Source organism: Mesoplodon densirostris, chromosome 4 (genome assembly GCF_025265405.1).
Source record: "Mesoplodon densirostris isolate mMesDen1 chromosome 4, mMesDen1 primary haplotype, whole genome shotgun sequence".
NCBI lineage: Eukaryota > Metazoa > Chordata > Mammalia > Artiodactyla > Ziphiidae > Mesoplodon > Mesoplodon densirostris.
The window spans coordinates 38,538,946-38,611,034 of record NC_082664.1 but is presented as its reverse complement, the minus strand read 5'-3'; the positions used below and the strand labels follow the sequence as shown (position 1 = coordinate 38,611,034).

Here is a 72,089-nt window from a genome sequence, read left to right as displayed (position 1 = left end):
TCAAGATACAAAACATTCCATTGCTATGAGGATCCCTCATGTTACACTTATAGCCACACACTTCTTTCTTGTCCCCACCCTCTCCTTAACCCCTGGCAACCACTAGTCTCTCCTCCATTTCTATAATTTTGTCATTTCAAGAATGCTATAGGGCTTCCCTGGTGGCGCAGTGGTTGAGAGTCCACCTGCCAATCCAGAGGACACGTGTTCGTGCCCCGGTCCGGGAGGATCCCACATGCCGCGGAGCGGCTGGGCCCGTGGGCCGTGGCTGCTGGGCCTGCGCGTCCGGAGCCTGTGCCCCACGGCAGGAGAGGCCACAATAGTGAGAGGCCCGCGTACCGCAAAAAAAAGAAAAAAAAAAAAAAAGAATGCTATATACATGTAATCATACAGTACCTAACTTTTTGGCATTGGTTTTTTTTCACTCAATATAACTTTCTGGGAATTCATCCAGGATGTTACATGTATCAGTAGTTTGTTCTGGGGGCTTCCCTGGTGGCGCAGTGGTTGAGTCCGCCTGCCGATGCAGGGGACACGGGTTCGTGCCCCAGTCTGGGAGGATCCCACATGCCGCAGAGTGGCTGGGCCCTTGAGCCACGGCCGCTGAGCCTGCGCGTCCAAAGCCTGTGCTCCGCAACGGGAGAGGCCACAACAGTGAGAAGCCCACATACCGCAAAAAAAAAAAAAAAGAAAGAAAAAAAGTTTGTTCTTTGCAGCACTATTTACAGTAGCCAAGACATGGACAGGTGAATGGATAAAGAAGGTGTTGTACATATATACAATGGAACATTACTCAGTCATAAAAAAGAATGAGGGCTTCCCTGGTGGTGCAGTGGTTGAGAGTCTGCCTGCCAATGCAGGGGATGCAGGTTCGTGCCCCGGTCTGGGAAGATCCCACATGCCACGGAGCGGCTAGGCCCGTGAGCCATGGCCACTGAGCCTGCACGTCCGGAGCCTGTGCTCTGAAACGGGAGAGGCCACAACAGTGAGAGGCCTGCGTACCGCAAAAAAAAAAAAAAAAAAAAAGAATGAAATAATGCCATTTGCAGCAACATGGATGGACCTAGAGATGATCATACTAAATGAAATAAGTCAGACAGAGAAAGACAAATATCATATGATATCACTTATATGTGGAATATAAAAAAATGATACAAATGAACTTATTTACAAAACAGAAACAGACTCACAGACTTAGAAAACAAATTTATGGTTACCAAAGGGGAAAGGTGGGGGGAGGGATAAACTAGGAGGTTGGGATTAACATATATACACTACTATATATAAAATAAATAATCAACAAGGAGGGCAATTCCCTGGTGGTCCAGTGGTTAGGGCTCTGTACTTCCACTGCAGGGGGCATGGGTTCTATCCCTGGTCGGGGAGCTAAGATCCTGCATGCTGTGCGGCATGGCCAAAAACAAAACAAAACAAAACACAAGGACCTACTGTACAGCACAGGAACTCTACTCAAGACTGTAATAACCTATATGGAAAAAAAATCTGAAAAAGAATAGATATATGTGTATGTATAACTGAATCACTTTGCTGTATACCTGAAACTAACACAACGTTGTAAATCAGCTATATTCCAATATAAATTTAAAAAAATAGTTTGTTACTTTTTATTGCTGAGTTGTATTCTGTGATGTGGATAAATATTCACGTACAAGTTTTTGTGTGAACGTAAGTTTTCATTTCTCTGAGCTTATACATTTTATAGTTAATTGTACCAGGTCTTTTTCTGTGAGTGGCTAGTATATAATCATAAATAAAGACCATCTACTCTTTTTGTATTGTGATTGTTATTAGCATGTTATTATCCTTCATCTTCCAACTCCTCATGGCCTGGAAAAAAGCAGGTGAAACTTGGAAGAGTTACATAGTGTGTTCGCAGGTCCAGTGGAGACTGAATTCTGATATATGTTCTCAACTCCTGGCTTTTATGTGGCTACTATGGAAATCACTGCAGCTCTTAAGACAGTTTATTTTTGCTTCTTCTCTCTGGAATCCTGGTCGATATGAAACAAGTTTGATTTCTAGTTGCTTGCTTAGGAACGGCTCAGAGGTGTGGTTGGATATTCTTTCAATGTGTGTGGGCAATTAAAACAAAAGTTCAAAACAGATGCAAGTACAGCTGGCCCCTAGATTCACTTCGTCTTGATCTCACATTTGAAATTAAGGTAATCACTTCATGGCACCATGGTTTTATACAAATCTCTGCTGAAAAGAATGTTCAATTTAGAGAAAGATACAGAATGAATCCACCATGAAACCCAAGCTGTGTGTTTTTATAGAAACCACATCTGACCAGCCATAAGGGAGAAATGGAGGGTGAGAAAGCGTGTGTACCTGTTCGTTTTTGAGGTTCTAAAGTGACACAGCCAGATACGGCTGTCACTCTCTCTGCCTATATTAGTCTAATATCTGGCAATTAAATTCTGTTTGCTCATTTGTTTCATTCAGCATTCTGCTCACTCTGTGCCAGGAACTGGGGTGGGGTCTGGAAACTGGGAGATTAATAAGATGCTGTTCCTATGCTCAAGGGGCTCACCGTCCAGTGAGGGGGAAGGTGATGTCTAAACAGTCACAAGATGATGCGCTAAGCACTTCCAAAGTGTATTCCAAAGTCTGCAAGTGGCAATGCTGCCAGTGGCAGCCTCCAGTCATCAGGCATGGTGGCAGCAAGGGGCTACTGGACTGGTTCAGCAGTGTGGTCTTGTCTGTGGTTATAGCTTGTTGTCCACTCTCCTTTAATTCTTGTATGTTTTCCAAGCCTTCCTGGTGATTCTACCTGATGTACTCCCAGTAAATTCTCTTTCTTCTTAAATCAGCCAATGTTGATTGATAGACTGCTAGTTTCAGGTATTAGGTATCCCTCCAGGATTGATTTACGAATGTAAATGCAGGACTAAGCCTCACCCAGTTGTGAAAATGATGAAATACTTCCATGTCAGTTGGTAAATAAACACTGCTCCCAGCCCCCTGAGGCCCCAGGCTCCCTGGTCCCTCCCTTGGGACCCTCTCTCTTCCCTACAATCCATCATCTCAAGGTGTTACACTGGGCACAGGTGCTCTGGTACTACAGGTGGCATTCTTTCTGATTGACAGGTGCCTCTGGTGATGCATCTAAATGTACACGGTATACATATATGTTATATATGTAAGTATATATAAATATCAAAAATTCGGGATGAATTCGTGTCAAATGGGAACTTACTGCACATTCTGTGTGGCTAATGTGAGACCTTTCCATATAAGCACATGTAGATTTATTCCCTTTTCAAATGGCTCCTTGGTGTTTCATTACAGGGATTTAACTACAAATGATTTAACCAATTTGGGGAGGTTTTAAAAAATAGAGATATTCTTCCCCCACATCTCAGTACCACCTACAAGGGTGTGGCCAAGACAGCAGAGTAGGAAGACCCTGAGCTCAACTCATCGCTCAGGCACACCAAAATGACAGCTATTTATAGAGCAGCTATCAATGAGAACAACCTGAAGGCTAGCAGAGACATCTTCTACAACTAAAAATATAAAGGAGCCACAATGAGATGGGTAGGAGGGGTGGAGTCACAGTATAGTCAAGACCCACACCTGCAGGTAGGAGACCCACAAACAGGAGGATGACCACAATTGCAGAGGTTGTCCCCAAGGAGTGAGAGGTCCAAACCCCACACTGGGCTCTCCAGCCAGGAGGAGGTCCTGCATTGGGAGGACGAGCCCTCAGAACGTTTGGCTTTGAATACCAGTGGGGCTTAATTTTAGGAGACCCAGAGGGCTGTGGTAAAGAGACTCCACTCTTAAAGGGCACATCCAAAATCTCACACGCTCTGGAACCCAAGGCAGAAATAGTCATTTGAAAGGAACCTGGGTCATATCCACCTGCTGACCTTGGAGAGCCTCCCAGAGAGGCAGGAGATAACTGGGACTCACCCTGGGGACATAAGACACTGGCAGCAGTCATTTTGGGGAGCTCATTCTATCACAAGGACACTGGTGGTGGCAAGTGCCATTTTAGAAGCCTCCCTCTAGCTTATGAGCCCCAGGACCCAGACTTGCGCAGTATCAGTCCTGGGATGCCCCTAGCCAAGCAGCTAGCTGGGCTGGGACACAGCCCCACCCAACAGCAGGTCAGCTGCCCTAGGCTCCTCTAAGGCCCCGGCTACCCTGGGACCCAGCCCTGCCCACCAATGGGCTGGTACTAGTGCTGGGATGCAACTTCACCCATCAGTGGGGCGGGGGAGGGCACCAGCCCCAGGAGCCCCCAAGCCTCAGCCCTGCCCACCAACGGCCCGACATCAGCTCTGGGACTCCCAAGGCCCTGCAGCCAGAGATCCTGGGACCCAGTTCCATCCACTAGTGGGCCAGCACTAACCCTGGGCCCCCTGGCCCTGCAGCCAACTGTCGAGATCCAGCCCCACCTGCCAGCAGGCCAACATCAGCTCTAGGACCTCGAGCCCTACAACCAGAGAACCCGAGACTTTGTATGGTGACAGATGGTAACTAGACTTTTCATGGTGATTATTTTGAAATGTATAGAAATATCAAATCACTATGTTGTACTCCAGGAAGTAACATAGTGTTGTAGGTCACTTATTCTTCAAAAGTAAAGAAACAAACCCATAGAAAAAGAGATCAGATTTGTGGTTACCAAAGGCGGAATGTGGGGATAGGTGGGGGTGGGCGGAGAGGGAATGGGGTGAAGGTGGTCAGAAGTTACAAACTTCCAGTTATAAGATACATAAGTGCTAGGAATGTCATGTACAACGTGATAATATACTACTGTATTATGTTATATGTGAAATTTGTTGAGACTAAATTCTAGGTGTTTTCATCACAAGGAAAAAAATATTTGTTTTCTATTTCTTGAATTTTGTATCTATATGAGATGATGGATGTTCACTAAACCGTGGTAATGATTTCATGATGAATGTTAGTCAAATCATTATGCTGTACACCTTAAACTTGTGCAGTGCTTGTACTGTACTTGTACTGTGCAATTACATACTGTAATTGTACAGTATGTCAATTATATCTCAATAAAACTGGAAGAAAAAAAAAACACCTACAAGATGGAGATTCAGGAAGTCTAGGGAGAGGCTGACCATGTGAATTTTCCAAACTCTCCAGGTGGTTCTCCAGGTCTGAGATTTATTGGCATGAGCAGTGCATCAGTTGCCCCTGCAAACATGAAAGCAAAGAAAAAGCCATGAAACTTCCTTTATAAAAGAAGGCCTGTCTTCTCCTTTCCAGGACACAACAGATAAAATAAACAATATAAAAGCTTGTGTTTAAAGACTTCCAGTCCTTAAGTTTATAGTTGCCCTGGCTTGCTACCAGATTGTAATTTTTCTCTGTTTAGCAATAACTAAAAGGAATGCCAGTCTAGAAACAAGATGAGGGGCAGAGCCCTCTCAGTAAGTTCCATATATACAGACCAAGCTTTTGCTTACAAAGAACATTGCTGTCCCTCTTGTATTTAGAAAAAATTCAACTTTGGTTGTCTTCCAGGAACTGAGCAGTGGCCAAACATCAGTATTTCTTCAAATTTGAAAGTGAATCTTGATTTTTTTTCATAAGTTGGCATAAAGCTCAGATGATCAACTACAGTTCTTGGAAAGGATTAAAATGTAATTCAGTTCAGCACTTCCAGGCAATCTGGAAGCTAGAAAAGTATATTTATGGGAAAAGAGGTTTATATAAATACATTATTCAATGACCCACATGATAGAGTTGAGAATAAGCATCTTGTGTTGGTGGATGATACCAAATTAGGTGGAGTTGCTAACATCCCAAATAGTGAGAACTAAACTCCCTGTGACCCTTTTAGATTGGCCTTGACACACTTTTAAAAAATGACCCATACCACAAATACAAGATGAAAAATGGCTCACAAGAGCTATAGTGAAAAAAAATATGAGATTTTCAAAGTTAACAACTATGTCACAAGTACAGAATTAGTCAGCAATAGAGAAACTATTGAGAAAACATACAAACAAAAAAATATGATACTGGAATGTTAATGAGGAAAAGATAAGCAAAACTCCTGAATACTTTTCCCGCATATGGCCAGCGTCAGGCCTTAACTGGAAAATACTCCTATCCAGTTTGGGTCTTCATAATTTTGAAGTCTATCTAAAAAAATAAAATGTGCCTGAAAAATATGGGTGACTTATGAGATAGGGGGAGAAAAATCTCTGAGAGAAAAATTAAGCTAATTGGAATTATTTAAATTGCAGAAAGAAAACTCAGAAACAACTTTAGAACTGTCTTCAAATATTCATGATGTGATTATGGAGTGCTGAATATCTTTTTCTCTTTTCTACAAAAGACACAACTGGAAATCAAGAGGTAGACACGCAGTAATTTGGATTAACTTAGATCTGAGGACATGTGTGCTTGAAGTAGGTTAGTGTACTGAGTAGCTGTGTATAATACCTAAAATGTACAGACCACGGACTCTGGAGCCAGACTGCTTGGGTTCAGATCCCAGCTCAGCTGCTTAATATCTATGAGCCTGATTTACCCGCAACCTGTCTCAGTTTGCCCATCTAAGAAGTGGGAGGTCAATACTGTCTGCCTCATAAGGTTGTGGGGAAGATAGTATGAGATGACGTAGGCAAGTCCCGAAAGGATGTGATTACTGGCTGATCACTAAGTATGGTAAAACTTCTAGAATGGACTCCTGGAGGGGATCCTTGAATCTTTTCCTAGACTGTCTCGAACTTATGGTTAAATTTATAGTTCTAATTTGAGACAACTTTGTGAACAACACATGGCATCTACGTGAAACATCTCACACAATATTTTAGCCATCATTTCAAAATTGCCTCACTCTATCACATTCTTTTTTTTTTAAATTTTATTTATTTATTTATTTATTTTTGGCTGTGTTGGGTCTTCGTTGCTGCGCGCAGGCTTTCTCTAGTTGCAGCGAGCGGGGGCTACTCTTCATTGCGGTGCATGGGCTTCTCATTGCGGTGGCTTCATCTTGTTGTGGAGCACAGGCTCTAGGCACGTGGACTTCAGTAGTTGTGGCACATGGGTTCAGTAGTTGTGGCTCGCGGGCTCTAGAGCACAGGCTCAGTAATTGTGACGCACAGGCTTAGTTGCTCCACGGCATGTGCGAGACCGTACCAGGGCTCGAACCCGTGACTCCTGCGTTGGCAGGTGGATTCTTAACCACTGTGCTACTAGGCAAGTCCCTATCACATTCTTATAACACAAAATTATAAATCTTGTGCACCCAGCTGAGACTGCCTTGCACACAGTACGCATATGAGATCAGGTGGATTGCAAACCTGGACATGGCTCATGAGAATATTTGCTCCTTGGTCTTTTGATATTGCAGAGATATTATCAAATAATCTTCATATCATATACCTTGGAATATATTCATGTCTGAAATTTGTGTTAATGAGCCAGTTTAACTCAATTCAAATAAATTCCATTTAGTTCAACTAAGCATTATCGAGGACGTGTGCTAGGCCCTTGGAACAACAAATGACTCCTGTTCTCTGCCTTTAAAGACCTCACAGTCTTACAAGAAGAAGAAGCAAAAATAGTTCATTTTAATATCACGTGACAGAAGACAAATTTCAGGGGCAAATTGCCATGGAGGCATAGAGCCTGAATGATGAGTTTTGCCTGGGAATCACCAAGGGCTCACAGAAGCCCAGACACTTAAGTGAACTTTGAAGAAAGAGGAGAGCAGAGAGAATTTCTCAGGTGAAGCTGAAAGGAGGTCTAGAGAGTGATAGCTTCTATTGGGTCCAGGGGCTGGATTTTTGTTATTGTTACCATTATTATTGTCTTTATACATTACCATTATTACTTTGACTAAGTCATGTTGGCATAAATCTGTGACATTTCGAGATGGACATGAACATGAAGCAGTATTTGAGACAACAAGAACTCAAAAGGCCATGGGTTTAAGTTGTACCTCTGCTTTGCAGAAAGATTTCAAAAGCACCACTAACAACTCAGAGTAAGAATCCTGGTGTGTATGTGCATGTGTGTGTATCCATCTATGTATGTATTTTTTGCCATTCTTACACATTTGGACCAAGACAACTTCTAAACAGCAAAATAATAAATGCCAGAGCAAGATGTCCTGTCTGTGATAAGTGGAAGAGAAAGCACTCTTTCTGGATCCTCGTTTGGAAGGGTTCTGGTCATATCCGCCCAATCACAGGGGTGTATGAGATGTAAGCACTCTTCCCTGTTTATCTCTGTGGTCCAAATTGGTGAAAGCATACAACATTCTACATGTAATGTGGGAAACTTCAAGAAATTTCAACCCCCTGCCTGCTGTTACTGACGCCGAAAACTTGGCCTCTGTACACTGGTGCCGAATTGAATATTGGAGACAGAGTTTTGGGTGAAGTAGAAAAGAATAACTTTATTGCTTTGCCAGGCAAAGGGGGACACAGCGGGCTCATGCCTCAAAAACTGTGTGTCCTCTTAAATTCCATATATATGTGCCAGCATACAGTATTTGTCTTTCTCTTTCTGACTTACTTCACTTTGTATGACAGACTCTAGGTCCATCCACCTCATTACAAATAGCTCAATTTCGTTTCTTCTTATGGCTGAGTAATATTCCATTGTATATATGTGCCACATCTTCTTTATCCATTCATCCGATGATGGACACTTAGGTTGTTTCCATCTCCTGGCTATTGTAAATAGAGCTGCAATGAACATTTTGGTACATGACTCTTTTTGAATTATGGTTTTCTCAGGGTGACAAAGTGAGAGAGTGGCATGGACATATATACACTACCAAATGTAAAATAGATAGCTAGTGGGAAGCAGCTGCGTAGCACAGGGAGATCAGCTCGGTGCTTTGTGACCACCTAGAGGGGTGGGATAGGGAGGGTGGGAGGGAGGGAGACGCAAGAGGGAAGAGATATGGGAACATATGTATATGTATAACTGATTCACTTTGTTATAAAGCAGAAACTAACACACCATTGTAAAGCAATTATACTCCAATAAGATGTAAAAAAAACAAACAAAAAAACAAAACAAAACAAAAAAACTGTGTGTACTAACCTGGGGGAATTTGGTGAGGAGTTTTATAACAATGGTTCAAGGGCAGGGTTACTGATAACGATCAGGGTGTGTGAAGGGCCTGTACTCCCTTAATCTGGCCTCAGGTGGTCTCCTGATTTTCTTTTAAGAAGGTTTCGTCAAGTAGTTAGCATCTTCCATTTGTTGGGGGGTTTTGTTCTGCAGAAGAGCTCAGAGATTTCGTTATATGTATCCCTTGACCTACCAACAAGAAATGGAGGACATGGAAAGGTTTCCGTGCTCAGGAGCCCCCACAGGGTCCTGCTCGGTTTCATTCCGGAGGTTTCTAGGACAGGAATAGTAGGAGAAATGGTAAGAAGAGAGGAAGGAAAGCTCGGAGGAGGACACAGGTGTCCTGCCGAGTCAGGCTGAGTGGTGGTTCCAGGGGTCTCTCCTAATCTCCCTCCAGGCAACGAGGTTGTTCTCCTGCTGATGTTTTCCCCAATAACAAGAAACGAACCCTGTTATAAGTCAGGCCCTCCTGCGGTTACAAAGAGGGCACCACTGACCACGCTGGTCCCCACCCAACAGGCTCAGGATCCTGGGGGACAAAGCTGCATGTCTGTCCCTGGACACCAGCAAGTCTCTGGAATGGCGAATGCCCCCGGCAACATTGACAGGAAGGCTTTATTTTCAGGGCTGGGGCGGGGGGAAGCAGCTGAACGAGGACTGTGCGGTGCTTTGCTGTGGTGCAAGGTCAAGGCTTTTTTTCAAAGCAAATGACAGATTGTTCTTTGTCCATCTGTAGCTAAGTGACACCCGAGGCCCCAGGAGAAATAGTTGGTGCCCATCACGGGATGCCACGCCCTCATCACATGCTTGTGTCAGGCTCTAAAAGGAGTCTGATGAGCTGGCCTGCCGCCCTGCCCCTGACCTCTGGCCAACAAGTCTACTTTCTCCCCCTTCTCTTCTCTGGTGTCTGGTTTCACAGATGCCAAGTAAAAACCTCATTGATTCAGCATTTGAAATCACTGGAGCTGAACTAACTAAAGTTTTCCCTTGCAATATACCTTAGCAAAGGGCTTAATAAATAAACAGAGATAAAAAGTTGTTAGAGGAAGAGGGGATTTAACCCAATTAAAATTATGAATGTATTGAAAAGATTTTAAGTAGGGTTGATGTGCTGGTCCTCTGGTGGTTGATAGGTTTTATATTTTGGCCCATCTCCAATTGATTGGCACAATGTTGAGAAAGATTATGCATTTTAAAAAAAGGAGAGAAGGAAAAGAAAGAAAGATTATATTTATTTATAATGTAATCTTTTATTATATATATTTAAAACAGCACTGTGATTGATTAGCAATGTCTGCGCTGGGCTCAAAGGAAATACAGGAGTGGTAGTAAATAGGCCAGGTGTTTGCTTCCTTAATAGTGCTCAAACCTCTTTTAGAAACAGAGCTGTAGAGAAAACAAACAAATGAAATGAAAGCAAAGAACATTAATTAAGCATTTATTGTGTTCTAGGCCTATGCTAGATACTGTAATTAATTTTTTCATTTGATTCTCTTTGTACTCTGAAAGTAGTAACGATCATCCCATTTTACAAGTGGGGAAATTGAATCCTATAGAGATTAAGGTGACAAAGGCCAGATGGCCAGTTGGCAGCAGTGTCAGATTTCAAACTCAGGTTTGGCTGATGCCAAAGTCCACTGTTCTTTCAATTAAAATAAAAAGGACTTCTAGTTGACAATGCATGAAACGAATCTGTATGTTAAAAGGCTTCAGTATGTATGGGAACACTTTCAATTAAAATAGTTTAAGTGGAAGGAAAATGGAATAATTAAAAAAATAGTAATTCAAAAGAAGAAAAAGAGAGAAAGGGAACGAAGACAAGATGTGACAAATGGAAAACAATTAGCAAGATGGTAGATTTAAATCCAACATAGCAATAATTAGATACGTAAGTAGTCTAGGCCACCCCTAGTAAAAGGCAGAGATGATCAGATTGAATGAAAAAGCTAGATCCAACTATATGCTGCCTATAGGAAACACACTTTAAATATAAAGGTGCAAATAGTTTAAAAGTAAAAGGATAGAGAAGGATAAGTCAAAAGAATGCTGAGGTAGATTCAAAAATAAGAAATATTGCCAGGGATAAGGAGGTACATTACATAATGGTAAGAAATAATTTTATTGAGAAGACATAACAATTCTAAATGTGTAGTACCCAATAACAGAGCTTCAACACATCTAAAATAAAAACTGATAGAAGAAATAGAGAAATCTATACTTATAGGTGGAGATTTCAAGACTCTTCTCTCAGTAGCAAGATAGAATAAGCAGACAAAGCAGACAGAAAAATAGTGAAGATAGAGAAGACCAAAACAAAACTATTAACCAAGTTCACCTAATTGACCTTTATAGGGTATTCCACCCAACAGTGGATACCTATTCTCTTCAAGTGCAATATAATCTGGACCACTACAATCTGGACCATAAAGTAAACCTTAGCAAACAAAAAAGAATTGAAATCAAAGTATGTTTTCTAACCACAGTGAAATTCAACTAGAAATCAATAAAAGAAAGATTGCTGGAAATATCCGGTGGGTCAAAGAAGAGATCACAAGGGAAATTAGAAAATATTTTGAATTGAATGAAATAGTCGAAAATGCTGACATTTTACAAAGTCCACCTGGTCTGAATTAGTGTGATTCGCTTGCAGGTTTTCAGGCAATGTGCCACTGGGGCAATTTTATTAAACTACAGGAGCAAGGACACCATGCCCTCCTCGGTCTTTAAATGAAGAGCAGACGAGTAATGTCTGTACAGCACCCTCCCCCCCGTTCCCACTCTTCCTGCAGCCCTGGCTCTTCCCTGGTTTCAGGTCACAAAGGAACACATACGCAGTGGAACTGCACTCCAGACACCATCCTAGTGTTGAGTATTTCTGGGAGAACACCTTGCCCATGGTACAATCACTGTGCAGTGAACCAAGAGCTGGGAAACTCTCACCTCAGGGGGCAGTAGTCACCTGTCTTCCTGGCTCTGGGTTTAAACACTTTCAGATAACACCAAGTATGTCTTGCCCTGTTGCAAATCTCTGAAGAGCATCAGAGGCCTGTGTGAAATTCATGCCATCATCGTGGGTGAGACAGGCAGAACGGGGCTTACACAACAGGAAAAACCAACCCAAGTATGGGGATGTATAGATTACATGTTATGAATAGTAATCATAACATGTATCTACTACTTACTCTGTCCCAGGCATTATCTCTTTGAACCTTACAGTAACCCTATGAGGTAGGTGCATTCTGCAGCGGAGAGACTGAGGCACAGCAATTTAGATAAATTACTTAGAGTTCCACAACCAGCAAGTGGACAGACCTTGGATTCCATTCAAGCAGTTTGCTCTGGCAGCTGAGTGGCTCAAGAGGCTTCATAATGAAATACATAGTCTCAACTAGTCCCCACAAGGACCCCTGAGGGAGGCCTTGTGATTAAATGGGGAAATGATGCTGGAGGAACTGACAGAGACCCAGAGAGGTTAAATCACTTACCTGTGGTCCTTAGGCTGTTATGGCAGATCTCGAAATAGGACTCAGCCCTTCTACTCCCCAGGCCAGTGCCCTTTGCATCATACAATGCTGCCTCCCTCACCTGGGAGCCCTGGGAGAATCACTCATATTTCTTACATCTTGGTGTATATACTTTCCCAAGCACTAGTGTGACCAGCTGTAGATGCATGTATGAATATGATGGACAGAGCAGAGGCGGTATTACTGGGGCACAGTTCAGAGAGCTGCCAAGTATGGGGGAGAGGGAAAGGACTGGGGATTATGGGGCTATGTGGGTCCATCTAATATGGATCTGGTCAGAGAGTCTCAGGTCACACACATGAGCTGTGTGACCTCAAGAAAGTTACTTAACTTCTCTGAGCCTCTATTTCCTTGTCTTAAAAAATGGGGTAAAAATACTAACGGTTTCATGGGGTCACTGTGAATATTAAAGTGGTCAAAGCACATAAATCATCTCATCCATTGCCTGGCACACAGGAAGTACAAAGGCAACATTGGCACATTTTCTAAGTGTTGCTTCTAAGAAGTGATTGCTTGTGTGTACACTCCTATAACTATAACCTCTGGATGAAAACAAACAAACAAATAAACAAGTTTTTCTCTTCCCTTCTTCCCCTCTTGAGAGTGGTGGTTTCTACCTGTGTGACTTCCCCAGGTGCTCACCAGCCTGGGAGCTATGAGACATTTGCCTGTCAGGGCCTGTTCCCACAGTCCAGTTCAGAGCCTCTCTCTGCTTTTAGTACACACCCACCATTTAGGAAATTCCTCCCCGGGTCCAGAGAGGGTGTGTCCAGCAATACATTTTTTGTTTGTTTAATCTTTTTTTTTTTAATTAAAAATTTTTTTAATTTTTATTTTTTATTTTATATTGGAGCAGTACATTCATTGCAAAGTTCGGAAATGGAAGAATTCCATCAGAATGCTTCATAGACTATGCATGTATATTCTATGCGGACAAAAGTGCCTGTAAAAAGAAGCTTGTTTTTTGCTTCCTAGTTTTGTACATTCTGCTTCTTCTGGAGAGGGTTAAGGCTCCATCTGAGATTTTTAGAGATAACATCTCTAGAGTCTGCCCAGAGATTTGCAGGGGATTGCCCTAAAGGTAGGGGATTATCCTTAAGGTTCAGACCCCTTCCACTGGGAACATCCAAAGCTGCCCATTGGATAGATGAAATGCTAGAATCCCTTTTCCTTGCACCAAAATGCTAGAAATGAGCTCTTGGCAATATGTATCAAGAGCCCTAAAAAAGTTCATTCTCTACTATGATCCTTTTTAATTTTTTAAAATGGACATAGCTTTAAAGAAAATTGACCTTATTTTGAGATGCAGTTTAGCGCAGTGAACAAAAAAATGGACTCTAAAAAAATGTAGATGGCTAGCTGGTTAGCTAGTTGTGGGAAGACTATACCCCAAATTGTTGAAGATAGTTTTCTCACAGTGGTAAAATTTTGGATGATTTTTTTCTTTTTGCTTCTGTATTTTTCTACCATAAGAAAGAATTACTTGAGTAATTTATCCTAAGGAAATAACCACTTACTCTGCCAAAGATGTTTTAACAGCATTATTTATGGAGAAGACAACAAATAAGCTAAATGTTCACCAATAGGGAATTACTTATCTGAAGTATGGTTCACCCATATAATGATATATAATGCATCTACGCAAAATGGTATTTCCAAAGAATATTTAATATCATGGGGAATACTCATGATATAATGTTAAATAAAAAACACTGTATATAATAACACACTCAATAGAATGACTAGAATTAAAAATACTGACCATACCAAGTGTTAGTGAAGATGGGAAGGAACTGGAACACTCGTACACAACTTGTGGGACTGTAAAATGGTACAAATGCTTAGGAAAACACTTTGACTTTTGAAAAATATGCAAATTTAAACATATACCTACGTTATGATCCAGCAAGTCTATCCTAAATGTCTACTCAAGAAGCATATGTCCACACAAAGACCTGTGCATAGCAGCTTTATTCATAATAGCCCCAAACTGGAAACAATCCAAATGTCTATCAACAGGTGAATAGATAAACTGTAGTGTATCCATACAATGGAATACTACTCAGTAATAAAGAGGAATGAATTACTTGTACCTGCAACAATGTGAATGAACCTCAAAAACACTATGCTGAATGAAAGAAGCCAGACACAAAAGAATACATACCGTGTGTTTCCATTTATATGAAACACTAAAAAAACCAAATCTAATCTATGGTGAGAGATAGTCCCTCAGTGGTTGCCTGGAGCTGGGGATTGAGAGAATGACCAAGAGAGGGCACAGAGAACTTTTTGGGGTACCGGAAATATTCTATATCTTGCTTATGGTAGTGGTTTTAGGAATGTATGAAGAAATATGTGTTGCCATTAATTACAACGTGACTAAATAAAAGTCATTATATAAATACACACACACACACACACATATATACACACACACCCCCGATAGGATCTCAATTTTAAAAATAAAAGAGGGGGCAGAGAAAGAATCCTGGAAGCATTCTTCTAGAAGCATTCATAACGTATAGAAAAGTAGCCACAACATTGTAAATCAACTGTACTTCAATAAAAATATATAAATATATAAAAAAGAGAAAGAAGTGACTAACTCTAATCTATGCAGTTACAAGAGATTAAAAATTATTTGAATAATTTTCTGGTTTTCTTCCAGATTTGCCCCCATAAACAAATATTAATATAAATGTTACCAAATGCAATCTTTTTTTTTTTTTTTTTTTTGGCCGCACTGTGTGGCATGTGGGATCTTAGTTCCCCACCAGGGATTGAACCCGTGCCCCCTGCATTGGGAGTGTGGAGTCTTTACCACTGCACCACCAGGGAAGTCCCAGCAAATGCAATCTTAAAGTAATAGTTTAAATTATTCTTTAAGTTAAACCGTTAAAAATTTTTTGCATCTTAAAAAAAATTCAAGCAGTTATATCTCAATAAAGCCGGGAAAAAAGGTTTGGTGGCACATGTCCATAGTGGGGTAAAAACAGAGGCAGGAGCACACTGTCCTCCTGCCCACGGGCTACCTCTCTCCACCAAGGCAGTAAACTGCATGCCAACCACAGCATGAAAGAATGTAACTCCCATAATGCTGAGTAACACACATCAGTAGTGGGCGCCTCCTAAAAAATGTAGAGGGTTTACATGAGGTAAGCAGATTTTCACTCATCGCCTACTGAGATCATTGAGCACTCGCTATGGGCAAGGCCCTATCCTTGAACCTTCAGAGGGCAGAGCTAACAGGACTTCTGGGCCGGTCTTTTGGAGACCCTGACTTCAAAGAAGCTCTGTGGGTGGTCCTCACCCCAGGAGCTGTGCCTCCCAGTCACATGGGCATAAGGGGACAGACACCCTGGAGTGTTGCTCCATGGGGGTGCATAACATTGGAAAGGACTCCTTTTTGGAGGGACCCTCCCGGCGCTGGCATCCCCAGTGGCCATCTTCTTCCTTGAGGTCCAAAATGGTGGGGACCACAAGTTATTTTTCTTGGGTACCTCCCACTCCCATAGCTCCTGTATGTGAAGGTACCCAATGACTCTTTTTGCCAAATTAGATCATTTTTATTTAGTTGATTTGGTGGGACAAAGGGAAAGGAGCTATATCCCTTAACAGAGTGTACCAATGCTAAGGCCAAGGGAGAGAGCAGGGACTGTGACCCTAAACCTCTCACAGGATTCAAAAATCCCTGGAGGGACTTCCCTGGTGGTCCAGTGAGTAAGACTCTGCACTCCCAATGCAGGGGGCCAGGGTTCAATACCTGGTTGGGGAACCAGATGCTGCATGCATGCCGCAATTAAAAGTTTGCATGCCGAAACTAAAGACCCTGCATGCCTCAACTAAGACCTGGTGCAGCCTAAATAAATAACAAATAAATATTAAAACAAAACAAAACAAATAAACAAACAAAATCCCTGGATGCTTCCACGCAGTCTTTGGGAAAGACAATGAAGTTGGCCAAACCATTCACTAGTCCAGATCAGAGAAGGTGCTTCCTTACTCTCTTCCTGCCTTTGGTACCTCTCATTCCAGGAGATCCATTTCCCCCCAGACTGGTTTTTCCACCAGAATGTGTTCCATGGCTTTGCTTCTGTTCATAAAGAACTAGCTGTTCTGGAATTTCCCTGTTGGCACAGTGGTAAAGAATCTGCCTGCCAATGCAGGGAACACGGGTTAGAGCCCTGGTCCGGGAAAATCCCACATGCCGCAGAGCAACTAAGCCCATGCGCCACAACTACTGAGCCTGTGCTCTAGAGCCCGTGAGCCACAACTACTGAAGCCCGCATGCCTAGAGCCCGTGCTCTGCAACAAAGACAAGCCACCGCAATGAGAAGCCCACGCACCGCAACGAAGAGTAGCCCCCGTTCTCCGCGATGAGAGAAAGCCCTTGCCCAGCAATGAGCACCTAACACAGCCATAAATAAATAAATTTATAAGGAAAACAAAAAAAAGAACTAGCTGTTCTGGCTGAAATCTGGCCCATCTTGTTCAACCCATCTTCACAGTGGCTCGCTGTGTGCTTCCAGACCATGCTCTTCGGCTGTGTTCTAACTTCCCCACACTGAGAAGGGAGCTGAGAAAACTTGGCACCACGGTGTCTTGTAGACCTGACACCCACCACAGGAAATGGATGTGGCATTGAGAAACCAGGCTGGTGCTGCCCACAGCACGTAATCACCAGGTTTCATATTTAGATGGCCCAAGCCAGTGCCAGGTCTCTTGTACTTGTAGGAGCCAGGACATAAAACCCCGAACTTTCTTCCAAAACAAACCTAGGGAGGCTTTATTTTCTATGTTGATTTCCTTTGATGAGGTTTTCCAGGGCCCGATGGATGACTCTGTTCCCTCACCTTGGCCTCTAATTACTGCCCACACTTGCTCCCATCTGTTGTGGTTTCTGAGCTAGGAATGGAAATGTACTTGGATGTTTTATCATCGCTTTGGAACACGAGCCTAGAAAAGCACCACGTTCCCTGTAATTTCCACTCCTTTGGATTCCTGTTGAGCCTCAGTTTTTTGCTGGAACAGCATATGATGCAAAGAATAATCAAGGTCTGGGCTCCTCCCCAAAGGCCAGCTACCTTCCTGTCTCACCAGGAGTGAAATCAAATGACGAAGCAAGTTTCCATCTTTAATCAGCCATCAATCAGCAAGGAAGTCCGTACCTACCACTACTATCAAGACGCCAAGGGGCGAGAGCAGTTTCCAGAGGTAGTGGCATGGCTTCTGTCCCCAAGGAGTTTGCCAACGTAGACTCTGCAATCAAACGTACTCTACGCAGAGACCCGTATGGCCAATAACCAACGGGGCCACTTCTCAACCCAGGAGAAGACACACAGCAACAGTGATTGTATTTGTTGCATATGCAGTGACAGCTCTACAGACTCAGAGCAACTGGAGGTCGCTGTGGACTGGAGGGCTCTGAGACTGTGACCTAGAAGAGGAGCTGTTGGAACTGAATCTTAAAAACCAAGGAAGGGTTATCTGGGCGGAAAGGGAGGGAAGAAATTAAGGGCGTTCCACTCTGCATAAAAGTGAGGGTGGGGCTTCCCTGGTGGTGCAGTGGTTGAGAGTCCGCCTGCCGATGCAGGGGACACGGGTTCGTGACCCGGTCCGGGAAGATCCCACATGCCGCAGAGCGGCTGGGCCCGTGAGCCATGGCCGCTGAGCCTGCGCGTCCGGAGCCTGTGCTCCGCAACGGGAGAGGCCACAGCAGTGAGAGGCCCGCGTACAGCAAAAAAAAAAAAGTGAGGGTGAACCCCGGCACTCCCAGGGACCCCAGCTGTGACCTCCTCCTTTACTTTGAAGTTCTTGCAGACTCTCTCCTTCAACTGCTTTAACTGACTAGGAGAAGGCCAATTAAACCAAGAGATGACCCAGATCCCTGAAGGTGAAGCAGCTCCTAAATCGCAGTTCCCCCATGCCAGTCCCAAGGAACCCAGTGCACGCATAGTCACTGAAGGAACAGTAGCTAATTACAGAAGCTAGGCAGAGGGTGGGGGGAGGGGAAGGCTGAGGGAAATAGCACTGGGTGCCCAGGCCAGGTGGGGTGGAAGATGAAAGGGTCAGGGAGATGCCAGAGATGCTGCGGAAGAAGGCTGAAGGTCGGTGCTGGGACTCTGCTGTGTCATGGGAGGTCAGGTGGCCAGACAGCTCTGTTTGTCTTGTAGGTGTGGTCAGAGGCAACTGGAAAAAAGAGTCAAGGGCTGATTGGCCCCAGCCTCTGGGTTCTGTGTGGAGCCTTCATAATCCAGTAACAATATTTTATTTGAGGTAACAGACTATATCTTTCCTCTCTTGCACTGCTACAAAGGATTTTACAGTCAAAAATTTGTTCCTGGAGAGAAAATACCCGGAAGGATGTGTGTGGTGAGCTCTGTGACCTTGGGTCCCTGGTCCGTCTCAGAGCCTCTGCAGTATCTCCCTGCACTTGACCTGGGGTGTCCCAGTCGCTGCCAACCCAGAGTCAGCCTCTCCTGCCTCACACTGCACGCCCTGGCAGTACTTTCTCTCCTTGACTCCTCTGCTAACAACAGCCCAGGCAGGACAGGAGTGTCCCAAGCCTGCTCAGGCTCTTCCCCTGGGTCAGGACCAGGGAGGCGGAAAGGGAGGGGAGAAGCAGCCCAGCGCATGGGAACGCTGAGCCCAGAGGAGGAGGCCAGGAGGGCTCCTGTGCCTGAGACAGGGCCTCGGGGGCTGTCAGCCTGCCTGGGAGCTGCGAGTATTTTGGTTTGAGTGTGGGAGTAGCTTTTATTGATAGCCATGGATTTATTCAGCAGGATTATAAATCTAAAAGTTCTTGTCTGTGCCCTTCACCACTATCTTCCCAGCAAGAGGCATCAGAACAGCACTGCCAGGGGGAGGTCCCCACAAAAGTTTCATCAATGAAAAGAGAATATAAACTCCATGAGTTCAAGAGGCTTTGCTGTTTTGTTTACTGCTTTATCCTCGGTGCTTGTCACAAGGTAAGCACTAAATAAATATTTGTTTACTGAGTGGATGATGAGTGAATGGATGAATTGGGCATTTAAGAATCACCCCATTGGGCTTCCCTGGTGGCGCAGTGGTTGAGAGTCCGCCTGCCGATGCAGGGGAAGCGGGTTTGTGACCCGGTCTGGGAAGGTCCCACATGCCGCGGAGCGGCTGGGCCCGTGAGCCATGGCCGCTAAGCCTGCGCATCCGGAGCCTGTGCTCCGCAACGGGAGAGGCCACAACAGTGAGAGGCCCGCGTACCAAAAAAAAAAAAAAAGAATCACCCAATCAAGGCAGGAAGGCCTTTTAGAAGGTTGTAATTGGGGTAGAAATTAGGCAAAGCCTGAATTCAAGATCCATTCATTCTCTTTTTGAGCACTACTGTATGCCAGGCACAATGACAGGTGTTTGAGATACAGAAATGAATCATATATGACCTCTGTCTTCAAGAGGGTCACAAGAGACTTACAGGCCCCAAATGCCGCTGGAATTTAACCTCACAACAAGCCAATGAGGTCGGTACTATTATTTGCCCCATTTTGTAATTGAGAAAACAGGGGCACAGAGAGGTTAAGTAATTTGCCTGAGATCACACAGCTAGGAAATGGTCAAGGTAGGCTTCAAACCTAGGCATTCTGGTCCAGAGTTGGAGTTCTTAGCTACCACTCTATGTTAGAAACATATGGAAGGGTAGAGAATCACCATCTTTACTGTTTATAAAAACCCCAGAAGTTTGCTTCGTCAGGAGTAGTAGAGACCTACAGACAGCAAAACCTTTTCAGTTCCAGGGTCCTGAAGACTTTGAAAATCTGAAGACTGTCTGGACACTCTTTCTAGAAAAACACACAGTTGCAAATGTAGTCCTGGGGTTTTTTGGGTCCCCAGAAGCCTATCCATAGACCCATCAGGCCTGTGAACTTGAAGTTAATGGGTCGAAATTTACCAATTTGGCCTGGAGGTGGGGATGGGGGTGGGAGGTGGGTTTGCAGAATGGGATCAAGGTTTTTGTTCAGAGGTCGGGGCCAGACTCAGCTGAGCAGGGCCACAGGCTGCTCAGGCCACCGTGACTGCCTGCTGCCCTGCTCAGTGCTTTGGGGATGAAAGCACCCACTTCAAACTCTGAGTCATCCGGTGCTATTTCTTTGCATATTTTTTGCAAGAAAAGAGGCTTTATTTGGAATGATTTGCCAATGTATTATAAATCAAGAGACAAACAAAACAGACTTCAAGGCATTACAGAAACTTAGTTTCAGGAGCTATAAAAGTAAACTACTTCCAATGTCCTCATAGGACATATAAATTCAACTCCAGAGAAAAGAACAGATGAAATCAATTCACTTTTCAAGACATTATAAATCTAGCTAATAGAATGCATAATTATTTTCTTCTTTAAAAAATTAAATCGAGGTAATTTAATACATGACCAGGATTAAAAAGCAAAACCGGGACTTCCCACATGGTGCAGTGGTTAAAAATCCACCTGCCAATGCAGGGGACATGAGTTCGAGCCCTGGTAGGGGAGGATCCCACATGCCGCAGAGCAACTAAGCCTGTGTGCCACAACTACTGAGCCCGCGTGCCACAACTACGGAAGCCTGCAGGCCTAGAGCCCGTGCTCCACAACAAGAGGAGCCACTGTAGTGAGAAAGCCATGAGCCACAACGAAGAGTAGCCCCTGCTCACTACAACTTGACAAAGCCCGTGCGCAGCAACGAAGACCCAGCACAGCCAAAAAATAAAAATAAATAAATAAATAAAAAGCAAAACCTTTGGAAAATCTGGCAATGAAAAGCTACAGCTACATCTCTCCCCATCTTGAATCCCAAACCCTAAAGGTAAGTACTTTTACTTGTTATGTTTTTACTGCCTCTGGGGGCTACTTCTTGATCTCTAAATTATATGCTTGAAGTCTGATGTTCTGCTGTCATAGCAAGGATTTAGATTATGTCACCACTTCTATGACACTCCTCCCATGTCTTTATAGTTAAATTACTATTTTCCCCCGTATTGCATTAGTTAACATTGTAACTTTGACAAATATATACTTAAATCTCTATCTCTTGCTCATTCAAATTCTGACATCTCCCTTGTCCCCCTGTTTTACAGATGAGAAAATGGAGGCTTGGACAAAAACAGAAATATAGATCAATGGAGCAGGATAGAAAGCCCAGAGATAAACCCACACACATATTGTCACCTTACCTTTGATAAAGGAGGCAAGAATATACAATGGAGAAAAGACAGCCTCTTCAACAAGTGGTGCTGGGAAAACTGGACAGCTACATGTAAAAGAATGAAATTAGAACACTCCCTAACACCATACACAAAAGTTAACTCAAAATGGATTAAAGACCTAAATGTAAGGCCAGACACTTTAAAACTCTTAGAGGAAAACATAGGCAGAACACTCTATGACATAAATCACAACAAGATCCTTTTTGACCCACCTCCTAGAGAAATGGAAATAAAGCAAAAATAAACAAATGGGAACTAATGAAACTTAAAAGCTTTTGCACAGGGCTTCCCTGGTGGCGCAGTGGTTGAGAGTCCACCTGCCGATGTGGGGGACACGGGTTCGTGCCCCGGTCCGGGAAGATCCCACATGCCACGGAGTGGCTGGGCCTGTGAGCCATGGCCGCTGAGCCTGCACGTCCGGAGCCTATGCTCTGCAACGGGAGAGCCCACAGCAGTGAGAGGCCCACGTACTGCAAAAAAAAAAAAAAAAAAAAAAAAAAAAAAACCCAAACAACTTTTGCACAGCAAAGGAAACCATAAGCAAGACGAAAAGACAGCCCTCAGAATGGGAGAAAATATTTGCAAACGAAACAACTGACAAAGGATTAATCTCCAAAATATACAAGCAGCTCATGCAGCTCAATATCAAAAAAACAAATAACCCAGTCCAAAAATGGGCAGAAGACCTAAATAGACATTTCTCCAAAGAAGATATACAGATTGCCAACAAACACATGAAAGGATGCTCAACATCACTAATCATTAGAAAAATACAAATCAAAACTACAATGAGGTATCACCTTACACCCCTCAGAATGGCCATCATCAAAAAATCTACAAACAATAAATGCTGGAGAGGGTGTGGAGAAAAGGGAACACTCTTGCACTGTTGGTGGGAATGTAAATTGATACAGCCACTATGGAGCACAGTATGGAGGTTCCTTAAAGAACTACAAATAGAACTACCATACGACCCAGCAATCCCACTACTGGGCATATACCCTGAGAAAACCATAATTCAAAAAGTCATGTACCACAATGTTCATTGCAGCTCTATTTACAATAGTCAGGACATGGAATCAACCTAACTGTCCATCAACAGATGAATGGATAAAGAAGATGTGGCACATATATACAATGGGATATTACTCAGCCATAAAAAGAAACGAAACTGAGTTATTTGTGGTGAGGTGGATGGACCTAGAGTCTGTCATACAGAGTGAAGTAAGTCAGAAAGAGAAACACAAATACCGTATGCTAACACATATATATGGAATCTAAAAAAAAGGAAAAATAAAATGGTTCTGATGAACCTAGGAGCAGGACAGGAATGAAGACGCAGACGTAGAGAATGGACTTGAGGATATGGGGAGGGGGAAGGGTAAGCTGTGACAAAGTGAGAGAGTGGCATGGACATACATACACTACCAAACGTAAAATAGATAGCTAGTGGGAAGCAGCCGCATAGCACAGGAAGATCAGCTCAGTGCTTTGTGACCACCTAGAGGGGTGGGATAGGGAGGGTGGGAGGGAGATGTAAGAGGGAGGAGATATGGGGATATATGTATACATATAGCTGATTCACTTTGTTATACAGCAGAAACTAACCCAACATTGTAAAGCAATTATACTCCAATAAAGATGTTAAAAAAAGAAAAAATGGAGGCTTGAGAGGATCATCACTTGCCCAAGGCCACATAGTTTGTAAGCGGAGGAGCTAAGTACAAGCCCAGGTCAGCCCCCATGCCTGGCTATGGTACTGTGGTCCCAGAAACACTTTTGCCTGGTACCTGTCACTGAAGTGGGGTCACCTGCTATTTTTACACCTATTACTACGCAAAGAGAGCTGAATCCCCAAGGACTCAGCTCGCTGGCTAGTTAAAATACAGTATTAGCTAGTGGAGGAGAGGTGTTTATAGAGAAGATTGCAGAGTCCAGTGATTCAGTCCTGAAGATCTGGGGCCCTTTGAGTTCCCATGTTCTCTTGCTTCAGGGAAGCAGGATTAGAAGAGTTAGTCCTGATATTTTACAGTGATAGGGATGGTTAGGTAGAAGCCAGCTCAGAGGTTCCCGGTTCAACACTGTTCTTCAACAGGTATTGAGGTCAGTAGCTATTTGTTGAGGGTCCCACCCAAAATCTGGGAACACACGGGTGGTCTCAATAGGGTCACACTTATTTGAGTGTCTCTCTCTGTTGCACTGTGGAAGGCTGGATTTGTTCTCCTTGCTCCCGGATAGTTTAAAGCACAAAGTAGATCTGGGCACACCTGATAATAGTTATTGCCTCAGGTATCTGGGTTGATGCACTACTTTATCAGAACAAAGAGCCCGAGGCCCACGTCAGCATCTACGCAATGGTGTGTGTGCTGGTAAACGCCTAACAACTGGCTCTCCTGGGGGTGGGGAGGGGACACTGATATGTAGCCAATTTCTGTGGTGTAAACACTCACACCATGGTTGATTTCAATGTGATTTCACTGAACATGGAGTTGGAAAAAGATGCACAGTAGCAATTCAAAGTATGTCCTTAGCGGTGTAATAGATACAAGTAACCTCAGAAGCATACATAATAGTAAAATATAATAACATATTAGGAAGTGAGGATTTTTGAGTATTACTTTTGAAAACATATAATCGACTTGGTTGTAAGTTTTTAAATTTAATTTTTAATAATGGCTATGTTTAATGACTGGCTCACAAAATTCCTGAAAATTCAACAGCCGGCTCTTGTGAGCTGGTACAAACCAGCTCCAGCACGACACTGCCCCTCACACAGCTTAGGAGTCTGCTCCCTGGACTAAAGCAAGGAGCGAGGAGGCTGGGACCTATTATAAGACTATGATATCATACGTGACCAGCTTGGAAACCATAAAATACCTGGGAGGTGGGCTCTGGTCACAGGGAGAGAGAGACCAGGGTAGGCTGAAATCTCAGAGATTTGAGACTAGTTGGGCTGATATTCAGTACACTCCGACGTGCAAAAAAGGCCAGGCTTCTATGTCTGTGACTATACTTATCTTCCTTGAAGGCCTCTGTTTTCTCTGCTGCAGGTAGAGGACTTCCACTGGTCCATGAAAGGTAACTCAAGAGAACTCACATTCTTTTAGTTTAGAACAGTCCCTTCCAGGTTCTCCCAGCCCCTCTTGAATTTAAGGTCTAGTCTTTCAGATTTCTCCCCATCTACCTTGCATCTTTAGCAAAGATGGTATTAGTTTGCTAGTGCTGCTGTAACAAAATACCACAGACTGGGTGGCTTAAACAGCAGAAATTTCTTGTCTCACAGTTCTGGAGGCTAGAAGTACCATGTCAGGTGTCAGCAAAGTTGGTTCCTTTCAAAGGCCGGGAGGGAATGATCTGTTCCAGGCCTCTCTCCTTGACTAGTAAAAGGCCACGTTTTCCCCGTGTCTCTTCACGTGGTGTTTTCCCTGTGTGCATCTGTCTCCAAATGTCCCCTGTTTATAAGGATCCAAGTCATACGGGCTAGTGGCTCACCCTACCCCAGTATGACCTCATCCTAACTAATTATATCTGCAACCACCCTGTTTCCAAATAAGGTCACATTCTGAGGTACTAGGGGTTAGGAATTCAATGTATGAATGGGTGGGGGTAGACAATTCAACCCATAACAAATGGTGTTTGGCTGTAGAAGCATCTGAGTGGAAGGGGAGATGCACATGGCCTCATGGGGGTGGAGGGCCTGGAAGTGGTCCTCCATGTCCTTCTTGGTCTTCACTGCACAGTGGGTGGTTGGGTGTGGTTTCTGAACATCCAGTGCCTCCCAAGTGCTCATTCAGGTGAAGCTGGTCTCACTGGGTTCTTTTGGCTCCTGTGTCTATAGTTTCTCTACTCACTTGGTTCTCACATTTTGTGGCCTCTCGTCCCTCAACTTTCTGTAATCCAATAGCCTGGGTCCTTACTCAACCCCCTTGGGGGATAGGGACCCTTGGCTGCCTCTGTATTCCCACTGTAAGGCTTAGGGCTCTGTGGGACCACCTTGCAGCCCACCCACCTCACCACCATCTTCAGCCTGGGAGGCCCATGTTGGACGTGGACCTTTCCTAAGGTGCCTGAGGAAAGGAGGGGTAGCCCCATTGCCCTGGGAGCCTCCTAGATTTACCCAACAGGGTTTCAGGCCCAAGTGGGGAGTGGGACATGTCCTCACACACACCCTATTTGCCTTTCTTCCTCCTCTTACTACCACTTTCCCACACTGAAGGTGCTATCTACTTTTCCCCTAGACGAGCTGGTACTTAAGTATTCTTTTCTTACATTTTGTAGTAAAAGTCAATGTAGAGAACTCCAACCACTACTTTTGACAGTTAAAGCCAGCTTTTAAAATTTAGTGGAAAGATGATCTCCTAAAACAAAGTCTTTCAAAATCAGTGGCCTCAGTTTTTTAAAAAATTAATTAATCAATTAATCTATTGGCTGTGTTGGGTCTTTGTTGCTGCACACGGGCTTTTCTCTAGTTGTGGCGAGCAGGGGCTACTCTGTTGCGGTGCGTGGGCTTCTCATTGCAGTGGCTTCTTGTTGCGGAGCACAGGCTCTAGGCGCGTGGGCTTCAGTAGTTGTGGCGCATGGGCTCAGTGGTTGTGGCATGCGGGCTCTAGAGCATGGGCTCTAGAGCATAGCCTCAGTAATTGTGGCTCACGGGCTTAGTTGCTCCACGGCATGTGGGATCTTCCTGGACCAGGAAGAACCAGGAAGACACCTCGAACCTGCGTCCCCTGCATTGGCAGGTGGATTCATTTTTTAATTACTTATTTACTTTTTTTCATTTTTGGCTGTGTTGGGTCTTCGTTGCTGCGCACGGGCTCTCTCTAGATGCGGGGAGCAGGGGCTACTCTTCGTTGCGGTGCACGAGCTTCTCACTGCAGTGGCTTTTGTTGTGGAGCATGGGCTATAGGCATGCAGGCTCAGTAGTTGTGGCTCACGGACTTAGTTTCTCCGTGGCATGCGGGATCTTCCCGGACCAGGGCTGGAACCCATGTCCCCTGCATTGGCAGGCGGATTCTTAACCACTGCACCACCAGGGAAGCCCGAAGCAGGCGGATTCTTAACCACTGCGCCACCAGGGAAGTCCTGGCCTCAGTTTTTTGATCATGCATTCCCCCCCATAGCAGTAAAAAAAACCCTAATATGTACATATATATATATATATATATATATATATATATGTATTTGATATATGTGTATCATATGTGTATGTCTTAGAATTATATACATTTAATACTGTATTAATTAATACATTACATGCTTTATAAAGCATCCATCCAAAAACAGACATTTTAAGAGATAAGATAAAAATGAAAATAGAAGTAAGCACTAATATTCTTTCTGCATCCTGGCCACACCCCACTTTGGAGGCCACTGTTCACCAATGTTGCCTTGCAAGGGATTAAAAAACAAACAAACAAGAATTTGGCAGCCAAAGCTGAGCAATGACCTGGTTATCTTCACTGGCATCTCTTTCCCTGAAGCATGGAAACCCATTGATTAAATGGGTGGAGAGCCACAGAACATCATGATTTAAGTGGAAAGAAAAACATACCAGTTTAATATATATTCAGAAGTATCATTCCCATTACATGGAACCATGGACTGGCGTTGATCACCGATGCCTGAGAGCCAAACAAACTGCCTCTTTGTTGCATACAACAACATTCGCTTTGTTATCACTCGAAGATGTACGAGTTAATGTCTCCCACCCTCCCTGGAGCCACTGGACAGCCAAGTGCCTGTCAGCAAGTGTGTGGGCACCCAAACCTGTATATGTATGTCGGGGGATGGGAGCTGCCAGGAGTGCTAAGTTGCATGTGCTGAGAACAAAAAAAGTGTGTGGAATCTGAATCAGAGCTTAGTGATGACTATGTGTCTCAGAGGCTGGCCAAATCACCCTTTTGAATAATGTATTGCATTGCGTGGAAGTCTCCAAGTCAGAATACTAGTCCTGATTGTAGGAACAGAAACATACAATCCTTCCAAATATAGCATTTCTCACGGGGACCGTTTGACAACTCAGGAAGTCAGGGGAATGGATTATAAGAATGGTGTCCTTGCATTTCAATAAAAACCTGAGACAAATATTATGGGGACTTTTGGAGATTTCTAGTCACTGGTCACTTCTCCATGGTCTGTGATGTTGGGTTACGCTGGCATAACTGCAGAGGGGTCAGGTAGGAAGGGCAGAAAGGTCTTGAATTTGGGCTTGAATTCTAGTTTGAATTCTGGCTAGTGTTTATAAGTGTGGTGACCTTGGACAAGTTAACTTTGTGAAGCCTCAGTTTCCTATCCATAAAACGGCCCAATACTAAACAAAATGATGTATACAAAGTTTCTATTATACCACATGGCATACAGTAGGCATTTAACAATCTAGATAACAGTTAGCTGATAATAGGTAAAGGCTAGACATGAAAAGTTTTCCCCCCAAATTTCCTAGCATCTTCTGCCTGGCTGATGCCTGTCCCTCCAACCAAAGCTCTGAGGTTTTCTTTATTCCCTCCTCCCTCCCTCCCTCCCTCCCTCCTTTCTCTCTTTCTTTCTTTCTTTCCTTCATTCCTTCTTTCTTTCTTTCCTAAAAACTTCAACTTTTCATAATGGAAACAACTTGCTGTTTCAGAAACAATTTTAGGGAAGAAAAATCTTCCCCATAAAAATAAACTTAAACTCATCATAATTATAAATATTATAATTTTTTACTTCTGTGATTTAAAATGCTCCCCTGCAATACTACACCTTCATTTAACCTCATTCTTTAACCATCACATATTGAAGACAGTATTATAGCAAAGCTTAGATAGTTTAACATAAGAATTTGTACAACGATTTTTAAAAAAAAACTTTGGCCTCCGAAGCATTATTTAAAGTGGCCTGTTATTTAAAAGCAAAATTTCTTGGGCTGTTTAGCTTTCTAATTAACTTTAAAATTAATTCAGCTTTTGCATATAAAAATGTTCTACAGGGGCTTCCCTGGTGGCGCAGTGGTTGAGAGTCTGCCTGCCGATGCAGGGGACACGGGTTCGTGCCCCGGTCTGGGAAGATCCCACATGCCGCGGAGCGGCTGGGCCCGTGAGCCATGGCCTCTGGGCCTGCGTGTCCAGAGCTTGTGCTCCGCAACGGGAGAGGGCACAACAGTGAGAGGCCCGCATACCGCAAAAAAAAAAAAAAAAAAAAAAAAAAAAGTTCTACATTGTCATTAGGAAAATTACCAAAGAGTTTCTTGCCATCTTTATCTACACTCTTGTCAATTACCAATTCCCATGAGGCAGCCCCTCTCCACTGCCATAGCATTTATACCCCAGTTTGATGCCCTCCCTGCTACATTTACATTTTTAATAGGAAGCTCTTGAAAACCTGACCATTGTCAAAATCAAAAGTATGTCTCCAGTACTGAGACTTCAGGCTGTGTGACAGATGGTAGAAAGAAATATTTATATGGAGGCTGTGGGCAGGAGAGGAGACACTGCCCACTGTTGCTTGTAGTTGGACTTGGAGTAGCTGCCAGAGGGCCGTGCAGGCACGGACCTGGCAAAGTCTCCATCAGTCCTGACGGGTCTTCCTTACAGCCAACAGCTGTGGCCATTAGTTACTCCTTTGGGTCCCAGGATTTTTCTCAGACAGCTTGGTCTCCCTCACAGCCTCCCCCAGGAAGTATGCTTGGTTCTCCCAGGAGACTCGCAGCTAAGAAGGACAGTGCTGAATTGTGGGAGCTGGCTTTCAAGGAAGTGGGGCAGCAAACTGGCAGTAGGTGCTGGGGTGGCAGGACAGGAGGAGGAAGTTGAGGATTTGAAATAATCTTCCTGGGTGTTTCTAGCAGGACAGCTCCACTGGGAACATCACAGTGAGGGGCTTAGACAGCCAAGGGCATCTGGTAACATGAGAAAGGGGGCATCTGGTGACATGAGAAAGGAGGCACCTGCTCCTACTTCTGCCATCTTCACGAAAGCCTAACTTGCTTATTTTTACTAAAATGTTTCAAAAGTAAAATGTAGAAAAAGACAAATTAAAGAAAAAAATCCAGGCAGTTGGTAGTGTCTGCCCCTACAAATTTGTCTTCCGGTCTCTTCCTGAGCTCTCAGGGTAGACCCCAGTCGGCTCTGCTGGTGTGGGAAACACTGCCACCTGCTGGACCGTTTGAGAATGTCAGTGGGCCCTGCCCTTCGAACTCAGTCCCAAACTTTACTGGTGCCGGAACTTGGGCACCTCAGCAGGGGCACCCAGGGCCCAAGACCTGTGGCTGCCTTTTCGAGGGGCTCCAGGGAGGAATTACTCAACTGGCCAGAATATAGAGATAATTAGTTAGACCTTGTTTTTAACCTTTAAGAGGACTGTATTAAAGTAAATTCCAATACTTGCCTCCTGAAAAGATCCCATTTGCCCTGCGATTATGTTACCTCCATGGAAATGATAACAATCAAATAGCATTGGAATAGATGAGCAAAACTGTCCTTTTCCCTAGCTTCACCCTTAACCGGCTATGGCACATGGGTGAAAGCCTCAATTCAATAGTAATATCTACCCTACCCCATAGGGTTGTTATAAGGATGAAAAAATCCTGGCATGTAGTAAATGCTCAATAAATGGTGACTCTTACTATTCTTAATTTGGTTCCAAAATTCTATGAAATCTAGAAAAGTGGTAACATATTTATTAACCCATTTTTAGCCCAATACTTTTGTCAGAGCATGTGTTTTAGATAAGCCACTTTGCTCCCTTCAGCTGGGTCCAGCCCTAAGTGAGACAAGGATCATGGGAGTATTCTGTCCTAGTCCTACCCTCTCTGTTATTCCAAGGTTACCCTGCCCCACCATCCTGGTTTTCCTGAAAAACAAAACAAAACAAACACTCCCAACACACATGCACACCAAGAATTCTGACCAGAATGTGCCCAGAAGAACTTCAGTTGACACAGCAGACGAGGAGAAAGGCTACAGGGATTTTGGGGGAGAGGTGGGTGTCTTTGGAGGCTACTTTGTCTTCAGCACTTCCATCCCCTATTTCTGGCCTTAGAATTTTAATTTAAGCCACTGATTAAAACTCAGATGTGATTCAGCAACACATGGGGGGAAACACCTTTTAAACACATTGAAGCAAAACAAAATGAAGAATAGGAAGGCCATCTAAGGGAAAAGCCCTCTGTCTTGGGGGTGGGGGTGGGGAGTAGTGCAAGGAGTATGAGGGGTGAGAAGACCTTCTGCAGGAAACTCTTAGCTAAGCACCTGCTAGGACAGTGGGAGTGAGGAACAGAGTAAGAACAAAGTCAGAGGGTATAAATTACTGATTCGTAAACTATCACATCATAATTAAAACTATGTGTGATGAATTGGGCGATTGGGATTGACATGTATACACTGATGGGTATAAAATTGATGACTAGTAAGAACCTGCTGTCTAAAAAAATAAATAAAATTAAATTAAAAAAATAAAACTATGTGGTATCAGTAAAAGGATAGACAAGGGGACTAAAATAATAGAGTCCCCCAAATTGACCCACACACGTGTAATCAACTGATTTGCAACAAAGATACACTGTAATACAGCAGGGGAATGATGGTCTTTTCAGTAAATGGTGCTGACCCCTTGGGTATTCAAATGGGAAAAACTTTGACTCCTACATCATACCAAACACAGAAATAAAGTACAGCTAAATTATAGACATAAATGTGAAAAGTAAAACAATAAAGTTTCCAAAAGATAACAAAGGAAACATGGAAGAATATTTTTGTGACCCTGGGATAGGCAATGATTTCTTTAACAGGACACAAAAAGTCCCGCCCATTAAAGAAAAGACTGTACTCCATATTTCATTACAATTTTTTATTAAGAAAAAAACAAATACCGTATGTTAACACATACATACGGAATCTAAATTTTAAAAAAATGGTTCTGATGAAACTAGGGGCAGGACAGGAATAAAGACGCAGATGTAGAGAATGGAATTGAGGACATGGGGAGGGGGAAGGGTAAGCTGGGATGAAGTGAGAGAGTGGCACTGACATATATACACCACCAAATGTAAAGTAGATGGCTAGTGGGAAGCAGCCGCATAGCACAGGGAGATCAGCTCCATGCTTTGTGACCACCTAGAGGGGTGAGGTAGGGAGGGTGGGAGGGAGACGTAAGAGGGAGGGGATATGGGGATATATGTATACATATAGCTGATTCACTTTGTTATACAACAGAAACTAACACAACATTGTAAAACAATTATACTCCAATAAAGATGTTAAAAAAAAAAACCATGAAGGGAGTGAAAAGGCAAGTCACAGAGTGTGAGAATATAATTGCAATCCATATAACTGACAAAGAATTCATATCCAGAATAAGAAAAAGACAGAATACCCAAAAGAAAAGTTGACTAAAGACTTGAACAGGAAATTCTCAAAAGAGAGTACTGAAGTGGCCAATGAGCCTTTAAAAGGTGTTCAATACCATTAGTTTTTAGGAAAATGCAAATTAAAACCACAATGAGATACCGCTGCACTCACACCAGAATGGCTAAATGAGAAAGACAAGACAGTAGTACCAAGTGGTGACAGGTATATGGAGCAGCTGGAAGTCTCATGAAATGCTGATGGCATGTAAATTTGTATAACCACTTTGGAAAACTGGCAATATCTACTAAAGTTTAATGTGTGCATGCTTTCTGACCCAGCAAATTTACTGCTAGGTATATACCCAACAGAGACATATAGATAGGGACTTCCCTGGTGGTCCAGTAGCTAAGACTCCACACTCCCAATGTTGGGGGCCTGGGTTCGATCCCTGGTTAGGGAACTAGATCCCACATGCATGCTGCAACTAAGAGTTCGCATGCTTCAATGAAGATCCCGCGTGCCACAATTAAGACCCGGCACAGCCAAATAAATAAATAAATAAATATTTTTAAAAGGAAATGTATAGATATGTACACCAAAAGACAATTCATAATAGCTTGTTGATAATAGTCCAAAACTGAAAACAATCCAAATGCCCATCAGCAGTAGAATGTATAAATTGTGGTATATTCATGAATGGAATATTATATAGCAACAAAAGGGAATGAACTACTGCTTCAGCCACAGTGTGGATGAATCTCACAGACATGATATTGTACAAAAGAAGTAAGTGGAACTTCCCTATGCTGTCTTTCCTCATCTGCGAAGTCAATAGCAAAGACTCCAAGGACCAGAAGAGGGTGGAGCCACACAATAGAGAGGGCTTGGGGAATCCTGAATGATCATATGAAAGCTTACCTGGTCAGGAACACCCACTTTGTATTGTGAGTGAAAATTACTTTTTGTGTTAAGTCACTGAGAATTTGGGGTTCATCCAGTTCAGCAGCCAGCATTACTTATTCTCCGTGGTACACAGAGCAATACAATTAAGTGGTAACAGGTGGTACCATCAGAATGTGCTGGAGAAGCTCGTTAGGAGGGGCCACCAGGAGCTGGCACCGTCAGGAAAGACCTTTTCCCATCTACAAGAGCTGCAAGTCAAATGGAGGGTGGGGCTTGGGTAAATCAAGGGAGAAATCATTCTGGGTAGGGGCAGAGGCTCAGCGGCTCCTGCTGACGGAGGACAGATGGACAGCATTCTGTTCCTGCAGATGGAAGATAGGACCAGCTTTTGCAGGTGCCCCTGTCATCCGCTGAAGGATCTGGGAACAGAAGGGTCAAGGGCTCCTCTTTCCTCAGTAGATCGCCAGCCCCTGATTTGAAATGACATTATGTGCTCAGCCTACACATTCAAAGCAGTTACAAATGAGATGTATGTAATTCCTTTCCTCTGACAACATGCTTCACTGTGTTCTGTCTGTTTCATAATTATGGAGCCTGAGGAATAGCTGAACACTTCTTTCTTTGAACTCCCAGATGTTCTGACCAGATTCCACCCTCCAGTCCCTGTTCCCAGCCATTCACCAGATCTGTCTGGTAATTTTCTAATCCTCCCCGGGACATTCCTATTTCCTGCTGAGAAATAAGAAAACAACAATGCTTCCCTAAGGGTGGTGTGCTTCAGCCCAGAGTCCTGGAATCTCCATTTTAGGAAAAATGTTTACAAGGGTATAAAAGCTCTGAAAGGAAACGGCCTGTGATTCTCCTGGGAAAGAATATGAGACCCCATCATGAGGATTTGCCATAGAATTCCACTGCATTCCTCATCAGGACAGGGCTGTCTAAGAAGTTCATTTTGATTAAAAAATATATCAGAGTGGGAGTGTGTATGTGCATGGGCATGTGAAACAGATCTGAGAAAAAGACAGGCAAAAATAAAGTGGAGGAGATAAGTAGAGACGTCAAAGGCAAACACTTCTCTTTCCTTCCAAAAAGATCTCTTCAGGGTGATTGAATTTTTTATTATGGAAATATTAAAAATATTCAAAAATAGAGAAAATAGCGTAATAAACCACCAGGTACCCCTCATCCAACTTCAACAATTATCAACATTTTGTTAATCTTTTTCATTTATCTGTTCCTCTCTTTTCCTTGCACTAGAGCTGGGATTGGCCAAAACCATGGGCCAAATCCAACTTGCCTCCTCTTTTTGTAAAAAAAGTTTTACTGGAACACAGCCATGCCCATTAGTTTCTGTATTGTCTATACCTGCTTTTGCATCACACCAGCAAGGGTGAGTAGTTGTGACAGAAATCATGTGGGCCACATGCTTAAAATATTTGCTATCTGGCCTTTCACAGAATAAATTTGCTGACCCTATGGTAAAGTATTTTAAAGCAAATACTAGTCAGCATATCATTTCATCTGTAAATGCTTCAATGTGAACCTCTAACATATAAGAGCTTTATTAAAGCCATATCTATAATAGAATTATCATATCTAACAAAATTAATAACTCCATAATTTCACGTAATACCCAATCTGTGTTTAAAGTTCCTCTGTTATCTTAAAAAAAAAGGCTTTTTACAGTTGGATTTTCCACATCATAATCTAAATAAGTTCACACACTGCATTTGGTTAATATGTCTCTTAAGTATCTTTTAATCCATTGTCAGTTTTCCCTTATACCCCTCCCTTGTCTTCTTCACATTTATTTGTTGAAGAAACCAGACCATTTGTCCTATAAAATCTTCACTTTCCGGATATGGCTGGTTATCCTCAATGCATCATTTAACATGAACACAGTGCAGTTTTTTAAATAGGGAAGGCCTTTTTAAAACCAAAAATTGAAATACAGTTGAATTACAATGTTGCATTAGTTTCAGGTATACAGCTAAGTGATTCAGTTATATATATATATATCCTTTCTCAGATTCTTTTCCCTTGCAGGTTATTACAAAATATTGAATATAGTTCCCTGTGCTATACAGTAAGTCCTTGTTGTTTATCTATTTTATATATAGTAGTATGTGTCTGTTAATCCCAAACTCCTAATTTATGCCTCCCCACACTTTCCCCTTTGGTAATCATAAGTTTGTTTTCCATGCCTGTGAATCTATTTCTATTTTTTTGTTTTTTTAAAAAATTTATTTATTTATTTATTTATTTATTTATTTATTTTTGGCTATGTTGGGTCTTCATTGCTGTTCGTGGGCTTTCGCTATTTTGCGGTGAGTGGGGTCTACTCTTTTTTTTTTTTTTTTTTTTTTTGCGGTACGCGGGCCTCTCACTTGTGGCCTGTCCTGTTACGGAGCACAGGCTCCAGACACGCAGGCTCAGCAGCCATGGCTCACGGGCCTAGCCGCTCCGCGGCATGTGGGATCTTCCCGGACTGGGGCCCGAACCCGTGTCCCCTACATCGGCAGGTGGCCTCTCAACCACTGTGCCACCAGGAAAGCCCCGGGGTCTACTCTTTGTTGTGGTGCGCAGGCGGGCTTCTCATTGTGGTGGCTTCTCTTGATGCTGAGCACCGGCTCTAGGCACACGGGCTTCAGTAGTTGTGGCACGTGGGCTCAGTAGTTGTGGCTCATGGGCTCTAGTACGCAGGCTCAGTAGTTGTGGCGCATGGGCTTAACTGCTCTGTGGCATGTGGGATCTTCCTAGACCAGGGCTCAAACCCATGTTCCCTGCATTGGCAGGCAATTCTTAACCACTGCACCACCAGGGAAGCCACACTGTTTCTGTTTTGTAAATGAGTTCATTTGTATCATTTTTTTAGATTCCACATATAAGTGATATCATATGATATTTGTCTTTTTCTGTGTGACTTACTTCACTTAGTATGATAATCCCTAGGTCCATCCATGTTGCTGCAAATGGCATTATTTCATTATTTTTCATGGCTGGGTAATATGACCACAGTGCATTTTTGTGTCAGGCTACATGAGGTAGTAGAGCTTCTGGCCGTCCTCTGGTTTCCAGACCTGTCTAGGCATCCCGGTCTGACCTCCAGCAGTGGAACCACTGCTTTGAGGGTAAGAGTGTGCCTCCTTGCTTCAGCAAACTCCATGTGTTCCTGGTGAAGCTGCTGTTTTAGTCCATTTGGGCTGCTATATGTATATGTATAGCTGATTCACTTTGTTATACAGCAGAAACTAATACACCATTGTAAAGCAATTATACTCCAATAAAGATGTTAAGAAAAGAAAATATTAACACCATCATCAGATGGTGCTGGTTGGTAAACACACACACACACACACACACACACACACACAACCCACAGACTAGGTGGATTATAAACAACAGAAATTTATTTCTCATACTTCTGGAGGCTGGAAGTCCAGGATCAGGGTGCCACCATGGTCGTGTTTGGGTGAGAGCCCTCTTCCTTGTTCGTATCTGATGCCTTCTTGCTGTGTCCTCACGTGGTGGAAGCAGGCAAGGGATCTCTGTGGGATAGCTTTTATAAGGCATTAATCCCATTTATGAGGGCTCCTTATTCATGACTTAAACACCTCCCAAAGGCCCCACTTCCTAATACCATCATCTTTGGGGCTTAGGATGGGAACATATGAATTTTGAAGAGACACAAACATTCAGACCATAGCAGCTGCCTGTCACAACTCCCTGGCTTCCCCCTCACTACAGCCCAAAAGGTGATCATGAGACCCCGCCCAGCCAATTAGAGCCCTTTCCTGGGAAGTTCTTTTCTTCTTTAGCATTGCCAAACTGGCATGATCTCAGCCTAGAGCTACCCGTAGCCATGTTGAGCCTGGCCTAGTAACAAAGTCTGAATCACTAAAAGAGGCTGAGGGTCCTGATAACAGCAGTCACTTGATTCTGTCCCCACCCAACCCATGGACACATGTCTGAGGCCTAAGGAGAGAGAGGGTTGGGAGTAAAAATGGAATTATTTTAGTAAAATCTCTGTAAAACTGTAGCTCAAGGGCAGCACAGTGAAGAGGAGAGAATCATCTTCCTGCCACTTCATCACAGAGCATCTCCCAGCTTTGGTCCAGTGAGTTCTTCAGAAGCAGTACTTGGAAAGTAGGGGTGATGCCCTGTGGGAGACTTTGGTGCTTGGCCAGGGGCACTGACCCCTGGTGACATAGTGGTACCTAGCAGGAGACATGGTATCTTAACATCCATAAGCAGTACCCAGTGAAAGACAGCCAAACAGCACATAGGGAAGTTCTTAAACACATGCGAAAACTATCCCTCTTCTCCCAATTCACAAACATACTCTTTATTTTCCTATGGGAGGGGGGAACAGCTAATGTACAGAACTGCAAGTCCAGATCTTCGACAAAAGAGGCAAGAGAGCAGCGAAATCCAAGTATCCCTCTTGCTGTGTTCCCTTTTGTACTCATGGGCTGAGGTGGGAAACTCAGGTATACCTGTGTAACTTCAATAAAGCTGGGCCACCTCACCCTCAATGTTTTAGTTATCTATTGCTGCAAAACAAATTACCCCAGAACTTAGAAATTTAAAAATAACAGTAAATGTTTACTATCTCACACAGGTCAAGAATTTGGGAGTGGCTTAGCTGGGTGGTTCTGGCCTGGGGATCTCTCATGAGGTTGCTGCAAGCTGTCAGCCAAGGCTATAGGCTCCACTTCTTGACAGTGGCTGGGGGATGCACTTCCAGGAAGTCTTGGTGGGGTGGGCTCTTGGTGGGGTGGGGGTGGGAGCTGGTTCTTGCCCACATGGACTTCCCCATAGGACTGCTTGAGCATCCTCACAACATGGCAGCTGACTTACCTGAGGGTAAGTGATCCACAGAGTGAAGTAGAAGCTACAATGTCTTTTAGGATATAACCTCATATGGTCCACTTTTTGCTTTCTGCAATATCCTACTGTTACACAGTTTACCCCTATTCAATGTGTGAGGGAATGACACAAGAGTATGAATACCAGGAGACAAGGCTCACTGGGGGCCTTCTTAGAAGCTGGCTAGTGCAGCCAGTCTCAGTACAGTATCATATTCAAAAGAAGTACCAGTTTCACATCCAAAAGCACTGAAAAGCAACTGGAGTCTTGACTGAAGTCTCTAGAAGAGGCAAGGAAGAAGGACTTACATTGCCTAGTGCCCAGCAAAAGTTCTAAAATTCCTCTTCACCCATCTATTTCCCCAAAGTTATCACTCATCACACCAAAATCTCTCTTCTTCCAAACTCACTCAAATCCTCACATCTCTCCTGTCTCCCCCTTGCCACCTCAACTATGTAGCTTAAGTCAACTTCTCTCAATTCTCAACTCTCCTCTTCACCTTGAAGCCCCAGGAACCAGGTAGGCAGCCACAAAGTCTCTTGAGTGGGGCCCAGAAAGTGGAGAAAGAGGGAAGGCTGGGAAGAATGATACGTTAACAGTTTGTGTCTGTATCACATTTATATCCTAAGTGCCTAATACAGTGCTTAGAACATAGTAGATGCTCAATGTGCAGATGAATTAAAAGATGGTGGCATTTAAAAATTCTAAATGAAAAGTATTTATTCAGTGATATTCAAAGCTAATGCTATAGCAACAAATTTCCATATGGAACACAAAAATTACATAGTATTACCTTGTGTAAAAATGTTCATGATAGCACTTCCTGGTGGTGCAGTGGTTAGGAATCCACCTGCCAATGCAGGGGACACGGGTTCGAGCCCTGGTCTGGGAAGATCCTACATGCTGCAGAGCAACTAAGCCCATGCACCACAACTACTGAAGCCCACTTAGAGCCCGTGCTCTGCAATAAGAGAAGCCACCTCAATGAGAAGCCCGTGCACCGCAACGAATAGTAGCCCCCGTTCGCTGCAACTAGAGAAAGCCTGCGCACAGCAACAAAAACCCAAAGCAGCCAAAAATAAATAAATAAAATTTTAAAAAGTTCATGATAAGGATATGAAATGTTGATATTGATATTTTTCTATGTATGTATTTTTTTGGGTTCTCCTCTGAATAATCCTCTTGAAATCAGAATCTGTGTTTTATTCATCTTTATGGCCCCCAAAACTGGCAATGCCTGGCTTGGGGTTGTCAGGAGTTTTGTCAATAATTTGTTTAACACTTACAATGTATACCAGACATTTTTCCAGAACCAATACATGTATTAACTCAATTAATTCTCATAGTTACCCAATGAGGTAGGTTATATTATTATCATCCCCATTTTTCAGATGAGAAAAATGAGATACAAAGAAGTTACGTAACTTGCTGGAGGACAAAGGCAAGAGCTGGGATGTGGCCCAGGGCAGTCTCGTTCTAGAGTCTGCGATCACCCTCCCTACCACATCTACAGGGTTGGTGGAATTATTAAAGTTGAGTGAAGAGATCAGTCAGACCTCTTCCAGGAAAGCCTGTACATTTTCATCAGACACATCTAGAAAAACACTGAGGAAGGCCTGGAAACCACTAGTGTGCTTTAAGGTGACTTATGGATGGAAGACAGGAAGTTGCAATGCCTCTGATGGTGGGTGGTTTAGAGAAGGATGAAATATGTCCAAAAAAAACCCCCAAAACAAAACAAAAAAAGCAATGAACACACAGAGGATTTTTTAGGGCCATGAAGATACTCTGATGATACTCTGAAGATACTTTAGTATCCATGAAGATACTCTGCATGATACTATAATGATGGATACATGTTATTATACATTTGTCCAAACCCATAGGATGTGCAACACCAACGGACTTTGTGTAATTATGTTGTGTCAATGTGGGTTCATCACTTGCAACAAATACACCACTCTGGTGGAGAGCTGTTGATAATGGGGGAGGCTATGCATTTGTGGGGCAGGAGGTATATGGGAACTCTCTGTACCATCCTTTCAATTTGGCTGTGAACCTAAAACTGCCCTTAAAAATAAAATAAAATAAAATAAAACATGATCAGCAGAAAAAAATCAATGAATACGAATAAAGCCAAGCAGCTGCGTTCATGTTAACACCAAAACGGAAACCCAGGTGGGGCAGGAGTCTTTTGATCGGTGGCCCTGGTCAGCTGTGATGGAGAGCTGGGCAAGTATTTGGCGGACGCAGGGTCCATCACAAGCTGTAATAGCTGTGGTCATCACAAACCTCTGGTTTTTTGAATTTGTGTTCGGTCTCATACAGATATTAATGTTTGAGCAAAATTTTAGAAATCACCACAGAAACCAGGAAGCAACTCTCTTATTTGGGAAACCAGCTAATGGAAAGTTTTAAAAAATAAGAAAGAAGCTTATGCTTAGCAGTGGGATTTGTGGCATGTCTCCCATGTTACACAGATAATGTCCACCTCATCTGGTACCACATAATAATTTTAGCCTTCAGAATTGGAAACTGCATAACTATTGGAGAAGTTTAAAAAGAATGAGAACATAATGATTTCCCAAATAAGTAAAGACTTTGCACAGCTGAAGCAAAAGGAAGCAGACTTATGGAAATGAGAGGCGGTGTGGCACCAGGGAGGGGCTAGGCTGGCATCAGGACACATGGGTTTGAATTTCGGTTCTGCTATTTACTCACTCAGTGTCTTTCCACAGGGCACTTAACCTCACTGAGTCTCACTTTCCTCATCTGGAAGTTGAGAGGGTTGCCCTAGATAACCCTTAAGGACCTGCCCAGCCAGAAGTCTGAATCCACAAGAAACATGGTGCAGTGAAGGTCATGGCATTAGTTTCCATGTGGTTCATATACATAGTGAAGCCCACATGAAGTGTTCAGTTTGGAGAGGCAGCTTGCACACTCAGCGACATGGAATCATCTGCAAAGGAAGTGGCCTTTTGATGTGCTCCACAGCATGCCACTTCTGGGTATATATCCCAAAGAACTGCAGGCAGAGGTTCGAGCAGATATTTGCACACCCATGTTCATAGCAGCATTATTCATAACGGCAAAAAAGTGGAAGCAACCAAAATATCCATCAACAGATGAATGGAGAAACAAAATGTGACCATATATATATATATACACTCACATATATATATGTGATTCAGCCATAAAAAGGAATGAAATTTTGATATATGCTAAAACTCAGATGAGACGAAGGCATTACACCAGAAAAAATAATCCAGACACAAAAGGGCAAATATTGTATGATTCCACTTATATGAGGTACCGAAGACAGGCTAATTCATAGACAGAAAGTAGAGTAGAGGCTACCAGGGGCTGGGGGGAAGAAAGAAGTGGGATTTATTGTTTAATAGATATAGAGTTTTTGTTGGAGACAATGAAAAGTTGTAGGTATGGCCAGTCCTGATGTCTGAGTGATTCCCTGGGCCCAGCAAAGGGACCTACTTTCTGGAGCCTTGAAGACAAAGGGTAACACCCCAAAATATGGTCTCATTTTCCACTCTATCTTCACTGGCCAAGCAGCTGCCGAGAACAAAGGCCATATCTCCTGATACCTGGCAAAGAAATACGGTATTGCCTCATGAATTGGTGCCCACGAGTGTATTTGGGGAAGAGCTTCAAGAACAAGTGGAGGAGCAGCTGCCTTTCTATGAGACTGGAGAGAGTCCACGAAAGAAACTGGATACCGTGAAGGAGGCAATGGTTCAGGCAGAGGGAGCAGCAGCTGCTGACTAGGAAGCTATAGTCAGGAGAAGAAATGCTTGAAGAAGACAGGGACGACTGGCTGTCATGGCCCTGGCATCTTCAGAAAACAGTAGTGGTATCCAGGGGGAGTGTGAGGGGACAAGTGAAAGACACAAAAAGAAGACAAAGCAAAAGCCCAGAAGGCTCCCCAGGAGGATGAGATGGAACATCCATCTGTCTCTTTCTCCAAACCCAAGAAAAAGAAATCTTTTTTCAAGGAGGAGCTGCTCAGGAGTGATCTTGAAGAGACAGCTGGCAGTGGAAGTCTTCCCAAGAGGAAGAAATCTTTCCCCCAAAAGGAACCAGTTAGCGACCGACCCTGAAGAGTCAGGAAACAAGAGTGTCTCCAAGAAAAAGAGGACATGCTCTTCCAGGGAGGAACCACTCAGCCGCTGAAGAGGCGGCTGGCAGCAAGGGCAGCAGCTCCAAGAAAAAGAAAACGTTCCAAAAGCTATCCCAGGGGGCTTCCCTGGTGGCGCAGTGGTTGAGAGTCCGCCTGCCGATGCAGGGGACACGGGTTCGTGCCCCGGTCCGGGAAGATCCCACGTGCCGCGGAGCGGCTGGGCCCGTGAGCCATGGCCGCTGAGCCTGCACGTCCGGAGCCTGTGCTCCGCAACGGGAGAGGCCACAACAGTGAAAGGCCCGCGTACCGCAAAAAAAAAAGAAAGACATGGATTTAAGAGAAAGTCAGAAAGTTCCCCCAACAGGATTGCTATCTCCAGACTTGCCAAATCACACAGAAGCCCAGTTTGCTCCTGACTCAGCAGCTGTGGCTGAGTAAAAGTTTGTCTGTAATCCTTCTCCAAGGGAAGCTTCATGACTATTCTTCCAGAGCTCTTCTGCTTTTATCAGCTAAGTCAGGTTTTCAGATGGGCACATTTCCTTCCACAGGTAACAGAGTCTGAACAGAATTGGGAGGTGACCTCCTTCTCTGCTTAGGGCCATCATTGCTCACCTATGCTCTGTGACTTAGTTCCCACTCTGTAATACACAGCTCACACTCACTATTACCTTCAAGAGCAGGAATTCCTTAACTGTGCATAGTGCTCGATAGTTTAGAGAACACTCTGGAAGCCTGCCACCGAGAACGTCAGCTTCTTGGAGGCACGCATTCTTTTCTGTTTTTTTTGTTTTTGTTTTTGTTTTTGTGGTACGCGGGCCTCTCACTGTTGTGGCTTCTCCCGTTGCGGAGCACAGGCTCCAGACATGCAGGCTCAGCGGCCATGGCTCACGGGCCCAGCCGCTCCGTGGCATGTGGGATCCTCCCGGACTGGGGCATGAACCCGTGTCCCCTGCATCAGCAGGTGGACTCTCAACCACTGCGCCACCAGGGAAGCCCTCTTTTCTGTTTTGTTCTCTGCTGCATTCCCAGCCCAAGAAACAGTGGGGTCACACAGCAGATGCACCATCAACAGTGCCTGAATATGTGATGAGGGAGGGTCTCAGGGCAATGCTGGGAGGTATTTTCTCCAGATGAGACAACTGAGAAACAGCAAGACTGAGTAGCTGACCCAACGATCTTGGATTCACACAGGTTTTTTGGCTCCAAGTCTAGTGAATAAGAAGTACATCAAAATAAATGTATGTTTTTATTTATTTATTTTTAATTTTTAAAATTGTAGTTGATTTACAATGTTGTATTAGTTTCAGGTGTACAGCAAAGTGGCTCAGTTATACATTCATATATATATATATTTTTTTCAGATTCTTTTCCCTTACAGTTTATTACAAAATGGTGAGTAGAGTACCCTGTGCTATACAGTAGGTCCTTGTTGGTTGTCTATTTTATATACAGTGGCGTGTATATGTTAATCCCAAACTCCTAATTTATCCCTCCCTACCCCTTTCCCCTTTGGTAACCATAAGTTTCTATGTCTATGGGTCTATTTCTGTTTTGTATGTATGTTTACTTGTATCATTTTTTTTGGGGGGGAGGGCTGCGCTGGGTCTTCGTCGCTGTGCGCGGGCTTTCTCTAGTTGCAGCAAGTGGGTGCTACTCTTCCTTGCGGTGCGCAGGCTTCTAATTGCGGTGGCTTCTCTTTGTTGTGGAGCACGGGCTGTAGGTGCCCAGCTTCAGTAGTTGTGGCTCACGGGCTCTAGAGCACAGGCTCAGTCGTTGTGGCACACAGGCTTAGTTGCTCTGCAGCATGTGGGTATCAATTTTTTTTTAGATTCCACATATAAGCAATATCATATGATATTTGTCTTTCTCTGCCTTACTTCACTTCGTATGATAATTTCTAAGTCCCTCCATGTTGCTGCAAATGGCATAATTTCATTCCTTTTTATGGCTGAGTAGTATCCTGTTTTATAAATATATATGTGTGTGGGTGTATATATATATCTCACATCTTCTTTATCCATTCATCTGTCAATGAACATTCAGGCTGCTTCTGTGTCTTGGCTATTGTAAATAGTGCTGCTATGAACATTGGAGTGCATGTGTCTTTTTGAATTATGGTTTTCTCCTAAATATATATTTTTAAATGCTCATGAAGGTGCATGAAGCAAATACTTTGAACCCTTTGGATGATGCTGTTTTCTCCCATTATTCTCCTCCCTCCCATTTTTCCTTGCTTCCTGTTTTGCTTCCCCCTATTATATCAGCTTCATTCTTATTCTTACCCAGCATCCAGCTCTTGGCCCTTCCAACTGTGTGAGAATACCTCGTGGGGCCTTACCCTCCTCTCCAAATGGCTTATTGGAGAATTCCTTCCAACCGCTCACGTTCCTGTCCTAGGAGGAGTGGAGTCCTGGCCAACACAACCTGCTCTGTCCTAATAGTTTCCCAGCAATTCTGCTGCTCCCCTTAGAGACCAGGTCTGGTCTCTGCCCTGCTGGCCCACTGGTCAGAGTAATTAAAGCATTTGTTTGTGTGGGGCAGAATTCCAGGCTCTTTCTTCTCATATAGGACTCCAAGTCCTTAGTAAAAATCCCTGTGTGTTTACTAGTAACAGGAGAAACTGATGTCATGTGCCTCCTAATATAATGCTCTGAAAAGAGTACAGCATCCTTTTTGTGGTATTCCTGACTCAAATACATAAATCATGAGGAAGCATCAGACAAACCCAAATTGAGGGTCATGCCCTAATAAGACTGGCCTGTACTCTTCAAAAATGTCAAGGTCGTGAAAGACATGGAAAACTTGAAGTGTCCTTGGCTGTGATGGGTCTTCATTGCTGTGCGTGGGCCCTCTCCAGTTGCAGGGAGCGGGGACCACTCCTCGTTGGGTGCGCGGGCCTCTCACTGGGGTGGCCTCTCTCTCTGCCGTGCCCAGGCTCCAGGCGTGCAGGCTTCAGCAGTTGTGGCTCACAGGTTCCAGAGAGCAGGCTCAACAGCTGTGGCTCACGGACCCAGCTGCTCCGCGGCATGTGGGATCTTCCCGGACCAGGGCTCGAACCCGTGTCCCCTGCATTGGCAGGCAGACTCTCAACCACTGCGCCACCAGGGAAGCCCTAGATGGTATTCTTGAATCAGTGTCAATTTCCTGATTGTCATGGTTGTACTGTGGTTATGTTGGAGTGTGTCCTTGAACTTGGGAAACACATACTCAAGTAATTAAGTGGAGAACAGTCACTCTGCCTCTGAAAGCAGGATAACAGCAAAGTGGGTGGGAGGATGGGTTTTAAAATCCAACATACCTGACCTCCATCGCAGGCCAAGTCTCAGTTTCTTCATTTGTAAAGTGGAACTAATACTATACTTATTTCAGAGCATATTTTAAGAATTCGATGAGATAATGTTGGTAAAGAGCTTACCCTCGGGCTTCCCTGGTGGCGCAGTGGTTGAGAGTCCGCCTGCCGATGCAGGGGACATGGGTTCCTGCCCTGGTCCGGGAAGATCCCACATGCCGCGGAGCGGCTGGGCCCGTGAGCCATGGCTGCTGAGCCTGCGCGTCCAGAACCTGTGCCCCGCAACGGGAGAGGCCACAACAGTGAGAGGCCCGCGTATCGCCAAAAAAAAAAAAAAAAAGAGCTTACCCTGATCCCTGGCACTAGGAAGCCCTCCATAACCTCTAGCTATCTTTATTGCCGCACATGTTTCAAGGGGATGATGAACTGTCATTGCAGTAAACACTGGCTTTCCAGCTTTGTGGCTGGGACTCTCCCGGGTTCCCTCCTGGCTGCTCTGCTTTGAGACCATGTCACCGTCATCATAGGCATTGTTGTCTTTGGGACCAGCCACTAGTTGGAATTATTTTCTTAAGCCTGAATTCAGTTTCCCAAGTTAAAGTGTTGCAGTCTGAAGGAAAGCTCTGGCACAGAGCCCTTGCTTCACAATCAGGGTTTCCTGTTCCTTGCGGCAGCATGCTGGGGCGAGCTTCTATCTCTTCCTGAACAGCCTGGGGCTTGATTGAATTTCCTCTCGGCCTCCAGAGGGCATGACTCTGGATCCGGAGGTGGCCCATCTAAATCTCCTCATTTCAGAAGTTCTGGAAAGCAGCCAGGTAATCCGGCCAGTGTCCCTTAAATGTAGGCAGGTGGGGATTGAAGGTGCATGTGGGTGGCCAGACCCTGAGGGTCAGGTGTGTAGCTGCTGGGAGGGGAAGTGGCCTCTCTCTAAGCCGGACATTGGAGGGTGTGGTTTGGGCCCTACTCTGCCTCATCGCTTAAAGCACCTGTTCAGGAAGTCACTGGGGGTGGGGGTGTCCATCGATTAGGGAGGGTGTGCTCAGCTTTCACAGACTTGATAGCAAAGCCTTCCTTGCAATTTTAATCTTCACCCTCTTTAGAGACCCTATCCATCTTGGTCTTTCAAGTATTGAATTGTTTAGATTAAAATTTTGAACTAAGTCTTGAAGCAAATATATATATATATATTTTTACATCTTTACTGGAGTATAATTGCTTAACAATGGTGTGTTAGTTTCTGCTTTATAACAAAGTGAATCAGTTATACATATACACATGTTCCCATATCCCCACCCTCTTGCGTCTCCCTCCCACCCTCCCTATCCCACCCCTCCAGGCGGTCACAAAGCACCAAGCTGATCTCCCTGGAAGCAAATATATTTATTTATTATCTCAAGATTTCTGATGGTTAGGAATTCAGACCAAACACAGTGAGGATGACTATTCTCTGCCCCATGATATCAGGGGCTTCAGATGGCAGATGTTGATGAAGGATGGGGGTTGGGGTCATTCAAAGGCACCTTCACTCACATGTCTGATGATTGACACTGGTTGCCAGCTGGGAACCTCACTGAGGCTATTGGTGGGCTTCCTCACAACATGGTGGCTCCTTTCCAAAGGCAGGTACCCAGAGAAAAAGGGAGAGCAAGGTGAAGGCTGCATTGCCTTTTATGACCTGGTGTGTTAGTCAGAGTACTTGAGAGAAAAAACAAAACAAAACAGTAGGAGAGATATATATACAATTGACCCCTGAACAACATGGGTTTGAACTGCAAGGGTCCAAGGATTTATACCAGGATTTTTTTCAAGAGTAAATACTACAGTACTACACCATCCTCAGTTGATTGAATCCTTGGATGTGGAACCGTGGATACAGAGGAACTGCAGATTTTCAACTATGTGGAGGATCAGCACCCCTAATCCATGCATTGTTCAAGGGTCAACTGTATATATATATTTATTTTTAGGAATAGGTTCATGTGATTATGGAGGCTGCAAGTCCAAATCTGCAAAATGGGCCAATAGACTGGAGACCCAGAGAAGAGCCAATGCCACGGTTCAAGGCCAAAAGTCTTCTGCTGCAGAATTCCCCCTTGCTTGGAGGAGGTCAGCCTTTTGTTCTATTCAAGCCTTCAACTGATTGGATGAGGCCCACCCATGGAGGGCAATCTGCTTTACTCAAAGTCTACAGACTTAAATGTTAATCTCATCCCCCCAAAATCCTCACAGAAACATCCATAATAGTGTTTGACCAAATATCTGGGCACTGTTGCCCAACCAATCTGACACATAGAATTAACCATTACACTTAGTTCCAGAACTCACATAGCATACTTCTACCACGTTCTGTTGGTCAAAGCAGTTACAAAGGTCTAGCCAAATACAAGGGAAGGGAACTCCGAACGCCCCCTGCTGCCAACTCAATAGAGTAATATCAATGTCATGCTCTAAAAAGCATATGTATGTGGCATGTGGTATACATTGGTTTGGCATCTTTGGAAAATACAGTGTAACAAATGCCCAACTGTGATGTAAGGGAAAAGGAAACCAATTTATAATAAAATATTATGTCTTTCAAAATGTAAATGCTCAGTTGTGGCTGCACTCAGAGTTATAGTGGAGAAGTCAGGTGTCCTGCACCTGTACACAGCATCACTTTGAATGTGAGCACCACAGTTACAGACTGCTACAGGTATGTCCCACGGAAACTCAAAAAACATGAGTGGAGATGCTGTGGGTGGTGTGATTTTCCAAAATGACAAATGCTCTAAAATTCTACACAAGGCAAAATGCAATTTTCCCTCTGTTTACATGGTAGTTGTATTCCTGGGGCAGGGGGGTGGGTGGTGGGAAATTTAGGCATGTAAAAGTTTGCAAAAATCACATTGTGTTTATATGTAGAGTGGGGTTAGGTTTCAAGGCTCAAAGCACTATAAATAGATTGTTTTGCCTATAGGAATGTGTCAGGGAACACTCAGACATCATGGGGGATATAAGACAATTCCAGTAGAACTTTCCAGCACATTGCAGGAGGACTTCTGGCCTCCCTGATCTTTCCCTACTAAAAGCCAATAGTGCCCTCTCCAGCACTGAGACCACCAGAAACAGCCACTATGCCTTTTTAAAACTCCTCCTGGAGGGCAGGAGCAACCCTATTGAGAAGCAGTGCTATAAAGGAAGGGACAGAGAAATTCCAAAGATTCCTGTGGAGAAAGTCTGGGGAGTTAGAAATGAATCAACCAGTGACAAAATGGAGGATGGAAGGCAAAAAGCCTCATGCCACATCTGATAGGTAAGACTACCCTGTGTGTGTGTATGTGAGTGTGGGTGGGTAGAAGGATCCCAACCCATCCCAGAGACCACAGTAGAGGCCCCACCCTGCTCCTCCAGGGATCCAGCACCAGCCAGGTTCAGCCAGAAGAGAGTTCTTTTCTACATGTCCACTGTCATCTGCATCAAGGGACCCTAAGCTTGTAGGACGTTTCCCACACTTGGAGTGAAGCAAGGGAAAAAGGAACTGAATGGCCAACAGTGTTCTCTTTTTGATCACTACACCCCAATAGTTGGGTCTCCTTGGTTAGGGATGAAAGAGAAACCTTAAGCCTTGCTGGGACTATTTGATAAAAACAAGAAACTTCAAGGTGTCCTCATTTTTTTTTTTAAACAAACAAAGCATCATTCAGGAACCCCTATGTTATACCTAGTGTATCTTTTAAATTCCTACCCCTGGGCCTTTGCACCTGTCACGTGCCCTGTTGCAAAGTCATCTTCCCTTCTGGAAGCCAATGTAAAGCCTGTTTATCCTCAGTCTCACTTCCTTCATGAAGCCTGGGGTTCCCAACCCAACCCAAGGAGACCTCTTGTCCTCCCCAACATCACTCTGTCTCTTATGGACCTGTCAGACTCACGGGACTCACATGTGCTGCATGCATCTTTCATTAGGCTCTTCTCTCTCACTGGATACTTTCTTAAGGACAGGACTGAGGCTGATGCCTCTGTTTCTTTGTATCTCCCCAGAGCACCTAACCCAGTGCCTTGATCAAAGTACAAATATTTTAGACTAATTCAACAGGAATGGAACTTTATAAATCCTGCCACTTGAAATATGGTGGCTTTAACCTCCTGAGGTCAAACTAAACTTTCACATCCCTGGGAATTAATTGCTGACATTTTCAGAGCTTCCCATCTTCCTGTGAGGCTGAACTTTAACGGCTACTTGAAACAATAGGGCATTGATTTTGTTTAAGTGGCTGTTGAGAAGGGCTGCAGGGAAGGGAAAGCTCCAAAGGTCTGAGTCGGGAAGGCAGGGGCAGCTGAGGAAGGGAGTAAATTGTCCTTGACCTTTAAGAGGTGTGGCCCTGAATCCCTCTCAATGAGGGAAGGCAGCGTGAGAGTCTCTTCAATCATCCTCCTCAAACTTTATGACCTGTTCTCTTGTCACACTTCATGACTAAATAGTCCTGTAAGTCATTTCAGACACTCCCGGAGCCCCTGTATGGAGCTTCTCTGCCCCCAAACGGTGAGAAATTTCAGAAACCCACTGAATTACAAGAACTTCTTCATTTTGGTTTTCAGTTGATTGGGAGGTTTTTTGGTATCACAGGTTCTGGATTTGCTGTTTCTAGAGTGTCTGTGTTCTTGTCCTGTGACCTCATTCAATCCTCAGTTCAGGCCTCCCTGCATTACAGTCTCATAGCAGCCTGAACTTCCCCTTCTTAGCATTTGTACAAGTGTGCTAAAAACTCTGTTTTTTAATGATCTGTTTAATGCCTCCTTCTCCTGCTGAGCTGCATGTCCCATGAGGGCAAGTGGCCAGGACTTTCAGGTCCACCACTGTGCTGTTGGTTCCTGGCACAGAGCGTAGTGGGGCTCAGTTAATACGCATTGAGTGGGGAAAGAATCTGGCAGTTCCTCAAAAAGTTAAACACAGAGTTGCCATACGATGCAGCAGTTCCACTCCTAGGTGTTTACCCAAGAGAACTGAAAACACGTGTCCACACAGAAACGTGTATACAAGTGTTCATAAAGGCGATATTCATAATAGCCCAAACATGGAAATACCCAAATGTCCATCATGCACACATGAATAGAACGTGGTCCATCCGTACCGTGGAATATCATCCAACCGTTAAAAGCAATGAAGTACTGTTACAACCTTGAAAACATTATGCTAAGTGAAATAAGCCAAACACAAAAGGCCACATATTATATGAATTCACTTGTATGAAATGTCCAGAATAGGCAAATCCATAAAGACAAAAGGTAGATTAATGGCTGCTAGGGGCGGCGGGGAGGAGGTAACCGGCAGAGACTTCGCATGAGGTTTCTTTTTGTCATGATGGAAATCCTTTGGAATTAGGGTGATAGTTGCACAGTCCAGGAAATATACTAAAAAACATTGAATTGTAAACTTTAAAGTGGTGAATTTCATGTTTTTTATGTTGTGTGAATTATATCCCAATTTTTAAAAATACTGCCTTAAAATAAACATATTTATTTATTTATTTATTTTGGCCACACCTTGAGGGACCTTAGTTCCCCAACCAGGGATCGAACCCATGCCCCCTGCAAGGGAAGCGCGGAGTCCTAACCATTGCACCGCCAGGGAAGTCCCAATATACATATGTATTGAGTGAACAATTCATCCCTGAAACAAACTCAAGGGGCTCTGGATCAACTGTAAGCTTTTCTGGACTTTCCTGCTGGCTGTGGTTCCTAAGAAAAGTTGGTCTCTAAGGGGTGAGATGTTGGCACTCTGCGTGAGAAAAGGGTGTGGCTATGGTTTATCTGTGTGCATTGGCTGCCAGCACTCTTGTTGGATATGGTCCATCACTGACATTTTTATTAACTTCAAGAGAGGAAGTTGGAGAGGGAGGCTTCCACCCTTTTTTCTTGTAACTGATTTCCTAGGTGTGTCAGATGAACAAAAACATCCTCGATATCGAGGCCAAGTACATCAGCTTCAACACAGGGGGACAGGGGCAGGTGGCAAATACTCCAGTTAGACTTTGGATGTATTTTATTGCAGGCTTTGGAAGTTTACGTAAGAGGTGAGAGAAAACCAGTTGGTGCCATGTGGGGTCATGGTTTAGAGCTGTCACGAATCCAGAGAAATGTGCTATGTCTGTAGTTCAAACCCTGATGGAGTGGGTGTAAGGAGGGGGACAGACATTCCACGTGTGAATATACTCAGGGGCCCTTCAGTTTGGATGAACAAGGGAAATTTTCAGGGTTTGTTCTTGCAGATGGATTTCCTCTGAATGAGAAGCGGGGACGGATCCTCTACCAGGTTATTCCTTCTTATCGAGAAGCAAAAACATCCTGAGAAAAATCAATGTGGAAAAGGGAAAAACCATTTTTGCAGGAGAGACACAGGAATTCTTTGCTCTCAACAGGCCCTGGCCAGGGCCTCTAAGAGGTCAAGACTGACCTGCAGTTACGTGCTTTTTAAAAGGTTCCTAGTATATTAAAATGTGAAGAAATGCCCCCCTCAAAAGGTTGCTGAGAACTGCGGTATATTTTAAATGTTTACATTTGACAGATTAATACTTTTACCACAGAAAAATAGAAAAAAGTAATTATGCTTTTGCAAGATAATGCCAGGACATATTTTAAATATATGACATGAAGTGCTCTATAGGCAGTGATGGAACTCGGATTTAGAGTTTTACCCCGAACGTCAACTTCTCTCAGCCCTGTCGTCTAGAGATAACATCCAAAGCCAGAGTAGGGGGCCCTTTGTGAATCGTGAGACCACAGCCCAGTGCCCTCTATACTCCACCCTCACCCCTAAATAGGCCCCATGGGTCCCAGCAGCTACTGCAGTTCACTTGGGTCGGAGTGAGATGGTGCATACTCAAAAGCTGTGTCTGTGCTGAAGCCAGTTCTTACTAAGACCTTTCTCTTCAGTCAATAAGCAGTTTGCTCTTGAGACCTTAGTATTCTTTCTGGCCAATTCTATATGCTTGTTTGCTGCTGCCCCGCAGTGCCTGGGATTTTGTGGATTTTTGTTTAATTTTAGTCAAAAGCAATAGCTTATTACAAGGACAAAGGCAATAATTATTCATTTTCCAACTATAAACAACCAAGTGTCAAGCAGGGTCACACTTCAGCCCCCCTAGGTCTCACTTGTTGACCTGCCTCCTGTGAAGGACATCTTTGAGGTCTCAGTCTGCTCTGGACCCCTCATGCATCTCTTTTCCTGAAGCCTCAAACCCAGATGGCCACAGCCACCAGTGACTTGGTAGTGGTATTGTGAGCCCAAGGACCCACTGGGGACTCACCTGGAGAAATTTGGGAAAGGGAATTTGGCTTCATTAGAATACCTTTAAACAGGGTGGTGGGGCGGGGGTTGGAATTCCCTGTTGATCCAGTGGTTAGGACTCGGCGCTTTCACTGCTGGGGCCCGGATTTGATCTCTGGTCAGGCAACTAAGATCCCACAAGCCATGTGGCATGCCCGCCACCCCCCCAAAAAAAGAGTGAGGGGACACATGGCATTTCGGATCCTTGTAGAGGACAAGCTCCCTGAAGGAGTCGCTTGGATACTAAATCTCTGTGTGGGGTACCAGTTGTGAACTACCTTGCCATTCCCCAGTTGTGGCAGTCATCGAACATTCCAGAACACCTATCACGTACCAGGTATGAATCAAACACTTGTCATGGCATCATATCTTTTTATCTTCACCACAATCCAATGATATCGGTACTATTCTCATGCCCATTTTACAGATGAGGAAACCAAGGGTAGAATGGCTAAGCAGCTTGCCCCAAATCACACAGCTAATGAGTAGCAGAGCTAGGGTATGAAGACTGGTCCGTCTCACTCCAGAGGTCAGGATCTCAGAAGCTCTATTTCCAGGTTTCTAGAGAACTTTCCTTTTCCAAACCAACTTTATGTTCTCCAGGGCCTTTCTGTGAACAGAGAGCCAACTTTATACCCCACAGGGCAGTGAAAAGGAGGATCCTGCAGTGTGGCTGTGAATTCAAACAACAAGGACACACAAAGCTCTAAACCTCGGGAGGAGGGAGACCACAAGCCTCTCTGGGAAGAGTTGTGAGCAGGAAGAGGTGTCTGCGCCCTGTGGAGACCAGCCTCCTAAGCAGGTCACCCGAGGTTTCCTCTGAACAGAGACAGAAAGAGATTCAGGAGTCTTGCATCAGGAAGGAAGCTTGATGAGTATTCACCCTCTCCTGTTCCTCAGAGGGAAACAGGTTTGGAAGATTAAGTAAAGCACACCCTTCCTACAAGCACAACCTGGGTCTCCTGGCTCCCACACCATTTAGAAGATGGGCCACTTTCTACATTAGGAAGCCCAGGGCCTGAGAGGTGATGTAATTGACCATGACAGGGACCCAGCCTCGAGCCCCTTGAGGTCTGCCACCTGCTAAAGTAACAGTGGACTGTGGATGGGGGGAGGTCTTCAACCCCTTTTAGGATGAATGAATCATATGCATTTTTGTGAGAATAAGAATTATCTGGGGGCACATGTTAAAAATGACTCCAATCTGACGGCAGGTCTTGCCCTTGATATACTGTTCTCACTGCTGATCCAGAAAGTTTCCAGTCTATTATCACCAACTTTTCATGGACGAAATGGTGCTCTTTTTAGATATGTTTCCTGCAGGTCCGGACCTGTCTGGATTTTGAGCACACTTTTTACCCACTGCCTTCTTGCCCTTATTTTCTATGGTGTAGGCTGTGTCCTCTAGGGGGCAGAAATGAGCCACTTGTTCTTTGGGGCTGAGCCTAGAGATGTCTCAGAACTTTAAGGAGAAAGTAAAAATACCCAAAGGTGTTTAGAAAGGAAGTAGATGGTACACATGCTTTTCTCACTAGATTGAAGTGTGTTCTACAGTCCTCTAAGAGACAGAATACTGGTAGGAACTCAGGCTCCGAATTCAAACAGACTCAAGTTCATGGATCTCAAGTTCATGGATTCAAACAGACTCAAGTTCATGGATCTACTACACCATGACTACAATTCACAATACTGTACTGTGTATTTGAAATTTGCCAAGAGAGTAGATTTTTTTTTTTTTTTTTTTTGTGGTACGCAGGCCTCTCACTGTTGTGGCCTCTCCCGTTGCGGAGCACAGGCTCCAGACGCGCAGGCTCAGTGGCCATGGCTCACGGGCCTAGCCGCTCCGCGGCATGTGGGATCTTCCCGGACCGGGGCACGAACCCATGTCCCCTGCATTGGCAGGCGGACTCTCAACCACTGTGCCACCAGGGAAGCCCAAGAGAGTAGATCTTAAATGTTCTCAACACACACACACACACACACACACACACACACACGGGAACTATGTGAGGTGATGGATGCATTAACTAACCTTATTGTGGTAATTATTTCATGATATATATGAATATCAAATAATTCATTGAACACCTTAAATTTCCAGTGTTATTTGTCAATTATATCTCACTAAAGCACAAAAAAAAGAAGAAAAAACACAAAACCAGACCCAAGTTTACATCCAATGGTCAGCCATCTACTGTCTTTGTAACCACAGCAGCCTATTTAACTTCATCAAGCCTCAGTTTCCTGTTTTGTAAAATAGGAAGAATAATAATACCCTCTTAATAGGATTGTTGTGAGCTTTATATCGCAATTGCTAAAAAAAGTTTGCTTTCATTATTACCTCAACTGTTACTTCTGCTTTCTTACCAGCAAATGATTTTTAAGTCTGAAGGGAAGGTGAAACCCACTTTCTTCAATACTTGGCTAAAGCTCTCTAAGGAGGCCTTCAGCCCATTCTTTTCCAAGCTCTGTCGTAGGATGACATTTTCACATCCTGGAAACCAATAATATGAACAAGACAGAGGCCACACTGGACAGAAGGAAACGTGTTGGCTTCCTCAATAAAATCAAACCCGCTTCCTCCAAGCGGGGACATGGACACTGTCTGCATAGGAAGGGTGGCTGGCTCTCTTGTTGCTGTCCCCCAAGATTCACCTTCCCCCAGAGATTTCTCCCTGATCTCACTGGGGCCCACCACGGGCAAGGAAAGCTGCACCCCTTCTCCACCCCCGTGAGAATTTTGCCTCTACCACCCACCTTAGTGGATCTGAGTTCGATATTATTGAGGGTGTCAGTAAGTTTCTTTACCCTGAGACCTGGGGATTCTCTCCTTTTTAGCTTCATCCTGAGATTTCAGGATTCTTAGTGCCTAATTGGAAATAACAATAATAATGATCATAGCAGCTACCATTTTATGTGTCAGGTGCATATGGATTCTCTCGTTCTGCTTCAGCCCAGGGGGGTTAGTTCCTGTGACCACCGCATTTTACAAATGGAGAAACTGAGGTACTGGGACATTAGGTAACTTCCTCAAATCCTCTTTTTTTCTTTTCTTTTTAAAAATATTTATTTATGTACTTGGCTGCGCTGGGTCTTAGTTGCGGCATGCGAGATCTTCCTTACCGCGTGCAAGATCTTCGTTGCGGCATGTGGGATCTTTTAGTTGTGGCATGTGGGATCTTTTGGTTGCGGCATGCAAGACCTAGTTCCCTGACCAGGGATCAAACCCGGACCCCCTGAATTGGGAATGCGGAGTCTTAACCACTGAAACACCAGGGAAGTCCCCTTTTTTCTTTTTTAATTGAAGTGTAGTTGATTTACAATGTTGTGTTTGTTTCAGGTGTACAGCAAAGTGATTCACTTTTATGTATACATTATTTTTCAGATTCTTTTCCATTATAGGTTATTATAAAATATTGAATAGGGGGCTTCCCTGGTGGCGCAGGGGTTGAGAATCTGCCTGCCAATGCAGGGGACACCGGTTCGAGCCCTGGTCTGGGAGGATCCCACATGCCGCGGAGCAACTAGGCCCGTGAGCCACAACTACTGAGCCTGCACGTCTGGAGCCTGTGCTCCGCAACAAGAGAGGCCGCGATAGTCAGAGGTCCGTGTACTGCGATGAAGAGTGGCCCCCCCTTGCCACAACTAGAGAAAGCCCTCACACAGAAACGAAGATGCAACACAGCAAAAATAAATAAATGAATAAACTCCTACCCCCAACATCTTTAAAAAAAAAAAAATTGAATATAGTTCCCTGTGCTATACAGTATGATCTTGTTGCTTATCTATTTTATATATAGTAGTGCATATCTGTTAATCTCAAGCTCCTAATTTATCTCTCTCTCACTTCTTTCCCCTTTGATACCATAAGTTTGTTTTCTATGTCTGTTAATCTATTTCTGTTTTGTAAATAAGTTCATTTGTATCATTTTTTTTTAGATTCCACATATAAGTGATATCATATGATATTTGTCTTTCTCTGTCTGACTTACTTCACTTAGTACGATAATCTCTAGGTCCATCCATGTTGCTGCATATGGCATCATTTAATTCTTTTTTATGGCTGAGTAATATTCCATTGCATATATGTACCACATCTTCTTTATCCATTCATCTGTTGATGGACATTTAAGTTGCTTCCATGTCTTGGCTATTGTAAATAGTGCTGCTATGAACATTGGGGTGCATGTATCTTTTTGAATTAGAGTTTTCTCTGGATATATGCTGAGGCATGGGATTGCTGGATCACACAGTAACTCTGTTTTTAGTTTTTTAAGGAACCTCCATACTATTTTCTATAGTGGCTGCACCAATTTATATTACTACCAACAGGGTAGGGGGGTTCCTTTTTCTCCACACCCTCTCCCGCATTTGTTACTTGTAGACTTTTTGACGATGGCTATTCTGACTGGTGTGAGGTGATATCTCATTATAGTTTTGATTTGCATATCTCTAATAATTAGCAATGTTGAGCATATTTTCATGTGCCTATTGGCCATCTGTATTTCTTCTTTGGAGAAATGTCTATTTAGGTCTTCTGCCCATCTCAAAGCCTCTTGGGTAGTCTGACTACAGAGCTGAATTCCAAGTCACTTGACCATGAAGGGAATTGAATAAACACAGACACTGCGTCCCCACCCCTGATGACACCAGTTTCATCAGAAAGTTTGACTGCAGCCTGGGCTCCCTCTGGCTGGCCCCTGAGTCAGGTCAAGGTGTCAGTGACATCAAGGAAGAGTTGTCCTGCAGGGAGAGAGCCAGCATCCCACAGCCATACTCTCTTCTGGCACATACTCTCCCATATACTTCCCTCACCCACCCCCAACAGCAAATTCCCTCCCTGCTTGAGACCCTGGGAGACATTCAATTCCATGACACTTTGCAAAGGCTCGTAGAGGGGGAAGAAAGAGTGTGTAGCTCCTTTGAGGTGCAGTCAGCTTGCAAATGTCTGACATAGGCGGGAAGAGAAACACCTCTGAGGTCCTCCCTTGTCAGGCAAACTGAGCCCTGGGCCTAAGCACAGATGCTGTTTCCTCCTGTCTTACCTTTTCACCTCCCTATTTTTTCACCACTGTGAAGGCAACACTCACCAGGGCATGTAAAGACACCGTCCCTGCCCTGGAGGCTCAGAATCTGTTGCCATCGCTATGAGGTAAGAAGGAAATTGCAGTGTTGAGGTTTCTTGCTTCTTCCTCACTGAGAGAGAAAAACCCCAACTGTCAACAAACCCCAAACCAATCAACCAAATGATGCTCAGAGGTTGCTGAGCAGCAGGGCTGTGTCTGTGGCAAAAAAGATCACGAGATGGCCTGGTCACAGAAACCAAGGTGACAAAGGACAGAGGATGAAAAGAAGAGGAGAAAGCTTGAGAAGGGGGCTGCTTGCAACTCAAAGGGAGTGAGGCCAGGGTGTGTAGATTCCCCAGGTACCCAGGCTGCTAGGGCAGGCAGGGCCAGCCAGTGAGGAGGAAAGAAAAATGGTGGGTGGGGAGGGATCAGAAAAGAGGGCTTCTGTGACCCAACAGGCAAAGAGGAAGACCTTGGAAAGAAAAGCAAAGGTTCCAGAGAACCAACAGGATTAGGACATTAAATATCCATTCCCTCTGACAGAACTGTATGTATATAAATTGTGCCTCATAAACCTGACTTAAAAATAAGCTGGGGAAGGTGTCAAAAATTATATACTACAACTCAGCCACATTAAAAAAAGAGAACAATTTAGGTTCTTTATTTATATAAGCTTATTCACAAACTCTTATTCCCATTAATATTAGGTGGGAGAATTTAAACTTGCCAGTTAAAGGAAAACGAGTCTCTTCCACTTTATTTATTTATTTATTTATTTTATTTTTTAAAGAGGGTATGTGTGGGGCTTCCCTGGTGGCGCAGTGGTTGAGAATCTGCCTGCTAATGCAGGGGACACGGGTGCAAGCCCTGGTCTGGGAAGATCCCACATGCCGCAGAGCAACTAGGCCCGTGAGCCACAACTACTGAGCCTGCGCGTCTGGAGCCTGTGCTCCGCAACAAGAGAGGCTGTGACAGTGAGAGTCCCGCGCACCGCGATGAAAAGTGGCCCCCGCTTGCCACAACTAGAGAAAGCCCTCACACAGAAAGGAAGACCCAACACAGCCAAAAATAAATAAAATAAATAAATATGAAGACCCCAAGATCACTATTTAAAAAAAAAAAAAAAGGGTATGTGTGTTGGGTTTTTTTAAATTTTCTTATTTATTTATTTATTTTTGGCTGCATTGGGTCTTCGTTGCTGCGCGCGGGCTTTCTCTAGTTGCGGCGAGCAGGGGCTACTCTTTGTTGCGGTGCATGGGCTTCTCATTGCGGTGGCTTCTCTTGTTCTGGAGCACAGGCTCTAGGCACATGGGCTTCAGTAGTTGTGGCACGTGGGCTCAGTAGTTGTGGCTCGCGGGCTCTAGAGCGCAGACTCAGTAGTTGTGGCACACGGGCTTAGTTGCTCCGTGGCGTGTGGGATCTTCCTGGGCCAGGGCTGGAATCCATGTCCCCTGCATTGGCAGGCGGATTCTTAACCACTGTGCCACCAGGGAAACCCCCTCTTCCATTTTAAAATCATTTTATTAAATTAGTGCAGCCACTTTTGGATAAATATTCAGTCCAGTCCCTGCCTGGACTATTACCGGCTCTCCAGGTGTACCCCCCTCCTGCCCCTCCCCCGTCTGTCCCCACTCTGTGTGTAACTCTGGGACAATGGAGAGGGTGACTGGTCTGGGTGCTGGACCCTGTGTTGTGCTCTGGTCCTCAGTGACCTCTACAGAGATGCCCTTCACCCACCAGGTCTGCTGACATCCATGGTTGAGGTCCTGGCTGGCAGGGCCTGCTGCTTCACCTGGCTCATGAGTCCTGTCTCAGTTCTGCTGGTTCTGTGCATACAAACCTGCACCTGTTCGATGTCTCTGCATGTTTTCCATTTCCCAAGGCAGGTCCACAGGATCCCAACTCTCAAGCTCCTCTGCATTCCCTAGCAGGGGGATTGGGGTAAGGCAGGGCGGGGGGCAGGGGACATCTAAAGTCCCTCTCCCGGACTAAACATGTCATGCAGTCGTCTCTGCTACACTGGAGCTGCTCTAGGTGGACATAGGGCCACACCCTATGGGATGTGGGTGACTGCCCCAGGGCTCCAGTGAAGGAGCGGGGCATAAATCTTCTGTTTCTGGCCTGTTCTCAACCTCTGTGGAGGTTTTCTACTGTTCTCTACGCCGGCACCAAGGTGTGACGAGGGTCGAAGAGCACGGGCTTCTGCTCTCCCATCCCTCCTGCTTCCCCTCCAACCGCCAGAAGCCTTTGTACTTCCTCTTTCTGTATTTCAGGGACTTCCTTTTCGTTGTTATCTTCCTTCTTCCCTGCCCTCTGGGTTTTGTTCTAGACGGTATCCACCTTTCTCCTTGCCTACGACCATAAGCCCCGTGGTGCAGTGAGAGAATTTTGCTCACTCATAAGGAAAGTACCTGGGAAAATGTTTCAAAAACAGTACCTCCATTACTGTAGGATTTTAGGAACAAGGTAGTCATTTCCAAGGGAGGATGTTTTTCTTAGCCGTGATGCACATCTTTCGGGATCTTAGTTCCCTAACCAGGGATTGAACCTATGCCCTTCGCAGTGAAAGAGCTGAGTCATAACCACTGGACCACCAGGGAATTCCCACCAAGGGAGTGTTTTTGCCGGCATGTTAAGGGACAGTGCTTTTTTTTTTTTTAATTAATTAATCAGTTAATATTTATTTATTTGGTCGTGTTGGGTCTTAGTTGCAGCACGCGGGATCTTCGTTGCAGCGCGTGGGCTTCTCTCTAGTTATGGTGCATGTGCTCCAGAGCACGCAGGCTTAGTTGCCCCATGGCATGTGGGATCTTATTTCCCCCACTAGGGATCGAGCCCATGTCCCCTGCCTTGGAAGGCGCATTCTTAACCACTGGACCACCAGGGATGTCCCAAGGGATGGTGTTTTAAATGATACACGTTTTCTAAAAATGGGGGGATTCTCATCCACTCAGATAAACAACACACAGTTATCTTTCCCAAAGTCATCTCCTTCTGTTTTCCCCCAAGCCTGTTCCTCCTCTGTGTTTCTAATCTACCCAGACACCCAAGTCAGAGATTGAGACTCCTAGACCCTTTGTTTCACATCCAGTCTATCCCTGTACCTTTTTCCTCCTTCAACTGGAAGAATGGCTGTTTCTGTCCTCTCTCCCATCCCCACCGCCACTGCTGACGTTCAGGCCCTTGTGTTTCTGGGTTGTTGGAAGGATTCTGATCGATCTTTCTATGCCCAGACTGGTTTACTTGCTTTCCTCTACCCCTCCTTCTTGCCACTGGCATGAGCTTTCCTAATACATATCAGACTGTGTCATGCCTCCACTTAAAACACTTCTGTGGTTCCCCATGCCTATATCACATGGCCCCTGCCCATCTCTCAAGACTCATCTCCTTCTGTTAAGTACACAACCTCTGTTCCAGCCACACCAAACAGCTTGAAGTGGACTGGCTATGCCGTGCTAGTCACCTGTGTGACTTTGCACATGCTGTTCCCTCTGGCAGGAACGTCTCTTCCCACCTCCTTATCATGCAACATTCAGCTCAAAGATTTCCTTCTCCTTGAAAACTTTCTGGTTCCCCCAAGCAAGAACTCTATGCTTTCAATCATCATGGTACCAACTTGCCTCTCTTAGGACACTTGCCACACAGAATTGTATCACAGCGCTAGGCTGTGAACTCCTTGGGGCCAGTGATGGGTTATAGTAATCTTTATTTCTCCAGTATGTAGCATGGTGTCTGGCTCAAGCTAGTTGAATGAATGAATAACACTGAGCATCAGCCCTGGAGTGGGAAGAGACCTTGAAGGTCACTAGGTTCAATGTTTGCATTTTCCAGATGATTCTCAGAGAGGTTAAGTCACCAGATTGACCTCACACAGCTCACTGATAACATAACCAGACCTGGTCCTTTGAATCTGAGAACTAAATTTTCTTACAATTTTGCCGGGCCTCTAGACACAGCAGGCTGTGGGCAGGGGTTGGTGAGAAGACAGCAGAAGCAAAAAATTAACTCAGGGCCTGGTATAACCTATTCTCGAGCAAGAAAAGGGGTCAATCCCACAAAGGGTTTTTGTAAAACCCTTGTTACTCTCACCTATGCAGTTGGAGCGATGTACATAATATCAGAATAAGCGGCTGGCACCTGAGGTTACAGTAACAATGCTGTGGAAGAAATTTAAATACAATCCTCACTTGTTCACTACTGATTTGTTTGAGGCCCAGACAATTTATCTAGCCTGATTACACTACCATCATCACAGGGTTTTTTTGTTTTTGTTTTTTTTGGTTTGCTTTATTTCTTTAAAAACAGAGTCTGAATTTTATGGTTTAAAAAAAAAACCCAAAAAACCCAGCCATATAACCCTCACCTTGTTTCCTCCCAGAGACAGTGGGGGTGATAGAGTGTGGGCTTTTTGAGCCCAGGTTGAAGCTTGAATCTGGGGTTTCTTCACGGCATGACTTAGGACAAGCCACTTAACTGCTCTGCACCTCAGCTTTTATGTTTGTGAAAATAGAGGTCATGTTAGTTCTCCCCATGGTTGTCATGGGAATGGAAAAAAGGCACTTGGGCAGCAGCCAGCAGAGTGGGTGAAATCTAGCCCCAGAGCCAGAGCACCTGGGTTGGAATTCTGGCTCCACCCTTGCAAGGTGTGTGACCTCTGACAGGTGACTGCCCTCTCTGTGACTCAGTTTCTTCTCTTTGTGGGTCTTTAGGACCCATGTGGTGCTTGACAGTACCTGGCACATAGTAAGCACCAGGTAAGTGCAAGCTGGTGAAAACGCTGGACCCGGTGCCCGGCATTTAATACATGGGAGCAGCTCCTTCCTCCTCGCACACCCACAGGGACCTCGGGCTGTGCCTCCGTCTGGGGGTGCACAGGACCTTGGCCGTGCTCTTCAGTCCACCCTGTATCAACTCATGATAAATCTGGAGGAACCAAGCCCTCCCTTTTCTCTGTTGAGCCAGTGGCTAGTGACTCTTTCTCTTGGTCACTGGAGTCTCCAGATGTGAACCCCCGGCCCAGATATAGGGAGTCTGCTTTCCCGCATCCCCACCACAACAGGTGCAAGCCCAGTCTTGGGCTGAAGTCCCTGCTCCCAGGTCAGGACAGTGTGGTCTGCCCAGCTCGACACAGGGTGCTTTGTTCAGTTCTTCAGCCTGGGCCCCAGCTCCCGAAACCTCCCTGAGACCTGTTTGTACCTGTTGTCTCTTGGGTTTATTAGTCTCAGCTCACTTGCTAGACTCTCAACTCTGCGTGCCAACCCAGTCACCTTTCCCATGCGGACACACCCCTGGGCCCTGACAGGGAAGCTCAGCCCCAGGCCCCAGTCGCAACCCTGGAGCCGGTGGAGGGAGGCCGGTGGGACAGGGACTAGAACCTAAATTCAGAAGAGAAGGAGCCTGAATCCTGCTGCTGCTGGGAAGTTGAAAACAAAGACAGCAAAGATCTGCAGGTCCGGCTTCTGTGTCTCTCAGAAATCCCTCCGCCCTGTGATAGTTCTAGGCCCAGCATCCCAGAAACGGAAGAGACCGTAGAACTCTTCTGGGCCCGCTCTTGACTTATCTGAAGCAGGAGGCCGCGCTATGGCACCCCAGGCAGGTGGCCTTCCAGGCCCTGCGTGAATGTGCTCTGTGACAGAGCGCTCACTCCCTTTCCACCTGCACACGCCGTGGCTCAGCCCGCCGCTGGCTGGAAATGTGGCTTCTGGAATTTTGACCCAGTGCTCCTAGTCTCTCTTCTGTGTGATGGTTGGTTTGAGCAGTTATTCTACCCACTCCATCCCCACAGCTTCTCCAGGCTCAACACCCTCCTGGTTCCTCACATAACATGATTTCCAGACCCCTCTCCATCCTGCCTGTGATCACTGGACTTCTCTCATGCCCACAGAAAAGCATCATAACAATAACAAGGAAGACAGCAAATATTTCTGGCCCTGTTGTGTGGCAGGTATGGTGCGGAGGTGGGGCACACAGGTATCACATCTGGCCTCTGTCCTCAGGGAGCTGACCATAGAGGTGAGAAAGAGATAACCTCCCCTCACGTCTGCAGGCCAGTGGAGGGCACCTGCCATATGCCTACATATTAAACATTTAACAGTTGGGGGAGGGGGTGGGTACCTAAAAGATACAAAGTTTCTTTTTGAGATAATGAAAATGTCTAAAAATGATTGTGGTGAAGGCTGCACACGTCTGTGAAGCTACTAAAAACCACTGAATTTTACACTTTCAATGGGCGATTTGTATAGTATGGGAATTACCTCTCAAGTTAAGATTTTAAAAGTTTAACAGTTAAATAAAATGTGCTTTATCTTTCTACCTGGAAAGGTATTCCTTCATAAACAACCAGACCCAGAAGGCCAGCTTTGAAGTTAGAGTTCCTGGCATCCTTGGATCCTGCGTGGGAATGTGGCCACACAGGGAGAGCCAGTCTGGCCCTCACGTCTCCCCCCACCCCCTCTTCCTACCTCAGCTCTTCCTGCACCTTGAGAGCCTTCATGAGCACGCAGGTGACTCTTCAGCTCACAAGTTCCAGCTCCATCCACAGTCCCTTGTCAGCCACCCTTGCAGTTAGGGGTGTGCACACTGGTGGTGGCATCTGCTCTAGGGAGGCCAGACCCAGGGAAGACGTCATCACACGCCCAAGTTGGCTGGTGGCCTTTTTTTTTTTTTTTTTTTTTAAATTAATTAATTTATTTATTTTTGGCTGAGTTGGGTCTTTGTTGCTGCGTGCAGGGTTTCTCTAGTTGCGGCACAGTCTCGGTAGCTGAGGCACCCCGGCCTAGTTGCTCTGCGGAATGTGGGATCTTCCCGGATCGTGGCTTGAACCCGTGTCCCTTGAATTGGCAGGCGAATTCTTAACCACTGCACCACCAGGGAAGTCCCCCCTTTTTTTTTTTTTAATTTTTATTACAGAATATTTGATTCACAATGTTGTGTTAGTTTCAGGTGCACAGCAAAGTGAATCAGCTATACATATATTTATATCCACTCTTTTTTAGATTGTTTTCCCCTATACGCCATTACAGAGTATTGAGTAGAGTTCCCTGTGCTATACAGTAGGTTCTTATTAGTTACTTATTTTATGTATAGTAGTGTGGACCTAGAGATTGCCATACTGAGTGAAGTATGTCAGACAGAGAAAGACAAATATCATATGATACCGCTTTTATGTGGAATCTAAAAAAATGGTACAAAGGACTTATTTACAAAACAGAAATGGAGTTACAGATGTAGAAAACAAACTTATGATTACCAGGGGGGCAAGGCGGGAGGGATAAATTGGGAGATTGGGGCTGGTAGCCTTTGGACCAGGGGATTCCAGAGCCTGGTCCAGAGCAGTGCTATAAAATAGAACATTCTGTGACGTTGGAAATGCTCTGTATCTGTACCGTCCAATATGGCAGTCACTAGCCTCAGGTGGCAACTGAGCACTTGAAATGTGGCTGGTGCGCCTGAGGAAAGGAATTATTTATTTAAAAAAATTTTTTTTAATTTATGTATTTATCTTTAAATTTTTATTTATTTATTTTTGGCCGCATTGGGTCTTTGTTGCTGTGCGCTGGCTTTCTCTCTAGTTGTGCTGAGCGGGGGCTACTCTTCTTTGAGGTGTGCGGGCTTCTCATTGTGGTGGCTTCTCTTGCTGCGGAGCACGGGCTCTAGGCGCACGGGCTTCAGTAGTTGTGGCGCGCGGGCTGAGTAGTTGTGGCTCACAGTCTCTAGAGCGCAGGCTCAGTAGTTGTGGTGCACAGGCTTAGTTGCTCTGAGGCATGTGGGATCTTCCCAGACCAGGGCTGGAACCCATGTCCCCTGCATTGGCAGGCGGATTCTTAACCACTGCGCCACCAGGGAAGTCCCAGGAATGGAATTTTCCAACTGAAAAATTGTCATTAAGTAACATTTAAATTGCCACACGTGGCTAGCGGCTACCATAGGTCTAGAAAGTATGCGGGGGTGGGACTCTGAATGGACATGTCCTGTTGTCTCCATCCCACAGGGAGGGAGCAGGCAGGAGGAGCATCAGAATAGGGCTCTTAGATCTCAGGAAGATACTGGAGAAGGAGATGAGATTTGTTCTGAGAAGGAGGGGACTTCCCTGGTGGTCCAGTGGTTAAGAGTCCACCTTCCAATGCAGGGAACAAGGGTTCGATCCCTGGTCGGGGAACTAAGATCCCACAGGCCGTGGGGCAACTAAGCCTGTGCGCTCTGGAGCCTGCACGCCACAACTAGAGGAGCTCCACGCACCGCAATGAAAATCCTGCGAGCCACAACTAAGACCCAACACAGCCAAATAAATAAATAAATAAAAGAAGGAAACCTCCATATAAGGCCACTTATCCCTGGCCAGCGAGCTCTCCAGATCTCCAAGGAGAGAGGCAGATGGCTGGGGGCTGGGGGAAGGGGAGTGACTCAAGGGCACCCCCAGACAAGTCCTCCTGAGATTTTTGCGGGGACCTATTTCACATGAGAGGCCTGCTTTGGTAGTTCAGGCCTGCTAGGACTGTGGGTATTGGCAGACGGAGAAGACTCTGTTATTTTTTTCTTCCAAGGCCATGTGAACGGGGCAGGCCGTGTGCATAGTTTCCATGGCATAATGGGACTAGAAAGCCCTGTGTGTCTGTGGGGGAGGGGTGAGGAGGGGCCCTCAGCCCGGCCTCAGTCAGAACTGGGCACAAGCCCAGGAGGCATTTTCCCTGGAAATTCCTGCAGGGAGGGTCCTGAGCTCTGAGTCCGGGAGCACCAAGCCTGGCTGGCTGAGCCTTTGGAAGCTTGTTCGGTTGCTGATGGAGGTGAGAGTGTTGGCTCTTCCGGATGCCTGGACACGAGATAGAGGAAAGATAATGGCCGAGAACTGGGCCAGGGGGAGGCTCAGGCAGAACACAGGACACGGATTCACCGGGAGGCAAAGCAGAGGCAGGCGAAGGAGGGCAGCCTGTCTGCACTTGGCTGCGGGCTCCCACCTGCAGAACAGAAGCTGCCTGCAGGCTGGCTGGGGCCCACCCCTGGGGAGGAAGCGAATAGGATCATTTGCCCAGAGCGATTCTGGGCAGGTTCCCTGAACACTTTTGCTGCTAGAGAAAGGATGTTTCTAAAGAATAGAGGCCACCCTGCCAGCCCTCGAAAACTGGGGATGCAGAGAAGTCAGGGATGCAGAGCATGGGCTAGCATTAATTAAGCGTCTCTGTACTAGGTAGGTACCAGGCTCTGTGCTAAGCGTTTTGCACTTCTGATCTCATTTGGAACAATACAGATAAATAATCATTGTAATAGCTGATATTTCTTGAGTGCTTACCAAGGGACCAGACATCAATCCATTTACTCTTTACAGCCCCTTGTCTCTGGAGTGAGGGAAGCTATGCCTCATCTATAATTTTGCCCCAAGTCACTCAGCCAGAAAATGTCTCAGTTGGAATTTGAACCCAGACACTGACCCCACACACTTGCTCTTAAACCACTGATTTTCCTGACAGTTGTTCTAGATGTAATGTAGATTTGGGGATGCTCTATCCTGGGGCCTTTGAAATGAATTATCCAGCTTGTCCCAAAGCTCCTGCTTCCTCCTCTCTCCTGGCTCTTTGGGTGTCTCAAAGCCTGGAGTCTCAAAGGCTCCCTGTCCTTAGACAGCGGCTGTCCCTTCACTTGCTCTGGGTTTGTTGTGACGTGAAGGCCGGCTGCCCTGGGCCACGGAGGTTGCCCTAGACAATCCCGCCTTTCTGAGGGGCGAGATGGTCTCGGGTCTCAGGCCGCAGCCGGCACACACAATGCCCTCTCTCTCCACCAGGGCAGAAAGGCGTATTATTGCGGTCGGGTGACTTGGGCCCCGCTGGGGTGATGTTTGTGGTCTGTACATCCCCCACCAGGCGCCTCCCCACGCCAGCCAGCTGGCCAGAGGCTCCAGGGAGGGGGCACGGGGCACTCAGAACCTGGGGAGTCCCTTTCTCTTGAGGCTCCTGCCTTGCCTCCCAGATCAGACTTGTCCCTTGCCCTCCATCCCCTCCTGTAGATCTTTTGCCAGACTATGTCTCACACTCCCAAGTCTGTGATGCTCCTACTTCTGGGAAAGCACATAGCATTGTGCCTGGTACCACAGGCCCCCACAAATGTGACTTTCTCTTCTGTTTTCCTTTTCTGGCTTCTCATGTTTGCACTTTATACAGATTGGAGATCACTTTGTCATCAGGAATTTTGACAAAGACCCCGAAAACAAGTGTGCTCTTAATAGCAGTAGCAGCCACAGTTTACTAAGCCATCAACATGTGCCAGGCACGGGGCCAAACCCATATCCTCATGACAGCCCTGGGAGGCTGTGCTCATTCCAATCCCACGTGAAGTGTGAGAACAGGAGGCTCAGGGGACTGGAGTGACTTGCCCAAGGTGGCAAAGGTAGTATGTGGTGCCCCTGGGAGTGAAGCTCAGCCCTGAGTTCAAGCACGAGCAATTGACCATTGTTACAGTGCCTGGATTTGTTTCCCAGGGCTCCAAAAACTAGGTGGCCTAGAACAACAGACATTTATTGTCTCACAGTTGTGGAGGCTAGAAGTCGGAGATCAAGGCACCGATAGGGTTGGCTCCTTCTGAGGGCTGTGAGGGAGACTCTGCTCCCCCCTCTCCCCCAGCTCCTGGTGGCTTGCTGGCAACCTCTGGTGCTCCTTGGTTTGGAGATGCATCAGCCCAATGTCTGCCTTCAATGTCTGCCTTCATCTTCACCTGGTGTCCTCCTCATGTGTGTGTCTGTCTCTGCATCCAAATTTTCTCTTATTATTAGGACACCAGTTGTGTTAGATTAGGGCCCACCTTAATGACATCATTTTTATTTGACCATCTGCAAAGACCTTGTTTCCAGGGCTTCCCTGGTGGTGCAGTGGTTAAGAATCCGCCTGCCAATGCAGGGGACACAGGTTCAGCCCTGGTCTGGGAAGATCCAACCTGCTGTGGAGCAACTAAGCCCATGCGCCACAACTACTGAGCCTGCGCTCTAGAGCCCGCGAGCCACAACTACTGAGCCCAAGTGCTGCAGCTACTGAAGCCCGCGCGCCTAGAGCCCATGCTCCACAACAAGAGAAGCCACCGCAATGAGAAACCCGCACACTGCAACGAAGAGTAGCCTCCGCTCGCCTCAACTAGAGAAAGCCCACGTGCAGCAACAAAGACACAACGCAGCCAAAAAAAAAAAAAAAAAAAAAAGACCTTGTTTCCAAATAAAGTCACATTCACAGGTACAGGGGGTTAGGACTTCAATATCTTTTGGAAGGACACAATTCAACTCATAACAGTGTCTCTCCCTGCTCAGTACCTTGGTGGCTCAGACTTTCTTCAGAGGAGGTAATGTTTCCCTCAGCTCCATGGGCAAGAGAAGCCTCTTTCTAGGACCACTTTCACCTTGCTCACACGGTGTACACACACACACACACACACACACACACACAGCAACTGTCATGTCGACTAAAGAAAATGTACAACCTAAAAGTTGAGAATTGCATTTTTTTTTCAGTTGATAGAACAGTGGCTGGACTGCCACATTAACATCTGGATCCCATGGAGAGAGGGGCACATCCAGCCAAGGCACGGCATGGAGGGCGCCAGGTGCCGCAGCAGGATGGACAGGAGACAGCCAACAGTGCAGACACTCAGCCCTCTGAGTCCAGCAGATCTGTTCTGAAAACACCCCCCATTTCCCCACCAACCCCTCCCAGACTCATTCCCCTTTGCCTCCCTTCCCTTGGCTTCCAGTCTCCCTGTAGCAGAGGGGCAGAGGCAGGGGCCCATCTCTGAGCTCTAGCATTTGGCCCAGAAGCGATTATTTATGGAGCACCGAGGGCAGAGGGAGGCAGCTGGCCAGCTTGTGAGCTGTGATGTGAATTCTTCCATCTGTACCTCCACCTCCACCCAAGTTTTCCCACCTGGTTAGTCCCTGTTCCTGCTGGGTCTCAGGTAAGAAGTCCCCACTCATCAGGTATAGGTGGGGCAAGGGGAGGCCCCAGCTGGGGGTAGGATGGTGCTTCCTGGGTCCCTGGCCTGGGGAATGCTGTCTCTGCAGACTTTTGGCCCACAAGGGCTCTTCTAGCCCATGAGCCTTCTCCCCGACCTCCTCCCCCAGCTCTCCCCCGGCCGCCCCAGCCTTCAAGCCTCCTCCTCCCCTCCTCCCACGTCCCGTGGAGGCTCCTGTTCCACTTTCTGTCTCCTCAGTGTCTCACCCGCCTCCGTGATTGGTTTCCTCCTGTCAGGCTTCCCAGGTCACAGTGAACACACTCACACATGCTTTGCACAGTTATACATGCACATGTTCACACCCACCCACACAAGCTCACACATGTTCACACACACCCAGACACACTTACACACCCACATGTGCACACACACTCTCACACAAGCTTGCATACTCACACACGTGCACATCTTCACATATGCCCACACAGTCACACACACCTGTACTTTCTCTCACACACACTCACACACTCACATACACACACGGCCTCATACATTCTCCTAGAACCTCCCTGCTAAGGGCTCTGCTATGCCCTGAGCAGGGGCTTCCTTGAGTTGGCTCCTTAGTGGCTGTTTATAAATGGGTCCCCTGGGATAAAGCACCCATTGATCTTACTGGAAGAAAGAAAACTGAGGCAGAAAGAGAGGTTCAGCCTTCAGATCAAACCTAGAAGTCTGCTTGACTTTTGGGTTAAATCCCAGCTCTACCATTTCATGGCTGTGTGGACTGAGGTACTTATTTCTCTGAGTCTCAATTTTCTTATTTGGAAAATGGGGATAATGGTCTCCATTTCACAGAGTTGTGCTAAAACTAGAAAATGAATTAGAAAGATATAGCCTGGCATAAAAGGAGCATTTGTTATTATTTATTTCAAAATTCAGTTGTATTTACATTTAAAAATAAGTAAGTCACATGATTCAAAATTCAAAATGCAGAAAAGGATATACATCAAAGTCCCCCTCTCATCCTATTTCCGAACCACTTAGCCTCCTTCCACACAACCACAGAATCATTGTTCTGTGCCTCACTTTTCTCACTTAACAATATATCTTGGAGAATGTCCCATATCAGTACATAAAGGGCTTCCCCATTGTTTTATGGCTGCATTGAATTACATTATCTGGAGGTACCATCATTTATTTAACCAGTTCTCAATGGACGAGACATTTAGGTTGTTTCCAATCTTTTCCTATTTCAAACAAACCTGCAGTGAAGAATCTTGTACAGACATCATTTCCCACAGGTGTGAGTGTATCCATTAATACAGCAAATATTGTCAAATGGACGATAAAAGCTACTTTTCCTGACACGTGGGTCACTCCTCTTTCACAGGCTCTCACTTCTACAACCAAAAAGTCTTTTTTTAAAAAAAATTAATTTATTTTCTTTATTTTTTTGGCTGCATAGGGTCTTAGTTGTGGCACATGGGATCTCTTTGTTGAGGCATGCGGGATCTTTCGTTGCGGTGCATAAGAGTACAAGTGACATAAGTTGGGGGTGGAAGGGGACATCTTGGTGGAAAGATAGGTGAGGGCCCTAGTAAACTCATTTTAAGGAGCTAGGAGACTATTGAAAATTGACCCGACCAGCAATCAAGTGAGCTTTAAGTACATTGTCTAAAGTTACAAAGATAACCGGTAGAATAACTGAAAATTGTCATGACTAAAAACAGGAGGATTGGGGAGAAGGGTGGCGGTTGGGGAGTGGGCTAAATCCTCATCTTTCTTAGGCAGTAGTCAGAGACATCTGAGGTTGAGAACCAAAGTTGAGCAGCAAATGCCTTGGTGGTAGGGTGATGAGCATCTAAAAGCAGAGAAGTGTAAAGCTAGCTGTCTCTGGAAAGGAAGACCAGAGTAGGGCAGGGAAGTGTTGCTATCCCCTATAATCCCTATTATACCACATTAAAATGATGGGCAGGTTTTACTTTCACAAAACTTACAAGAAATTCTTTCTCAATTTTCCACCTTTTCTGTGAAGGGCATGAATGACGATGATAATGAATGATAAGAGACTATAGGAAAAGCTTAATTAATTAATTAATTGTAAATTTTTGATTGTTGTAGAAACACATGACAAAACCTACCATCTTAACCATTTTTTTTTTTTTTTTTTTTGCGGTACGGGGGCCTCTCACTGTTGGGGCCTCTCCCGTTGCAGAACACAGGCTCCGGACGCACAGGCTCAGCGGCCATGGCTCACGGGCCCAGCCGCTCCGTGGCATGTGGGATCTTCCCGGACCGGGGCATGAACCCGTGTCCCCTGCATCGGCAGGCGGACTCGCAACCACTGCGCCACCAAGGAAGCCCCCATCTTAACCATTTTTAAGTTTACAGCTCAATAGTGTTAATTATATTCACATTGTTGTGAAATAGACCTCTAGAACACTTTCCTCTTGTGA

The 72,089-nt window shown here is 45.0% G+C and overlaps 1 pseudogene; it reads left to right on the top strand.

Annotated features, from left to right (window-relative positions):
• Positions 1-41,449: 41,449 nt before the first annotated feature.
• On the top strand, positions 41,450-69,911 carry LOC132488041 (nucleolar protein 56-like; annotated as a pseudogene).
• Positions 69,912-72,089: the final 2,178 nt, after the last annotated feature.